Here is a 63,763-nt window from a genome sequence, read left to right as displayed (position 1 = left end):
CAGGACTCAGGCCCCAGCAACAAGTACTTTCCAGTGGGTTACTTGTTATTCTGTTTCTTTCCTCTTCTCTAGAATTCACACACTCACGCAGGAAGGTAAGCTCCTTTCAGATAGTTGGGCTTGTTCTCATCTGCGTCTCCATCTCCTAGAAGAGTTAATGTTGATAAATGCTTGTTGAATGAATGAATGTTGGGAGCATGATATGGACATAATAGAGTTGAAACTACTACTCATCCTGCTAGTTTTCTGTATGAGGTTAGCCAGCCTGAACACCCTCTCTGGGTCTCAGTAAAGTGGGATTTTACATCTTTCCTTCTTGTCGTTATGAGGGGAAAGAAGGTGTTTTCTTTCTTCAGGGGCAGAAAATGCACCCAAGTTAGGGTTTTGCCTGCTGACAGTACTTAAAGAAGAGGCCAGAGTAAGGGAGATGTTTAGATGGGGGAGTTCTTTCTGATCAAGTAGAAGTGCCCACCTTTTAAAATTCTTTTTTCTCACTAAAAAGCAAATACATGCTATTTTAACACATCGAAACAAAATGCGTGTTCTAAAAGTTAAGGATTTCCCCCAAATCCTACCCTACAACGACCACTATTAACAAGTTGGTTTTATTCTCTCGACCTGGATGGAAGTTCTAATTTCGTGGGTACATAGGTTCAGTTTAGGAAGATGAAGAGTTCTGAGATGAAGGTTGATATAGTTACACAACAATGTGAATTAATTTAATTACACCAAATTGACTCTCAAAAATCATTTCAAGTATATGTCCAAGAGAGGGGTTACTGGGTCCTATTGTATTCTAATAGTTTCATAAGAAATGTCTATACTGTTCTCCATAAGGCCTCTGTCATTAGCCCATTATTTGAAAAGATGCAATCTCCCCAGTGTTCATAACAGCACATTTACAATAGCTAAGACGTGGAGCCACCATTTGAGTAATGCATAAAGAAGTTGCCATAATACAAGCAATGGAATATTACTCAGTCATAAAAAGGAACATATGAACGTCATTCTCAGTAACATGTATGGACCTAGAGATTGTCAAACGGAGTGAAGATAGCCAAAAAAAGACAAATATCACATGATATCACTTATATGCAGAATCAAAAAGAGGTACAGAGTAGTTATTTACAAAACAGAAGTAGAAAGAAACCTGTGGTTACCAGGGGATGGGGGGAGGATAAATTGGGAGATTTGGATTCACAACACTACTGTATATATAATAGATAACAATAGAATCTGCTACAAGCATAGGGATCTCTCCTCAGTGCTCTGTAATGATCTGTATAGGAAAGGAATAAATTAAACACACACACACACACACACACACACACACAAAGAGTCAATATGTGTATGAGTTAACAGGTTTATTTTTCTATACAACTGAAACTAATACAACATGTAAATGAACTATAATGAAAACTGAAAACCAATAATAAAATACCAAAGAGTCATTTTGATGACTAGTATATGGTAAACATATTTTACCATCATTATAATTGAAAGGACAAAACAGAGCGCTCCAAAGACAACCCTGAAGCCAGCACCAGGAGGGCAAGAATTCCTGTCCGTTGTTCACGGCTTAACCACCAGCACCTGACAGGCTGGAGGTGCTCTGAAGAAAGCGAGCCTCTGTGAGCCCCAAACTACTTTGATTTATGCATTTTGTTACTACTCAGACTGGGCTTCCCCAGTGCCTCAGCAGTAAAGAAACTGCCTGCAATGCAGGAGCCACAGGAGATGTTGGTTTGATCTCAGGGTCTGGAAGATCCTCTAGAGGAGAGTATAGCAACTAACTCCAGTACTCTTACCTGGAGAATCCCATGGATGGTGGAGCCTGGAGGGCTACAGTCCATAGTGTTGCAGAGTCAGACATAACTGGAGCAACTTAGCGCCCACACAAGCACTATTCAGACTGGGTCAGAAGTCCACTGCTGCATGAAGCTGGACATGAATGATAGTCCTGGTTTACCCTACTTTCAAATGGACTACAGTTGGGGGATGAACTTCTTTATGAGTATGAGCAAAGGGTGTTCAGTGGAGGGAGTGGAATGGAGAGGACACAATGTTCTCTAACATCGAGGCTCAATTAGCATCAGATTAAAGACAGTCGCAAAGACCACCTGACCCTGAGTCAAAACCAGGATTATCCTGTGAAGGGACTCAGAATCATAAGTCTGGGAGGAATTGTTCACTGGGGCTGTCTCTAGCCCTGCTGCAGTCCTGATGAACAGACCAGGCCTGAGTTGCCCTCTTCCTCCCTCCTTCCTTCAGCAGGACAGGGCCTGGCAGCAAAGGAAAGAGCTCAGCAAAAGCTAGAGCTCAGGGATTTTTATCAACTGAGCAACTTAGCGTAGCTGGAACATGAGGTGCATGTAATGAGTGAGAGTGGAACAAGAGAGGGTTTGGACCACCAGTGAGGAGCTTGAGTTCTGGCTGAGTTGCTTGAGCTGAGTGTCAAAGTTATAAGAAGTCATGAGGGGTCTTTAACTAAAGGGGGAATGTGGTGGGATTTATCTATGGAAAGATGGGCTGGGGGTAGACAGGAAGTGGGCTGGGGGAGATAGAATACCTTTTCTCTGGGGTTCTAAAGAATGGATACCAGAAAGAGTTCATCCAGTCACATCTCCATTAGGCCTCTTTTGAGCATCTGGTGTACAGACAGAGAGGGAGGTGGAGGGGGAAGACTCAAGTGAGTAAGCGATCTGGTGCAGTGGGACAATGCGAGTTTGAAATTAGGCCAACTGGTTTAAAATCCAGGCTCTCAATGTTTACAGCATTCTGTCCTCCTCAAAACCTTGGGAAGCTGGTCTCTTCCTCCTAGGAGGAGGGCTGGAATGGACAGTGCTGCTAGGGCTGGGTATATGGGGAGAGCTCGTTCCTTCATACCTCTGACCACTGATGGTTCCTGCTTCCCTTCCCAGACTTGATCTTCTGCGTAGTCTTCATTGGCCTCCTGTTCACAAGATTCTGGATGATCAGTATCCTGTATGCGATCTGGTGGTACCTGGATCGAGACACGCCACGGAAGGCGGGCAGGCAGATTGCTTTCATAAAGCACTGGACCATATGGAAGTACATGAAGGACTATTTCCCCATCTCGGTGAGTGAGGGGCTGACTAGGGAGTGGTCAGGACCATAGTCCCCATGTGTCCATGGGGAAGTGTGATCCTATGTGCAGGGAGCAGAATACTGGGACGGGAGCAGGCGACAGGCTTCTACCACTATGTGGCTAGGGGAAGAATCAGCTTTTGTCTGACTAACTTCCGTGAGGTGAGGCCACTATGACAACTGATGAATGAACAGGATTTGAGGAACCCAGTAGGCCATGTAGTGCCACACACTTATGTATCTGACAGGTGTGAATCCCTCCACAGTCTAAGTTTGGTGTGAAGGAATCTGTAATGGAAACAAGCTTTCAGAGCATCTGGCTGACATTTTATCAGATGATGATACTGATACCCTGATAGGGAAGAAGGTGTGAGCGAGGATACAGAGCAGGTTCTTTGACTGCTTTTAAAGTGTGTGCATTGGCTCAGAGAATAGGAACAGAGCAGAGAGCCCTCAGGGTGTATCCTGCCCCTGTGTGTTTGAATTGTTACGTGTCCTTGGACAGAGTTGTGTTCATTCTGAATCTCAGTTTCCCCAGGGAGCCACTAAACAGCCACTTCCTCCTCTTCTGCCTATCTCTTAATCCCTGATCTCTGGCTCATGGTACCTCAGGTCCATTTTGTACCCTGGAGCCTGGGCCCAAGGATCAGTTTGTAGGGATGCAGGCCCTTGAACTTCAGTGAGCTGACGTTTGCTCCATTCCTGAATCCCAGACAGGCTAAACCCTTGGATGTAGGCAGTTGTGATGGTTAATTATCTAGTGGGGACAGGAGGAGGAAGGCAATGTGGACACAGAGAGGTGCCAGGCAGGGACAGGTGGCCTTCTCTGGACACAGGAGAGAAGAATGGATACTGTGTCACCTCTGTGAGTAGACATCATAGGTTGTAATCCGGGTCTGCAACATGCCAGGTGTATGACCTTAGGTGAGTTACACACGCTCTCTGAGCTTCAGTTTCTTCATGTGTAAAGTGGAAATGCTGCCACATACATCATTGGGTTGTGTGGATTCCATGAGACATCAGATGATCTGGGGCTTCTGAGGACAGCATCTGGCTCTCCTATCACCTGGAACTGCTGTCTTTTGCACATCTGGCAGAAAACTCTGCTGAGCGTCTCTGTGCCAGTCTTATCTGTGTCTGCTCTGTCCCTCCTGTAACCAGGTATCTCCTCCAGAGTATTTCTCGCATAAGACACTACTGACGTTGTAGGAAACATCTTTGCAGAAATTTCATGAGCACAGGGTTCAGGATTGTAGGCCCCTGCAGTCCTGTGGAAGAACAGCTGCAGACGGCGGGCAGTACCACCGAGCGGCCAGCAGAGGGAGAGATGACATGCACTTTCACCTCCCTGTCCTGGACTGTCCCTCAGTCCTGGACTGAGGCCTGCAGGAGGCGCTGTGGCTCACACAGTCTGACTCTTGTCACCTCCCAGGACAACTTCCAAGTCATCCACACACCTCAACAGCGCAGGCCCTGCAGGGATCTTTGGTGGCCATGGATAGGGGGGTTCAGGGAGGCTCTACTGGAAACAAGTGTACAACCTTAGAGTTGTCAGGTGTTTTGTTCCAATGCCTTACTGAGGATTGTATTCAGAGATAGCCTCTCAGAAATCTCTGAGGAGCTGTTCTAAAAGGGACAGAAGTCAGTACTTACGGGGCTTTGTTGGAAAAAACAAAGCCAAACCAGCCATGTAGCTAAACATCAAAAGATTACTGCCAGTCAAAACGCAGACATCTCCAGTTAATGATTTTCATGTTTTTCTACATATGGGGAGAAACAAAATCTGGGCTCACTGCAATATTTCCTGCATGTGCATCCTCACTCTCTGACAAGTATCCTATTTTCTTCCATCCTGGATTCCTTTCAAGGCCCATTGTCAGTTGCAGCTACAGTCGTTGCTGACTTGAAGGCAGGCAAGCAACATTCTTTGTGCTAACAATTCTGCTGGGGTACTCCACTCACAGTCCTTTGTGCTGTGACTCTATGAGCTAGAGCCTAATGGTAGAGTTTCTAGAGAATTTAGGAGACTACTTCTGAGCACTGGAGCTTTCTAAATGCATCTTACGGGCTTCCTAAAGAGGTACTGGTGGTGAATCAGGCAGTGTTCCTGGAGGACAATTGATTCCCTCTCATCCTTAAGATAATTTCAGGAGCAGGGTTTCTGTGTAATATATCATTATCCAGGAACAGCAGTGTCTACACAGGCCAAGGTCTGAGCAGGGGTGCAGTGCTGTGGTCAGGCTGTGACCTGGTGTCAGGAAGTGCTGCAGACTTGACAGGACACCTCCCTGACCCCTCTCCACCCACACCTGCGGGCATCACTAGAGACTTCATGGCCCTCCTCCCAACTTCTACCTTCAGCATCCTGGGATCTGTTACATTGAATCACAGGGTCTCAGGGGTCCAGCTCTTTATCCGAGACATGACTCCAGATTCCACAAAACTTGGTGACAGGGTCACTCCCTCTTGTGCTGGCTCCTTCATTCTGGTAGGGCTCTGCCTGGAACAAGGTCTCCCTTCACATGGGACAATGGCCTGTCTCCAGTCCTCTTTCCAGGATTCCTACCACTGCCTTGGACAGGGGTCTTTCTCCCAGGCAGAGGGTATTGGCCTCATCCATTTGTGAGTCTGTTCTCTCCCTTTCATTCCGTAGTCTCCCTGAGCATCTCCTCTGCTTCATGCTTGCACCAGGGACAAGGATCCTCAGACAGGCCATCTCTCACCACAGGACACTCACATGGGGTGTGATAGCACTTGGGCACAGCGGACACATAGAAGAGGTCAGCACAGAAACTTCGCAGGGAGACTGGAGTGGGGTTTGGGGGGGAGTGGGTGCAGCCCCGATTCACCAGATTGCTGTCCCTGCAGCTGGTCAAGACTGCCGAGCTGGACCCCTCCCGGAACTACCTTGCTGGCTTCCACCCTCATGGTGTCCTCGCCACCGGAGCTTTTATCAACCTGTGCACAGAGGGCACGGGCTTCTCCTCTGTTTTCCCAGGCATCCGCTCATATCTGATGATGATGCACTGGTGTTTCTGGGTCCCGATCTACAGGGATTACATCATGTTTTCAGGTGAATTTTTCCTCTCTTTCTATCCCAGGACTATGGGGGCTGAAGACAGAGGAGGGATTTTTAACGAGGATGCCCAATTGTTCTATACTTCTTCCAAGTGAATGTGTAGTAGACAAGGAGATGAGACCCAAAAGCATTTCCCACAGCTGTGTGCTCAGTGATGACCTTGGTGGGAGTATTGGGTAAAGGGGTACTGCTCAGTGCCTGTCATCAGGGGACTCCCAGCTGGGGAGTAGGGGAGAGCCCAAGTCACATACTCCTGAACCGTGCTTGCCCCCATCACACTGTACGTGACCGTTTTCGTCTCTCCCCAGGGCTGGTCTCATCAGACAAGGAGAGTGCTGATCACATTCTGAGCAGGAAAGGAGGCGGTAACCTGCTATCCATCGTTGTTGGGGGTGTCCAGGAGTCACTGACTGCCAGGCCTGGAGCCTACAAGCTGGTGCTGCGGAACCGCAAGGGCTTCATCAGGCTCGCCCTGATGCACGGGTATTGGGGAGAGGGCTCGGGGTTCAACTGGAGATTGGCAAGGATCGTAGTTTAGAAGGAAGACTGCAGAGGCAAATGCAGATCCTATTTGGCAGGCAGCATCTCCATTCATTAACAATGAAGATTTTATGTTGGTGATAGATGCACTGTCTCAGGCCCACATACCCAGAGAAGACTTTAGAAGGAAGAGTTTGTAACTAAAGGGATTACGTCTCTAATGTCACATTGCTGAAAGCTTGCATTATATCTAAGACCTAGAGAATCTGGGTGAATGGAGTTTGGGGCATAGTAAAGAGCTATTCTCCTATCTTTAAATATCAGTGAAGAATACAAACCTAGCTGGAAGAGATTTTCCCAGAAAGTCTGCAGACTTTTTTTTATCTTGGAGGATTCTCAGCAGTATTCTGGTTTGTCTCTCATGATCCTGTAACTGGAAAGGTTTAATTTTGAATTGGTGCTGGACCTGCTTCTGTGAGTTTAACCCTCATCTTGCAGCTTTTCTTACTGTAGGAACACACAATGGGCTGCCAAAGGAAAATAACCTGAGTTGCCCACCTGTAGAGAACAGTACAAAAAAGATCTTCACCACCCAGATAATCACGATGGTGTGATCATTCACCTAGAGCCAGACATCCTGGAATGTGAAGTGAAGTGGGCCTTAGAAAGCATCACTTACGAACAAAGGTAGTAGAGGTGATGGAATTCCAGTTGAGCTGTTTCAAATCCTAAAGATGATGCTGTGAAAGTGCTACACTCAATATGCCAGCAAATGTGGAAAACTCAGCAGTGGCCATAGGACTGGAAAAGGTCAGTTTTCATCCCAATCCCAAAGAAAGGCAATGCCAAAGAATGCTCAGGCTATCGCACAATAGCACTAATCTCTCACGCTAGTAAAGTAATGCTCAGAATTCTCCAAGCCAGACTTCAACAGTACATGAACTGTGAACTTCCAGATGTTCAAGCTGGCTTTAGAAAAGGCAGAGAAAACACAGATCAAATTGCCAGCATCTGCTGGGTCATTGAAAACGCAAGAGAGTTCTAGAAAAACATCTATTTCTGCTTTATTGACTATGCCAAAGCCTTTGACTGTGTGGATCACAATAAACTGTGGAAAATATTTAAAGAGATGAGAATACCAGGCCACCTGACTTGCTTCTTGAGAAATCTGTATGGTCAGAAGCAACAATTAGAACTGGACATGGAAGAACAGACTGCTTCCAAATAGGAAAAGGAGGACGTCAAGGCTGTATATTGTCACCCTGCTTATCTAACTTATATGCAGAGTACATCATGGGAAATGCTGGGCTGGAAGAAGCACAAGCTGGAATCAAGATTGCCAGGAGAAATATCAATAATCTCAGATATGCACATGACACCACCCTTATGGCAGAAAGTAAAGAGGAACTAGAAAGCCTCTTAATGCAAGTGAAAGAGGAGAGTGAAAAAGTTGGCTTAAAGCTCAACATTTAGAAAATTAAGATCATGGCATCCTGTCCCATCACTTCATGGGAAATAGATGGGGAAACAGTGTCAGACTTTATTTTTGGGGGCTCTAAAATCACTGCAGTTGGTGATTGCAGCCATGAAATTAAAAGACACTTACTCCTTGGAAGGAAAGTTATAACCAACCTAGATAGCATATTCAAAAGCAGAGAGATTACTTTGCCAACAAAGGTATGTCTAGTCAAGGCTATTGTTTTCCCAGTAGTCATGTATTGATATGAGAGTTGAACTACAAAGAAAGCTGAGTGCTGAAGAATTGATGCTTTTGAACTGTGGTGTTGGAGAAGACTCTTGAGAGTCCCTTGGACTGCATGGAGATCCAACCAGTCCATCCTAAAGGAGACCAGTCCTGGGTGTGCATTGGAAGTACTGATGTTGAAGCTGAAACTCCAATACTTTGGCCACCTGATGCGAAGAGCTGACTCATTTGAAAAGACCCTGATGCTGGGAAAGATCGAGGGCAGGAGAAGGGGACGACCGAGGATGAGATGGTTGGATGGCATGACTGACTAAATGGACATGAATTTGTGTAAACTCCTGGAGCTGGTGATGGACAGGGAGGCCTGGTGTGTTGCAGTCAATGGGTCGCAAAGAGTTGAGTGCAACTGAGCAACTGAACTGAAAGGACTGTAAGGATATACTAACACATTCCCATGCCTGAGGCTTGCCATTCTGGGACATTTGCAAGTATCAAATAGTCTGTTTAGTTTGTGTTCTCACCTATATCCCAATCTATGATCCATAAAGAACTTGGCAACCTGGCCCTTTAGCATGGTTATTTGGAAGCACTAGCCTGCCATCTTCTTGGTCAGCCACTCCGAATAAAGTCCCTTCCTGTCCCAACACTTTGTCTCAGATTCACTGGCCTATCTTGTGACAAGCAAAGAGAGCATGGACTCAGTAACAATCCAAGTGCCAGTCATTGACCCTGAAAAGAGCCATGACCTGCTTGAAGTTATAAAAGAAGCCCTGGCAGGTCTGGGAGACACCCTAGGCCTCCTACTTTTGTCCCAGGGCTCTGTCCTCTGTTCTAGTTCCTGCTCACTAGGTCCCTTCAGGAAGCTAGGTGGCCAGCTTATGCCTTCTTGTCCATGCACACGCCCTCTCTCCTCTCTCCCTCTAGGGCAGATCTGGTGCCGATCTTCTCCTTTGGGGAGAATGACATCTATGAGCAGGTTGAGAACTCTCCTGGTTCCTGGTTGCGGTGGTTTCAAGACCAACTTCACAAGAGCATTAGAGGTTCCATCCCTGTCTTCTATGGCCGTGGAATCTTCCAGTACAGCTTTGGTCTTATGCCCTACCGCCGACCCATCACCACTGTGGGTGAGCCTAGACCCGGGCTGGGAGGGGAAGGGCTATAGAGTAAGAGGCTTGGGCTTGTGCATCAAGGAGATCTGGACATAGAGCTGTACACCCTTGACTTTGAGGAGCACGCTTTCTGGTGTGTGAAACAGACACACCGTCAAGTAAGCCTATGAAAGGCAGTCTAGAATGAGAAGAGTAACAGGAGCACAACGGCCAGGAGCCTCTACTGATCACTGTGCCCCTGCTTGTGTCAGGCACTGCACTGGCTCCTTACATGCAGCGGCTTAGTTTTCCCAACAAATTGTGAGGAGGGCCTCTCCTCCCCATTTTATTGATTGCAAACATAGGCTCACAGAAGGTAAATCACTTCCAAGAGATCACCCTGCCCTTGGTAACAAAGTTGAGGTTTGATAAGGGTATTTGACTTTTTATTATGCAAGAGAAGGAGGGTATAATTCTGACCACAGAGTCTAACGACAATAATTGAAAAAGGTGGGTACAAGGCCTTTGCATGTCTGTTAGAATTGTGTGTAAAATAGCAATCAGCAGGCTCCAAAGGAGAGCCAGAGGGATTTCCTTGTAAATAATGGGCATGGGCTTTATTCCATAGACTTAGCACCATTTTTCAACTATTTGCTTTCTTCTTGAATTCCAAGTAGTTTCCAATGGCAGTACTAATAGAGCTGTTCATCTCTACTCACCCAGTCATTCCTTTGTTGAGTACAGGCAAGCCCCTCTATCAGACTTTCTTTGCATTGTGTGGTGCATATTCATGAATGTTTATAGTGCTGCTACCACCAGACCATTCCCAAAAGAAGACATGGCAGCTGCTTTCTGATCCACCTTCTCCCATAGATACAAGCTTTTCCAATCATGGCATCTGAGAATCCCAGATTCAACTTTCCCTGAGGCTAAGCGCACATCTCCAGGGCTTACACCCTGGTACTGATTTTTCCTGGCTATGTGACCTTGAACGAGTTATTTAACCTCCCTGAGCCTCATTTTCTCAGAAGTCAAACAGGAATAATACCAGGTTATATCTCCATAGGATTGTTAGGATAACGTAAGAGATAATGCATGCAAATGCCAGCTGGCTGTATTGTTGATATATCAGAATCTTGAAGTTGACCCAACATCTTAGAATCTATGAGGCAAAATAGAATTGAAAGGGAGGGAGTTAGAGTGCTTACCTGCTCAGATGACCATTTTAGTGGGAACATCAAGATCCCTGCGCCTTCAGTGGTTCCTATTCTGTATCACCACTCACCTCTGTGTCTTGCAGTGGGGAAACCCATCGAGGTGCAGAAGACACTGCATCCCTCCCAGGAGGAGGTGGACAGGCTTCACCAGCGCTACATGAAGGAGCTGGAAAATCTCTTCGAAGCCCACAAGCTCAAGTACAATGTTCCCAGAGATCAACACTTGGAGATCTGCTGAGCACCTCCCCAGATGAAGGGTGCCTCCAAAAGGCAGGGCTGGCATTAGGGAGGATGGAGGGAGGTGCTGGAGTTTATGTGAACAAAAATATGGTTTAATGTGTTAAGCACTGATACTGGAGTGTTTGTTAAGCAGTCAGCATCTCCATGAATACAGAGAGCCAGGAGCTGCACAGCAAGGGTCCAACACTACACAGCACTGCTACCTGACATCCCTCTGCATCCCCAGCCTGCCCAAAGGGACTTGCCCTTGTGAGAAGATCTCCCACCAACACCCAGGCTGACTCAGACAGCCTGAGGAGCACAGGTATTTTCAGGTATAGTAGAGAGACTCAGAGGCCCTCAGGATTGGGCAGAGCTGGAGTCTCCTCCTAAAAGCAGGCTGCTGTTGACCTGGAACAAGTTCTCAGACATCATTACCCACAGGGGACAAAGGACCTGCTGGGGCCTAACCTGGTGACACTCCTAGATGATAATGAAGTGATAGTTGACAAGGGGTCAGTCAGCACAGATCTGTCAGCAACCACCTGGGCTGGCCAAGCCTCACCCTCTCATGTGGAATTGACTTTGCTAGGGTCAGAAGATGGGAGAGGTGGGAGTGTGGGAGTTGTGAGAGAGCAAAGGCAGAGAGGAGGGAGCGGTCAGAGCACACATGGGTGAGATTTCGTGGTGAGAGTCAGGGTCAAAGCGAGGTTTAAGAAATAGGAGGCTAAGGTTTAGGCCTTTGCACAGCAAACTTCTATGGAGATGGGAATGGGCAGTGCAGACAGGGTCCCTGAGAATTACTGCCTGCTATCTGGGGGACTACTGTCCTGTCCAAGGGTTAGGAATTCATCCCCAGGAGGCCTTGGAGGTGCTTGAGCTGGAGCGATCATGGACAAGCTAGAAGGGCAGTGGATGCCTCAGGCTGGACTGAGCCTCTGTCTTAGTGACCCCACAGCAGGGCAGAGTCAGCTGCCTGAGCAGCTTGCTAGTGAGCACCTACTGTGTGCTGGGCTCTGGGTGGATGCTACACTGAGTATCTCAGTGTAACTAACAGTGACCTTCTCTTACAGATGAGGTTCATATCAGAGGTTAAAGACCTACCTACAATCCTGGTCTCGATATGAAACCTGTCTGCCCAGGTGTTCTGCTCTCACCTTGCCTCCTGTCTTCCCAATCTTGGCAAACCGTACATTGAAAACACCAGTGGCATCAGCTGGGTACACACTTCCACCTACATGACACTATCTGCTGGCTGTATGTCCCCTCACAATACTTATTCCCTCCCATCTTCACCTATAAATGATTCATCCATAACTGAGGGTCCAATCAATGCCAGCTCTTCCTCATCCTTTCTATTTGTAATTGCTTGGAAATGGTTTTAAAAGATCTGAGACGGTTTGTGTCAAGCACCAACTATGTATGGAGTTTTGTTAGATTCCATGTCTTTCTCTCACACTCTACCAGAGAGGTGACCTGAGTGTTTCCTTCTTCTACAAGTTGAACTGATGCCGTGTCTGTCAAGTTACATCCTTAGTGAGAGAATGAATAGAAACAGATGGGCAAGAAGTTTCCTTCTCTCAGCTATTTTATGAGGGGCCCTGAATCGAACAAGAACAGCATCAAACCCTGGTCTTATCATTAAATATCAATGTTCAATTCAGTTCAGTTCAGTAGCTCAGTCCTGTCTGACTCTTTGTGACCCCATGAATCGCAGCATGGCAGGCCTCCCTCTCCATCACCAACTCCTGGAGTTCACCCAAACCCATGTCCATCAAGTCAGTGATGCCATCCAACCATTTCATACTCTGTCGTCCCCTTCTCCTCCTTCTCTCAATCTATCCCAGCATCAGGGTCTTTTCAAATGAGTCAGCTCTTCACACAATGTGGCCAAAGTATTGGAGTTTCAGCTTCAACATCAGTCCTTCCAATGAACACTCAGGACTGACCTCCTTTAGGATGGACTGGTTGGGTCTCCTTGCAGTCCAAGGGACTCTCAAGAGTCTTCTCCAACACCACAGTTCAAAAGCATCAATTCTTCTGCACTCAGCTTTCTTTATGTCCAACTCTCACATCCATACATGACTATTGGAAAATCCATAGCCTTGACTAGACGGACCTTTGTTGACAAAGTAATGTCTCTGTTTTTCAATATGCTGTCTAGGTTGGTCATAACTTTCCTTCCAAGGAGTAAATGTCTTTTAATTTCATGGCTGCAATCACCATCTGCAGTGATTTTGGAACCCAGAAAAATAAAGTCAGCCACTGTTTCGCTATCTATTTGCCATGCAGTGATGGAACCAGATGCCATGATCTTCGTTTTCTGAATGTTGAGATTTAAGCCAACTTTTTCACTCTCTTTTACTGTCATTAAGAGGCTCTTTAGTTCTTCTTCACTTTCTACCATAAGGGTGGTGTCATCTGCATATCTGAGGTTATTGATATTTCTCCAAGAAATCTTGATTCTAGCTTGTGCTTCCTCTAGCCCAGTATTTCTCATGATGTACTCTATGATGAAGAATTAAAAGGGCCATCTTCCTCAAAAAGTGTTAGAGGGGGTGGTCCTAAGATGGCAGAGGAATAGGACAGGGAGACCAATTTCTCCCCCACAAATTCATCAAAAGAACATTTAAACGCTGAGTAAATTCCACAAAACAACTTCTGAATGCCAGCAGAGGACATCAGGCACCCAGAAAGGCAGCTTATTGTCTTCAAAAAGAGGTAGAAAAAAATATAAAAGACAAAAAAAGAAACAAAAGAGGTAGGGAGGGAGCTCCGTCCTGGGAAGGGAGTTTTAAAAAGAGAGGTTTCCAAACACCAGGAAACACTCTCGTGGCCGAGTCTGTGGCAAGCCTTGGAAGCACAGAGGGCAGCATAACAGGGAAGAAAAATAAATAAATAATTAAAACCCACAGATTACAAGCCCAACGGTAACTCCCCCAGCGGAAAAGCAGCGCAGATGCCTCCATCAGCCACTAGCAAGCGGGGGCTGGGCAGGGAGGCGCAAGCTACATTGCTTTTTAAGGATCAGGCCTGAATGCCCCGAGGGTAACCAGAGCGAACTAACTTGGGCTAGCAAACCAAACTGTGGGATAGCTACCACGTGTAAAGCTCTAACATAAGACACCACTAGGACCGCGCACAGAACAAAGGATGGAACAGAATTAGCCAGCTGCAGACCATCCCCCTCTGGTGACAGGCAGCCAGAGCCAGAAGGGCTGGAAGGGGGCAATCGCAGCCCCAGAGAGACATTATTTACCAAACTGCAAGCAGGCTTCTTTGCTAACTAAGACTTCTTGGGGTTCTGGACAGTCACCATCCACCTGAGAAGGTGTGCCAGTTGTACACCCAGAAAACTGAGCAGCAGGAACGGGAGAGGCAATAAGCCACAGCGACCGCGCTCGCCAGACACCTGAGCTACTCGGACCTGGGAAGGGCACAAAACGCAGGCCCAATCGAGTCTGCGCCTCTGAGGACTACCTGAGTGCCTGAACCTGAGTGGCTTAGACCTGGGAGGTGCATGCAGCCCAGGGCCAGCCTCAGACTGTTCCTGGCAGAGCAACTTAGAGCCTGAGCAGTGTGTGCCAGGAGCGGGGGCAGGCCCAGTGGGGCTGAAACACTGCGAGCACACACCAGTGTTATTTATTTGCAGTGTCCCTCCCTCCCCACAGCGCGACTGAACAAGTGAGCCTAAAAAAGTGTCCACCACCGCCCCCCTTGGGTCAGGGCAGAAATCAGTCACTGAAGAGACCAGCAAACAGAAGAAGCTAAAACAGAGGGAACCGCTTGGGAAGGGAAGTTACAGGTGCAATAGATTAAAACCCTGTCGTTAGTACTGACTACATAGGAAGGGGCCTATAGATCTTGAGAAATATAAGCCGGACCAATGAACTATCTGAAAATGAACTGACCCACACTGCCCACAACAACACCTGAGTAAGTCCTAGATATATCTTTACTATTTTTACGGTCATTCTTCTTTTCTTTTTCTTTTTTTTTTAACTTAAAAAAATTTTTAAGTCCTCTATTACTCCTTTAATTTTCATTTTTATAACCTACTATTACTTTTCAAAAAAGACCCTATTTTTAAAGCAAACTCCATATATATATTTTTAATAATTCTTGTGACTTTGGTTTTTTTTCTTCTTCTTCTTCTTTTCTTTAATATTGTATTTTTGAAAATCCAACCTCTACTCGAGTTTTAATCTTTGCTTTTTGGTATTTGTTATCAATTTTGTACCTTCAAAAACCCAGTCTTCAGTACCCATTTTTACTTGAGAGCGAGATTACTGGCTTGATTGCTCTCTCCTCCTTTGGACTCTCCTTTTTCTCCACCAGGTTGCCTCTGTCTCCTCCTTCCCCCTTCTCTTCTCTACCCAACTCTATGAATCTCTGTGTGTTCCAGACAGTGGAGAACACTTAGGGAACTGATTACTGGCTGGACTCTCTCTCCTTTTCATTCCCCCCTTTTATCCTCTTAGCCACCTTTGTCTCCTTCCTCCCTCTTCTCTTATCTGTATAACTCTGTGAACATCTCTGAGTGGTCCAGACTGTGGAGCGCACATAAGGAAGTGATTACTGGCTAGCTTGCTCTCTCCTCTTTTGATTCCACCTCATCTCATTCGGGTCACCTCTAACTCCCTCCTCCCTCTTCTCTTCTCCATGTAACTCTGTGAACCTCTCTGGGTGTCCATCAATGTGGAGAAACTTTTCATCTTTAACCTAGATGTTTTATCAATGGTGCTGTATAGAAGGAGAAATCTTGAGACTACTGTAAAAATAAAACTGAAAACCAGAAGCAGGAGGCTTAAGTCCAAATCCTGAGAATATCAGAGAACCCCTGACTCCAGGGAACATTAATCGATAGGAGCTCATCAAACGCCTCCATACCTACACTGAAACCAAGCACCATCCTAGGGCCAACAAGCTCCAGAGGAAGACATACCACGCAAATTCTCCAGCAAACACAGGAGTTCTCCAGCTCAGGAACACACCCCTGAGCCTCAATATACAGGCTGCCCAAAGTCACTCCAAAACCTTTGACATCTCATAACTCACTACTGGACACTTCATTTCACTCCAGAGAGAAGAAATCCAGCTCCACCCACCAGAACACCGACACAAGCCTCCCTAACCAAGAAACCTTGACAAGCCACTGATACAACCCCATCCACAGTGAGGAAACTCCACAATAAAGAAAACTCCACAAACTGCCAGAATACAGAAAGGCCACCCCAAACTCAGCTATATAAACAAGATGAAGAGACAAGGGAATACCCAGCAGGTAAAGGAACAGGATAAATGCCCACCAAACCAAACAAAAGAGGAAGAGATAGGGAATCTACCTGATAAAGAATTCCAAATAATGATAGTAAAAATGATCCAAAATCTTGAAGTAAAAATGGAATGACAGATAAATAGCCTGGAGACAAGGATTGAGAAGATGCAAGAAAGGTTTAACAAGGACCTAGAAGAAATAAAAAAGAGTCAATACATAATGAATAATGCAATAAATGAGATCAAAAACACTCTGGAGGCAACAAATAGTAGAAAAAGTAGAGGCAGAAGATAGGATTAGTAAAGTAGAAGATAGAATGGTAGAACTAAATGAACCAGACAGGAAAAAAGAAAAACGAATTAAAAGAAATGAGGACCATCTCAGAGACTTCCAGGACAATATGAAATGCTCCAATATTTGAATTGTAGGAGTCCCAAAAGAAGAAGACTAAAAGAAAGACCATTTCTGTCCTTTATCAAGCCCATCTTGGCATGAAACGTTCCCTTGGTATCTCTAATTTCCTTAAAGAGATCTCTAGTCTTTCCCATTCTGTTCTTTTCCTCCATGTCTTTGCATGGATTGTTGAAGAAGGCTTTCTTATCTCTTCTTACTATTCTTTGGAACACTGCATTCAGATGCTTATATCTTTCCTTTTCTCCTTTGCTTTTCCCTCTCTTCTTTTCACAGCTATTTGTAAGGCCTCCCTAGACAGCCATTAGGCTTTATTGCATTTCTTTTCCATGGGGATGGTCTTCATCCCTGTCTCCTGTACAATGTCATGAACCTCATTCCATAGTTCATCAGGCACTCTATCTATCAGATCTCGTCCCTTAAATCTATTTCTCACTTCCACTGCATAATCATAAGGGATTTGATTTAGGTCATACCTGAATGGTCTAGTGGTTTTCCCTACTTTCTTCAATTTGAGTCTGAATTTGGCAATAAGGAACTCATGATCTGAGCCACAGTCAGTTCCTGGTCTTGTTTTTGTTGACTGTATGGAGCTTCTCCATCTTTGGCTGCATAGAATATAATCAGTCTTATTTGGGTGTTGACCATCTGGTGATGTCCATGTGTAGAGTCTTCTCTTGTGTTGTTGGAAGAGGTTGTTTGCTATGACCAGTGCATTTTCTTGGCAAAACTCTATTAGCCTTTGCCCTGCTTCATTCCACATTCCAAGGCCAAATTTGCCTGTTACTCCAGGTGTTTCTTGACTTCCTACTTTTGCATTCCAGTCCCCTATAATGAAAAGGACATCTTTTGGGGGTGTTAGTTCTAAAAGGTCTTGTAGGCCTTCATAAAACCATTCAACTTCAGTTTCTTCAGCGTTACTGGTTGGGGCATAGACTTGGATTACTGTGATATTGAATGGTTTGCCGTGGAGACAAACAGAGATCATTTTGCCATTTTTGAGACTGCATCCAGGTACTGCATTTTGGACTCTTTTGTTGACCATGATGATTACTCCATTTCTTCTGAGGGATTCCTGCCTGCAGTAGTAGATATAATGGTCATCTGAGTGAAATTCACCCATTCCAGTCCATTTTAGTTTGCTGATTCCTAGAATGTTGATGTTCACCCTTGCCATCTCTTGCTTGACCACTTCCAATTTGCCTTGATTCATGGACCTAACATTCCAGGTTCCTATGCAATATTGGTCTTTAGAGCATCAGATCTTCCTTCTATCATCAGTCACATCCACAACTTGGTATTGTTTTTGCTTTGGCCCCATCCCTTCTTTCTTTTTGGAGTTATTTCTCCACTGATTCAAGGCTATGGTTTTTCCTGTGGTCATGTATGGATGTGAGAGTTGGACTGTAAAGAAGGCTGAGTGCCGAAGAATTGATGCTTTTGAACTGTGGTGTTGGAGAAGACTCTTGAGAGTCCCTTGAACTGCAAGGAGATCCAACCAGTCCATTCTGAAGGAGATCAGCCCTGGGATTTCTTTGGAAGGAATGATGCTAAAGCTGAAGCTCCAGTACTTTGGCCACCTCATGTGAAGGGTTGACTCATTGGAAAAAACTCTGATGCTGGGAGGGATTGGGGGCAGGAGGAGAAGGGGACGATCAAGGATGAGATGGCTGGATGGCATAACGGACTCGATGGACGTGAGTCTGAGTGAACCTCAGGAGTTGGTGATGGACAGGGAGGCCTGGCATGCTGCGATACATGGGGTCGCAAAGAGTCGTACATGACCTAGTGACTGAACTGAACTGAAAAGAAAGACCATGAGAAAATACTTGAGGAGATAATAGTTGAAAACTTCCCCAAAATTATTATTGGGAAATAATCACCCAAGTCCAAGAAACCCAGAGAGTTCCAAACAGGATAAACCCAAGGTGAAACACCCCAAGACACATATTAATCAAATTAACAAAAATCAAACACAAAGAACAAATATTAAAAGCAGCAAGGGAAAAACAATAAATAACACACAAGGGGTTTCCCATAAGGATAACAGCTGATCTTTCAATAGAAACTCTTCAGGCCAGGAGGGAATGGCAAGACATACTTAAAGGGATGAAAGATAATGACCTACAGCCCAGATTACTGTACCCAGCAAGGATCTCATTCAAATATGAAGGAGAAATCAAAAGCTGAGAAAATTCAGCACCACCAAACCAGTCCTCCAACAAATGCTAAAGGATATTCTCTAGACAGGAAACACAAAAAGGGTGTATAAACCAGAACCCAAAACAATAAAGTAAATGGCAACAGGATCATACTTATCGATAATTACCTTAAACATAAATGGGTTGAATGCCCAACCAAAAGACAAAGACTGGCTGAATGGATACAAAAACAAGACCCCTATATATGTTGTCTACAAGAGACCCACCTCAAAACAAGGGACACATACAGACTGAAAGTGAAGGGCTGGAAAAAGATATTCCACACAAATAGAGACCAAAAGAAAGCAGGAGTAGCTATACTCATATCAGATAAAATAGACTTTAAAACAAAGGCTGTGAAAAGAGACAAAGAAGGCCACTACACATAATGATCAAAGGATCAATCCAAGAAGAAGATATAACAACTAAAATATATATGCACTCAACATAGGAGCACCACAATATGTAAGACAAATGCTAACAAGTATGAAAGGGGAAATTAACAATAACACAATAATAGTGGGAGACTTCAGTACCCCACTCACACCTATGGATAGATCAACTAAACAGAAAATTAACAAAGAAACACAAACTTTAATGATACAATAGACCAGTTAGACCTAATTGATATCTATAGGACATTTCACCCAAAATAATGAATTTCACCTTTTTCTCAAGTGCTCACGGAACCTTCTCCAGGATAGATCACATCCTGGGCTATAAATCTAGCCTTGGTAACTTCAAAAAAACTGAAATCATTCCAAGCATCTTTTCTGACCATAATGCAGTAAGATTAGATCTCAATTACAGGAGAAAAACTCTTAAAAATTCCAGCATATGGAGGCTTAAAAACATGCTTCTGAATAAGCAAAAAATCACAGAAAAAATCAGAAAAGAAATCAAAATATGCATAGAAACAAATGAAAATGAAAACACAACAACCCAAAACCTGTGGGACACTGTAAAAGCAATGCTAAGGGGAAAGTTCATAGCAATACAGGCATACCTCAAGAAACAAGAAAAAAATCAAATAAATAACCTAACTCTCCACCTAAAGCAACTAGCAAAGAAAGAAATGGAGAACTCCAGGGTTAGTAGAAGGAAAGAAATCTTAAAAATTAGAGCAGAAATAAATGTAAAAAGAAAAAACCCACAAAAGAGACCATAACAAAAATCTACAAAGCCAAAAGCTGGTTCTTTGACAGGATAAATAAAATTGACAAACCATTAGCCAGACTCATCAAGAAACAAAGGGAGAAAAATCAAATCAATAAAATTAGAAATGAAAATGGAGAGATCACAACAGACAACACAGAAATACAAAGGATCATAAGAGACTACTATAAGTGATTATATGCCAATAAAATGGACAACGTGGAAGAAATGGACAAATTCTTAGAAAAGTACAACTTTCCAAAACTTAACCAGGAAGAAATAGAAAATCTTAACAGACCCATCACAAGCACGGAAATTGAAACTGTAATCAGAAATCTTCCAGCAAACAAAAGCCCAGGTCCAGATGGCTTCACAGCTGAATTCTACCAAAAATTTCGACAAGAGCTAACACCTATCCTACTCAAACTCTTCCAGAAAATTGCAGAGGAAGGTAAACTTCCAAACTCATTCTATGAGGCCGCCATCACCCTAATACCAAAACCTGACAAAGATGCCACAAGGAAAGAAAACTACAGGCCGATATCACTGATGAACATAGATGCAAAAATCCTTAACAAAATTCTAGCAATCAGAATCCACCAACACATTAAAAAGATCATGCACCATGACCAAGTGGGCTTTATCCCAGGGATACAAGGATTCTTCAATATCTGCAAATCAATCAATGTAATTCACCACATTAACAAATTGAAAAATAAAAGCCATATGATTATCTCAATAGATGCAGAGAAAGCCTTTCACAAAATTCAACATCCATTTATGATAAAAACTCTCCAGAAAGCAGGAATAGAAGGAACATTCCTCAACATAATAAAAGCTATATATGACAAACCCACAGCAAACATTATCCTCAATGGTGAAAAATTGAAAGCATTTCCCCTAAAGTCAGGAACAAGACAAGGGTGCCCACTTTCACTGCTACTATTCAACATAGTTCTGGAATTTTTGGCCACAGCAATCAGAGCAGAAAAAGAAATAAAAGGAATCCAAATTGGAAAAGAAGAAGTAAAACTCTCACTGTTTGCAGATGACATGATCCTCTACATGGAAAACCCTAAAGACTCAACCAGAAAATTACTAGAGCTCATCAATGAATATAGTAAAGTTGCAGAATATAAAACACAGAAATCCCTTGCATTCCTATACACTAATAATGAGAAAGCAGAAAAAGAAGTTAAGGAAACAATTCCATTCACCATTGCAACGAAAAGAATAAAATACTTAGGAATACATCTACCTAAAGAAACTAAAGACCTATATATAGAAAACTATAAAACACTGATGAAAGAAATCAAAGAGGACACTCATAGATGGAGAAATAGACCATGTTCATGGATTGGAAGAATCAATATAGTGAAAATGAGTATACTACCCAAAGCAATCTACAGATTCAATGCAATCCCTATCAAGCTACCAGCAGTATTTTTCATAGAGATAGAACAAATAATTTCACAATTTGTATGGAAATACAAAAAACCTTGAATAGCCAAAGCAATCTTGAGAAAGAAGAATGGAACTGGAGGAATCAACCTTCCTGACTTCAGCCTCTACTACAAAGCCACAGTCATCAAGACAGTATGGTACTGGCACAAAGACAGAAATATAGATCAATGGAACAAAATAGAAAGCCCAGAGATAAATCCACACACCTATGGACACCTTATCTTCGATGAAGGAGGCAAGACTATACAATGGAGTAAAGACAATCTCTTTAATAAGTGGTGCTGGGAAAACTGGTCAACCACTTGTAAAAGAATGAAAGTAGAACACTTTCTAACACCATACACAAAAATAAACTCAAAATGGATTAAAGATCTAAATGTAAGACAAGAAATTATAAAACTCCTAGAGGAGAATATAGGCAAAACACTCTCCGACATAAATCACAGCAGGATCCTCTATGACCCACTTCTCAGAATACTGGAAATATAAGCAAAAATAAACAAATGGGATCTAACTAAAATTAAAAGCTTCTGCACAACAAAGGAAACTATAAGGAAGGTGAAAAGGCCTTCAGAATGGGAGAAAATAATAGCAAAGGAAGCAACTGACAAACAACTAATCTCAAAAATATACAAGCAACTTATGCAGCTCAATTCCAGAAAAATAAACGACTCAATCAAAACATGGGTCAGAGAACTCAATACACATTTCTCCAAAGAAGACATACAGATGGCTAACAAACACATGAAAAGATGCTCAGCATCACTCATTATCAGTTCAGTTCAGTTCAGTTCAGTCGCTCAGTCGTGTCCAACTCTTTGCGACCCCATGAATCGCAGCACGCCAGGCCTCCCTGTCCATCACCAACCCCCGGAGTTCACTCAGACTCATGTCCATCAAGTCAGTGATGCCATCTAGCCATCTCATCCTTGGTAGTCCCCTTCTCCTCCTGCCCCCAATCCCTCCCAGCATCAGAGTCTTTTCCAATGAGTCAACTCTTCGCATGAGGTGGCCAAAGTACTGGAGTTTCAGCTTTAGCATCATTCCTTCCAAAGAAATCCCAGGGCTGATCTCCTTTAGAATGGACTGGTTGGATCTCCTTGCAGTCCAAGGGACTCTCAAGAGTCTTCTCCAACACCACAGTTCAGAAGCATCAATTCTTCTGTGCTCAGCTTTCTTCACAGTCCAACTCTCACATCCATACATGACCACAGGAAAAAACATAGCCTTGACTAGATGGACCTTAGTCAGCAAAGTAATGTCTCTGCTTTTGAATATGCTATCTAGGTTGGTCATAACTTTTCTTCTAAGGAGTAAGCGTCTTTTAATTTCACAGCTGCAATCACCATCTGCAGTGATTTTGGAGCCCCCCAAAAATAAAGTCTGACACTGTTTCCCCATCTATTTCCCAAAGTGATGGGACCGGATGCCATGATCTTCGTTTTCTGAATGTTGAGCTTTAAGCCAACTTTTTCACTCTCCTCTTTCACTTTCACCAAGAGGCTTTTGAGTTCCTCTTCACTTTCTGCCATAAGGGTGGTGTCATCTGCATATCTGAGGTTATTGATATTTCTCCTGGCAATCTTGATGCCAGCTTGTGTTTCTTCCAGCCCAGCATTTCTCATGATGTACTCTGCATGTAAGTTAAATAAGCAGGGTGACAATATACAGCCTTGACATATTCCTTTTCTTATTTGGAACCAGTCTGTTGTTCCATGTCCAGTTCTAACTGTTGCTTCCTGACCTGCTTACTGATTTCTCAAGAGGCAGGTCAGGTGGTCTGCTATTCCCATCTCTTTCAGAATTTTCCACAGTTTATTGTGATCCACACAGTCTAAGGCTTTGGCATAGTCAATAAAGCAGAAATAGATGTGTTTCTGGAACTCTCTTGGTTTTTTGATGATCCAGCAGATGTTGGCAATTTGACCTCTGGTTCCTCTGCCTTTTCTATGCAAATAAAAGCCACAATGAGGTACCATTTCACACCAGTCAGAATGGCTGTGATCGAAAAGTCTACAAGCAATAAATGCTGAAGAGGGTGTGGAGAAAAGTGAACCCTCTTACACTGTTGCTGGGTTGCAAACTAGTACAGCCACTATGGAGAACAGTGTGGAGATTCTTTAAAAAACTACAAATAGAACTGGCCTTATGACCCAGCAATCCCACTGCTGGGCATACACACCGAGGAAACCAGAATTGAAAGAGACACGTGTACCCCAATGTTCATCGCAGCACTGTTTATAATAGCCAGCACATGGAAGCAACCTAGATGTCCATCAGCAGATGAATGGATAAGAAGCTGTGGTACATATACACAATGGAGTATTCAGTTCAGTTCAGTCCCTCAGTCGTGTCCGACTCTTTGCGACCCCAAGAATCGCAGCACGCCAGGCTTCCCTGTCCATCACCATCTCCTGGAGTTCACTCAGACTCACATCCATCGAGTCCGTGATGCCATCCAGCCATCTCATCCTCGGTTGTCCCCTTCTCCTCCTGCCCCCAATCACTCCCAGCATCAGAGTCTTTTCCAGTGAGTCAACTCTTCACATGAGGTGGCCAAAGTACTGGAGTTTCAGCTTTTGCATCATTCCTTCCAAAGAAATCCCAGGGTTGATCTCCTTCAGAACGGATCTCCTTCAGTTGGATTTCCTTGCAGCCCAAGGGACTCTCAAGAGTCTTCTCCAACACCACAGTTCAAAAGCATCAATTCTTCGGTGCTCAGCCTTCTTCACAGTCCAACTCTCACATCTATACATGACCACTGGAAAAACCATAGCCTTGACTAGGTGGACCTTAGTCAGCAAAGTAATGTCTCCGTTTTTGAATATGCTATCTAAGTTGGTCATAACTTTTCTTCTAAGGAGTAAGCGTCTTTTAATTTCATGGTAGCAGTCACCATCTGCAGTGATTTTTGGAGCCCCAAAAATAAAGTCTGACACTGTTTCCACTGTTTCCCCGTACTCAGCCATTAAAAAGAATATATTTGAATCAGTTCTAATGAGGTGGATGAAACGTGCCAACTATACAGAGTGAAGTAAGCTAGAAAGTAAAACACCAAATCAGTATACTAACACATATATATGGATTTAAAAAGATGGTAACAATAACCCTTTATGCGAGACAACAAAAGAGACACAGAAGTATAGAGTCTTTTGGACTCTGTGGGAGAGGGAGAGGGTGGGATGATTTTGGAGAATGGCATTGAAATATATATAATATCATATAAGAAACGAATTGCCAGTCTAGATTTGATGCAGGATACAAGATGCCTGGGGCTAGTTCACTGGGATGACCCAGAGAGATGGTATGGGGTGGGAGGTGGGAGGGGTGTTCAGGATTGGGAACACGTGTACACCCGTGGCAAATTCATGTTGATGTATGGCAAAACCAAGACAGTATTGTAAAGTAAAATAAAGTTTAAAAAAAAAAAGGTCTTGGAAATTCTTGTTAGAATTACCCTAGATTAGTGGGAAATATTACCTCAATATGTTATGTTAAATGTCCAGATTTTTGTACTATTTCTTTTTTCTAATCTACCATGGACTAAACTATTTTTAATTTTTGTTTTTGATGTTGTTTTAGTGCTAACTTGTGTCTAACTCTTTGTGACCCCATGAATTGTAGCCCATCATCCTTATCTGTCTATGGGATTTCCCAGGCAAAAATACTGAACTCGGTTGCCATATCCTTATCCAGCGGATCTTCCTGACCTAGCGTCAATCCCATGTGTCCTGTATTGGCAGGCGGATTCTTTACCACGGAGCCACCAGGGAAGCCCATCCAGTTGAAAATACAATATAATTTACCCAAGAAATGAAGAAAACAAAGGCAAGCTGTTTAAATCCAGTTTTAAATTATTAGTTCCAATACACATAGAACTACTGTGCCACATTTCTCTATGGTTTCTAAGCAGTTACTCTTCACCTCTATACTTACCTTGTCAGGAACCAGTAACAGGCAGCTCGTGGGCAAGGCAAGTCCTCAGACCACACACAAGCCGCACTGCCCCAGGAAGTATGGTGCTGCCTGGTTGTTGGCCTGTAAAGGGGTTTGTGAGGTGAGGGTCACAGAATCCCTGGTGGACTGCTAAGCGCTGTACACTGGTCACTCGGGGCCATTTCTTAGTCCCTGATACCTGGTAGGATGAAGAGCTCTGGGAAGGGAAGTGTCTGAAGTCACAGACACTATGTGTCTGACATCACATAGCTGGAAAGCAACCAATGCAGGACTGGCCTTATCTCTCATCAGGGCTCTTCCAATCTGCCTTGAGGGAGGACCCTGGAAAATGCCTCTCAGATGCACCTTCAAGAAAGAGGGGTGGTTCCAGTTGCAGAGCTTCATGCACAGGGTCAACTGATCCTAAGACAGATCCAGGTGGGATGTCAGCTTCGGTCACTTTACCCCAAATCAGGACCACTCTGATGGGCCATTTTGGTTTAATTTTGCCCTCTGCACAGTTCCACTCTCTTCCTTACTCATAAATTTTCCAGTAGGAGAAATGCAATGAATGTTCACCATTTGTATGATCATTGCATGGTCACCATTTGTGATGAGGAAATAGAAATCAGTACCTCAACCTGATATCATCCTCAGCTCAGTTCAGTTCAGTTCACTCAGTTGTGTCCGATTCTTTGCGACCCTATGAATTGGAGAACACCAGTCCTCCCTGTCCATCACCAACTCCCGGAGTTCACTCAGACTCAAGTCCATCAAGTCAGTGATGCCATACAGCCATTTCATCTTCAGTCGTCCCCTTCTCCTCCTGCCCCCAATCACTCCCAGCATGAGAGTCTTTTCCAATGAGTCAACTCTTCGCATGAGGTGGCCAAAGTACTGGAGTTTCAGCTTCAGCATCATTTCCTCCAAAGCAATACCAGGGCTGAACTCCTTCAGAATGGACTGGTTGGATCTCCTTGCAGTCCAAGGGACTCTCAAGAGTCTTCTCCAACACCACAGTTCAAAGGCATTGATGCTTTGGTGCTCAGCCTTCTTCACAGTCCAACTCTCACATCCATACATGACCACAGGAGAAACCATAGCCTTGACTAGACGGACCTTAGTCGGAAAAGTAATGTCTCTGCTTTTGAATATGCTATCTAGGTTGGTCAGAACTTTTCTTCCAAGGAGTAAGTGTCTTTTAATTTCATGGCTGCAGTCACCATCTGCAGTGATTTTGGAGCCCAAAAAACTAAAGTCTGACACTGTTTCCACTGTTTCCCCGTCTATTTCCCATGAAGTGATGGGACCAGATGCCATGATCTTCGTTTCCTGAATGTTGAGCTTTAAGCCAACTTTTTCACTCTCCTCTTTCACTTTCATCAAGAGGCTTTTGAGTTCCTCTTTACTTTCTGCCATAAGGGTGGTGTCATCTGCATATCTGAGGTTATTGATATTTCTCCTGGCAATCTTGATTCCAGCTTGTGTTTCTTCCAGTCCAGCGTTTCTCATGATGTACTCTGCATACAAGTTAAATAAGCAGGGTGACAATATACAGCCTTGATGTACTCCTTTCCCTATTGGGAACCAGTCTGTTGTTCTAGTCCAGTTCTAACTACTGCTTCCTGATCTGCATATAGGTTTCTCAAGAGGCAGGTCAGGTGGTCTGCTTTTCCCATCTTTTCTGAATTTTCCACAGTTTATTGTGATCAACACAGTCAAAGGCTTTGGCATAGTCAATAAAGCAGAAATAGATGTTTTTCTGGAACTCTCATGCTTTTTTGATGATCCAGTGGATGTTGGCAATTTGATCTCTGGTTCCCCTGCATTTTCTAAAACCAGCATGAACATCTGGAAGTTCACAGTTCACGTATTGCTGAAGCTTGGCTTGGAGAATTTTGAGCATTACTTTACTAGCATGTGAGATGAGTGCAATTGTGCGGTAGTTTGAGCACTCTTTGGCATTGCCTTTCTTTGGGATTGGAATGAAACTGACCTTTTCCAGTCCTGTGGCCACTGCTGAGTTTTCCAAATTTGCTGGCATATTGAGTGCAGCACTTTCACAGCATCATCTTACAGGATATGAAACAGCTCAACTGTAATTCCATCACCTCCACTAGCTTTGTTCATAGTGATGCTTTCTAAGGCCCACTTGACTTCACATTCCAGGATGTGTGGCTCTAGGTGAGTGGTCACACCATCGTGATTATCTTGGTCATGAAGCTCTTTTTTGTATAGTTCTTCTGTGTAATCTTGCCACCTCTTCTTAATTTCTTCTGCTTCTGTAGGTCCATATTCTGTCCTTTATTGAGCCCATCTTTGCATGAAATGTTCCCTTGGTATCTCTAATTTTCTTGAAGAGATCTCCAGTCTTTCCCATTCTGTTCTTTTCCTCTATCTCTTTGCTTTGATCCCTGAGGAAGGCTTTCTTATCTCTTCTTGCTATTCTTTGGAACTCTGCATTCAGATGGGTACCTCTTTCTTTTTCTTCTTTGCTTTTCGCTTCTCTTCTTTTCACAGCTATTTGTAAGGCCTCCCCAGACAGCCATTTGGCTTTCTTGCATTTCTTTTTCATGGGGATGGCCTTGATCCCTGTCTCCTGTACAATGTCACGAACCTCCAGCCATAGTTCATTAGGCACTCTATCAGATCTAGTCCCTTAAATCTATTTCTCACTTCCACTGTATAATCATAAGGGATTTGATTTAGGTCATATCTGAATGGTCTAGTGGTTTTCCCTACTTTCTTCAATTTAAGTCTGAATTTGGCAATAAGGAACTCATGATCTGAGCCACAGTCAGTTCCCGGTCTTGTTTTTGCTGACTGTATAGAGCTTCTCCATCTTTGGCTGCAAAGAATATAATCAATCTGATTTCGGTGTTGACCATCTGGTGATGTCCATGTGTAGAGTCTTCTCTTGTGTTGTTGGAAGAGGGTGTTTGCTATGACCAGTGCGTTCTCTTGGCAAAACTCTATTAGCCTTTGCCCTGCTCATTCCACATACCAAGACCAGATTTGCCTGTTACCCCAGGTGTTTCTTGACTTCCTATATTTGCATTCCAGTCCCCTATAATGAAAAGGACATCTTTTTTTGGATGTTAGTTCTAAAAGGTCTTGTAGGTCTTCATAGAACCATTCAACTTCAGCTTCTTCAGCATTACTGGTTGGGGCATAGACTTGGATTACTGTGATATTGAATGGTTTGCCTTGAAAACTAACAGAGATCATTCTGTCATTTTTGAGATTGCATCCAAGTATTGCATTTCAGACTCTTTTGTTGACCACGATGGCTACTCCATTTCTTCTGAGGGATTCCTGCCCACAGTAGTAGATATAATGATCATCTGAGTTATATTCACCCATTCCAGTCCATTTTAGTTTGCTGATTCCTGGAATGTCGACGTTCACTCTTGCCATTTCCTGTTTGACCACTTCCAATTTGCCTTGATTCATGGACCTAACATTCCAGGTTCCTATGCAATATTGCTCTTTACAGCATTGGACTTTGCTTCTATCACCAGTCACATCCACAGCTGGGTATTGTTTTTGCTTTGGCTCCATCCCTTCATTCTTTCTGGAGTTATTTCTCCATTGATCTCCAGTAGCATATTGGGCACCTACTGACCTGGGGAGTACCTCTTTCAGTATCCTACCATTTTGCCTTTTCATACTGTTCATGGGGTTCTCAAGGCAAGAATACTGAAGTGGTTTGCCATTCCCTTCTCCAGTGGACCACATTCTGTCAGATCTCTCCACCATGACCTGCCTGTCTTGGGTGGCCTCATAAGGCATGGCTTAGTTTTATTGAGTTAGTCCAGGCTGTAGTCCGTGTCATTAGATTGGCTAGTTTTCTGTGATTACAGTTTCAGTGTGTCTGCCCCCTGATGCCCTCTGGCAACACTTACCCTCTTACTTGGGTTTCTCTTACCTTGGACGTGGGGTATCTCTTCACAGCTGCTCCAGCAAAGTGCAGCTGCTGCTCCTTACCTGGAATGATGGGCATCTCCTCACCGCCACCCCTCCTGACCTTAAATGTGGAGTAGCCTTTCTCAGCCCTCCTGCATCCTTGCAGCCACCACTCCTTGGATGTGGGGTTGCTCCTGTCAGCCGCCAACCCTGACATCAGGTGTTTGGTAGCTCCTCCCAGCCACTGCCCCTGGCCTCGGGTGTGGGGTAGCTCCTCTCTGCTATGCTTCTGCGAGGTCCATCACAGCCTGTGCGCTTCTACGACGCTGTCCATTGTGGATAAGGGATAAGTCTAAGGAGAGTTCTTCTTTAAGTCCAATTTTCACTTCAGTGGCTGCAGCTCCATTGCCTGGTACAGGTTCTCAGTGGAGAATGCAGCACAGGTGAGATCGGTCAAACCTTGCTCTGACATGCTGAACGCCACAGGAAGCAATTTTCTTAAACACCTGCTACATCGATTGGGCTTCCCAATTGGGCTTCCCTGGTGGCTCAACTGGTAAAGAATCTGCCTGCAATGAGGGAGACCTGGGTTCGATCCCTGGGTTGGGAAGATTCTCCGGAGAAGGGAAAGGCTACCCACTCCAGTGTTCTGGCCTGGAGAATTCCATGAACTATACAGCCCATGGGGTTACAAAAAGTCACACAGGACTGAGTGACTTTCACTTTCTAGATATCATTCTACACACCAGCAAATAAGATGTCTGACTACACAGAGGGCCAGAGAAGATATGTATCTGTGGACACTGCACATATTCCATGCAGAGTCTACATGGATACTAAACTTTTGCACAAAAGCCTAGCACTACTGCTCTTTAGCTTGTGCAATCACATACCTACCCGTTGACTCAGCAGTCCCTCTGGCTTATGAGTCTGTGGGAGGAATAAGGGCACAGGGACAGGGACCAGAGAGAATGTTGTCATCAGAGTCCATCAAAGTGGCTGGCTGTGGTGGTGGAAAGCAACTTTCCATTGCAAGAGATATTTAAATCACAAAAGAGTAGAGCATGAACTTGTGATAAAATGATATTCAATTGACTTGTAAACATTTTCAAGAATACTCACCTGTTGGTTCAACAATGAAACCCTTAATCAGTTTTATTCTAATGATTTTTCCTAGAATTTCTTAAGCTTTCAGTGCCTCTCGAGATTGGGAGGCTGTAAACAATTCACATGCACAGTTGTAAAAATCCGGACAGACCGGTCAGGTAAGTTAAAAAGCTATCAGAGGGGTTTAAGCTGAGACATTCTTTTTACACCCAGGAGACTTATTAACTGGAGTTATAAGTTAATTCCTTTTAGAAGAAGGTGGTGGGGGACAGCCCCTGTTAATGTCAGAAGCATAAACAAAAAACATAATACAGTAAGGCAGGCAGACTCTGGTTTTGGGGGTAGATGCTCGAGAAAATCCAGCTAAGCTCCCTTAAGGCCCGATTCGCCTTTGCCTGTAGGGCCCCTTAACCTCATGACCTTTGCCACGGGTGGGACTCCTCGTGCTGGCTCCCGACACTCACCTCCATTAGGAAAGCACTGTAACCACAATGAAATTCCAAGGCACCTAGGTGCTCAACCATGAAACGCAGAGTACTAGGCACTGGAAGACCAGGATATTCCCTGTGTGACCACTTTGGAAAGCTCTGTGGCTATGTGGAGACTGTAGCATGAACGGGTGAGGGGAAGTCAAGTTCAGTTTTAGACGGGCTGTGATGGAAGTGCCAAGCAGGCTGTGAAGGAGGTTGTCAAGTACCCACCTACATGCCAAGCAGGCTGTGAAGGAGGTTGTCAAGTACCCACCTACATAGTTAAGTCTGGAGCAGAGAGGGAAGTCAGAGCTGGAGACGCAGTTTGGAATTGTTCTTCCTGTAGACAGACTCCAAGGCCATGAGCCTGGATGAGGTCTCTACAGGAGAGAGGGTAAAAAGAAGAGTTTCAAGGACTGAGGGGACAGAGGGGCCCTGAAACACTTAGTCTGGTGAAGGATAAGAGCCACCATGGAGACCCAGGGGCAGCCAGAGGAGCAGGATGGAAACCAGAAGAGTGTGGTGTCCACAGACCAAGTGACTTCAAGAAGAGGGAGGGAACAGCTATGACTGAGGCTGCTGAAAGTTCAAGACCAGAGCTGAGAACTGACCATTAGATTTAGCAGTTTGGAAACCACTGGTAAAGTTATCAAGGGCAGTTCCATGGAACAGTGGCATCTGAAGTCAAGAGGAGGAAGGACAGAATGGCAGGGGAGGGTGTGGAAATCAGACAGCTCTTCCATGTGCTGCGCTGTCCAGGCAAACTGAGAAAAAAGGCAGGAGATGGAGGAGATGGTGGGGACTAGAGATATTTATATGGGAGCTTGTACTGATTATTTGTAAAGGGGAACCATGAACGTGGCAGGTGAAAGGAGACAATAACTTAGCCAAGTAATTGAGTAGCTGGGAAGAGGGCAAGCTTGCCCTACACTTGCTGCTTCCCTTGCCAAGTATTGGGCAAGATTTGAGCAAAGGTGATCTGGCAGATAATGTATTGCCTGAAGAGTCCACTGCACTTCTCTATCTCTGTAATAAGTTAATCCGGGCCAGGTGAGTCAAAAGTTTTCATCTAGGCTACTGGTCTCTGCCAGGGTAGGTGCAATGAGATTCTAGGGCTGGTTGGACCCACCACAAAAACACCCCAGCCCACACAAATGCTTAGCAACTTCTGGCAGCAACAAAACCCAGCAGGTGTCTCAGACCACAGCAGAGCTCAGAGAAGCCTCCAGAGGAAGCAGAGGAATCAGCATGGTGGAGTTTGCACCTTTGTTTGTGCCACTGGAACGCAGGCTGCAGACCTTCACGGTCCTGCAGTTGATCTTCTCTTACTTGGCCCTGCGTAAGGAAAGCTGAGATGGATTTGGGAGGTCATGGACACCTGCCATTTCAGGTGCACATGGTGCATTGATGGGGAAAGATACAGGTCCTAAGGTGGATGCTGAGCTCAGTGCCTGGGGATCACCTGGGATGAGGGACATCTTTCTCACAGGGCCTTGGGGGAGCTTTGCCAACAGGAGATGTCTGACTGTCTATTACCACCTCAGCTCAGCCTGGGACCTGGGAGTGTCCAGAGGAGGACAGAGATTCAAGTAACCTTGGGCCTGGCACTCGAAGAAGGGCAGCTGAGAAAAGGCATCCAGACCCTCTGAGCCAGGAACAGTAGCTTGTACCTTGGTCCTTATCTCAAGGGCAAACGGGATCCCCAGGAGGGCTTTAGGCAAAGGAGTGACAAGGTCCAATCTGTGGGAGACAAGCTGTAATTTAAGGATCTTCTTGGTTGGGGTGTTGGAGGAGACAGATGACAGGGAGCAGCTGTTAGCAAATTAGATTTGGGTATGCATGTGGGAACACTGTAAAGCCTCTCTACTGACCCTGGGTTGTGGTGAAACAAACTGCAGGCTTTATTGCAGGGGCCAAGGAAGTTCAGGGAACTAAGGCTCAAAATGCCTCAAACCCCTTTGATTACCAGGGATCGGTGTCTGCAGATTGGGTGAGGTAGAGATGCTGGATGTATGATCAACTCCTAGACAATCGCCTGATTACTTGGTGATGAGGTAACGTGGAGCCACCATCATCAACCTTCTGGTTTCCCCTTGTCTGAGGTCTATGGGCTGGTAAGCAACTTCCTCCACCTGCTGAGGCTCAGTATCTACAAAACCTCTCAAAGATGAGTCTCAATATTATCTTCAGCTCTCAGGAACAAACTAAAAGTCTTTGAATTTGTGGAATTGTTAAACTCTTACTTCTTTTTCTTGCTTGACTGTTTTCCTTTGTTTCTGTGTTTATGATTTCTCTTAATAATTTTATTTTCAAAATTTGGAGAAAGCTTAGAAAACTGAAGATTTTCAACAAATAAGAGGTAGGCAGAGGACATGAGGAATCTTTCCCAGGAGGGCTGTATAGGTCCTGCTCGATTACAAGGTCACAATCTACAAAGGGGGTCAACATGTAGACTCATGTGGCAAAACCAGCCCCCTGATGGTTTCTGTATTTGTACAGCCCGTGAGCAAAGAATGGTTTTTACATTTTAAATGCTTGCATTTTACATAATGTTGTGCCTATATAATATGCTCCAAGTTGCCTCTTGAGCACAAATGTCTGAAATATTTACAATTCAAAAAGGATTACTTACTTCTGGTCAAGTGAGACTGGCAGTAGATGGAGAGAAGGGGCTCTTCTCCAATGATATTACAAGATGAGTCTACAGGGCAGAATGCACAGGCTGGCATGTAAGTAAGGATTTCCAGGGAGTCAGTAAACACTGCAAATGTAGTGAATAGCTGGTTCACACTGGGCACAGAGAAAGTGATTAGGGAGGGATGAAGAAGTGGCCAGGAAGGTCACTAAGACCCATCACTGAAGACTCAGATCACACAAAGAAACACTTTCCAATGGGTTACTCATTTTATCTGTTTCTTTCCTCTTCTCTATAATTCACAAACTCATGCAGAAGGTAAGCTTCTTTCAAATAGTTGGTCTTGTTCTCATCTGCATCTCCATCTCCTAGAAGAGTTGATGTTGATAAATGTTTGTTGAATGAATAAATTTTGGGAGCATGATTTGGACATGATAGTAGAATTGAAACTATTGCTCATCCTACTAGTTTTCTATGTGAATTTATCCAATGTGGATATCTTCTCTGGGTTTCAGTAAAGTGGAATACTACATTTTTTCCTTCTTGGTGCTATGAGGGGCAAGAAGGGGTTTCCTTTCTTCAGGGACTGAAAAATACACCCAAGTTAGGATTTAGCCTACTGACAGGATTTAAAGGGTTAGCCCAGCGTGAGGGAGATATTTAAATGTGGGTACTTCTATCTGATCAAGTGGAAATGCCAGTATTTTTAAATTCTTTATTTCTGACTAAAAAACAAATACATGCTATTTTAACATATCCAAACAAAATGTGTGTTCTGAAAGTGAAAGACTTCCACCAAATCCTACCCTACAAATAACTGCTGTTAACAACTTGGTTTTATTCTCTCAATCTGGATGGGAGTTTCTGTTTCGTGGATACAGAAGTTCAGTTTAGGAAGATGAAAAGAGTTCTGAGATACAGGCTGGTATATTTACACAGTAGTGTGAATTAACTTAATGCTGCCAAATTGTCTCTCAAAAATCATTTTGAGTATATGCCAAGAAGTGGGATTGCTGGGTCCTATGGTTGCTTTAGTTTAATTTTAGAAGGAATTTCCATACTGTTCTCCATAAGACCTCTCTCATGAGCCCATAGTTTGAAAAGATACAAACACCCCAGTGTTCATAACAGCACATTTACAATAGCTAGGACATCAAAGCCACCTATCTATCCATTAGAGTAATGGATATAGAAGATAAGGTATTATGATAATGGAATATTACTCAGTCTTAAAAAAGGAAAAAATTAATGCCATTTTCAGTAACATGTATGGACCTGGAGATTGTCAAACTGAGTGAAGATAGTCAAAGAAAGACAAATATCACATGATATCACTTATATGCACAATCAGAAAAAGGGATACTAATCTACTTATTTACAAAACAGAAGTAGAGAAAAAAACTTATAGATACCAGGGGCTAAGGGAGAAGGATAAATTGAGAGATTTGGATTGGCAAATAACACTCCTGTATATACAATAGATGACAATAAGAACCTGCTGTATAGCACAGGGATCTCTACTCAGTGCTCTGTAATGGTCTATATAGGAAAAGAATTTAAAAAGAAAAAAAAAACAGAGTGGATATATGTAAGTGTATAACAGATTTACCTCTCTATACACCTGAAACTAATACAACATTGTAAATGAATTATAATCTAATAAAACTTTAAAACAATAATAAAATACCAAAGAGTCATTTCAGTAACAAGTATTTTGTTAAAGACATTTTACCACCATAAAAATTGAAATGACAAAACAAAGTGCTCCAAACACAACACTGAATTCAACACCACGAGGGCAGGACTTCCTGTCTGTTGTTCATGGCTGTTCCACCAGCACCTGGCATGTTGTAGGTGCTCTGTAGAAACAGGCTTTGTGAACCCTAATCTATTTTGGCTTATGCACTTTACTATTCAGACAGGGGTTCCCCAGTAGCTCAGCTACTGAGTGCTGAGTACTGTAGGCAGGAGATAGCCTCTCAGGAATCTCTGAGGAAGTGTTCTAGAAGGTAAAATGGGAGGAGTCAGGACTTACGGGTTTTTGAGGGGGAAAGAAACAAAACATGTAGTTAAACATCAAAAGAATCTGCCTGTAATGCAGGAGCCATAGGAGATGTGGGTTTGATCCCTGGGTTGGGAAGATCCCCTGGAGGAGGGCATGGCAACTCACTCCGGTATTCTTGCCTGGAGAATGCCATGGACAGAGGAGCCTGGCTGGCTATAGCCCACATGGTTACAAAGAGTCAGACACAACTGAAACAACTTAACACCCACACATGCACTATTCAGGCTGGGTGAAAAGTCCCCTTCTCCAGGAAGGAGGCTATGAATGACAGGCCCGGTTTACCCTACTTTCAAATAGACTACAGGTGGAGGATGAACTTCTTTAAGAGTATAAGAACAGGGTGTTGAATGAAGGGAATGGAATGGAGAGGACACAGTATTCTCTAACAGTGAGGCTCCATTGGTATGAGATTATAGACAGACCCACAGACCACCTGACCAAGAGTCAAAGCACAGATTAGTCTGTGAAAGGGACTCAGAATTATAAGTCTGGGAGGAATTGCTCACTGGGGCTGTCTCTAGCCCTGCTGCAGTCCTGATGAACAGACCAGGCCTGAGTTGCCCTCTTCCTCCCTCCTTCCTTCAGCAGGACAGGGCCTGGAAGCAAAGGAAAGAGGTCAGCAAAACTAAAGAACCTGGGAGTTGTATCAACTGAGCAGCTTAGTGTAGCTGGAACATGAGGTGCATGTGGTGAGACTGGAACAAGAGAGGGTTTGGGCCACCAGTGGGGAGCTCGAGCTCAGGCTGAGCTGCTTGAGCTGAGCCTCAAAGTTATAAGAAGTCATGGGGGGACTTTAACTAAAGGGGGAATGTGGTGGGATTTATCTATGTTGAGGTGAGTGTAGACAAGAAGTGGGCTGGGTAGAAAGAATGCCTTTTCTCTGGGGTTCTAAAGAATGGACTGGAAAGAGTCCATCCTGTCACATCTCCATCAGGTGTTTCTTGAACACCTGGTGAATACAGACAAGGGAGGTGGGTGGGGAAGACACAAGTGAGTAAGCAATCTGGTGCAGTGGGAAAATGCAAGTTTGAAATTAGGCCAACTGGTTTCAAATCCAGGCTCTCAATGTGACACTGGTGGTGTTGACTGCATTTGCTCCTCCTTGAAGCCTTGGGAAGCTGATCTCTTCCTTCAGGGGTGAGGGCTGGACTGGACAGTGCTGCTAGTGCTGGGTAGATGAGGATGGCTTATTCTGCTTCCCTTCCCAGATATTATCTGCTATGTAGTTTTCATTGGCCTCCTGTTCACAAGATTCTGGATGATCAGTATCCTGTATGTGATCTGGTGGTACCTGGATTGAGACACACCACGGCAAGGGGGCAGGCAGAGTGCTTTCATAAAATGCTGGGCTGTATGGTAGTGCATGAAGGACTGTTTCCCCATCTCAGTGAGTATGGGGCTGGCTAAGGAGTGGTCAGGACCATAGTCCCCATGAGTCCATGGAGAAGTGTGACCCTGTGTGCAGTGAGCAGAATATTGGGCTGGGAAGCAGGAGGCAGGTTTCCACCACTCTGTGGTCAGTGGAAGAGTCAGCTTCTGTCTGGCTGCAGTTCTCCAACTTCAGTGAGGTGAGGCCACTATGAGGACTTGATGAAAAAATAATTTGAGGAACCCAGTAGGCCATGAAGTGCAGCATATGTATCTTCCAGGTGTAAATCTTTAATTCACAGATTTTACAGTGGGGTGAAGGAATCTGCAATGAAAACAAAAATTTCCGAGAGCATCTAGCTGACACTTCATCAGATGATGATACTGATACCCTAAGAGGAAAGAAAGTGTGATCAAGGACATAGAGCAGGGTCTTTTATTGATTTTAAAGTGTGTGCATTCGCTCTGAGGTTAGAATCAGAACAGAGAGCTCTCAGGATATATCCTGCCCCAACTTTGATATGCTGTGTGTCCTTAGACAGAACTTTGCTCATTCTGAATCTCAGTTTCCCCAGGGATCTGCTAAACAGTCCAATTCCTCCTCTTCTACCTATCTCTTAACCTCTGATCACTGACTCATGGTACCTTATGTCCATTTTGTAAACCTGACCCTGGACCCAAGGATAAGTCCTTAGGGATGCAGGCCCCTGAATTTGAATGAACTGACCTTTGTCCATTGCTGAATCCCAGACAGGCTAAACCCTTGGATGTAAGCAGCTGTGATGGTAAATCTTCTAGTGGGGACAGGAAGAGGAAGGTAATGTGGACACAGAGAGGAGACAGGCAGGGACAGGTGGCCCTCTCTGGACACAGGAGAGAAGAATGTATAGTGACACCTCTAGGAGTGGACATCATAGGTTCTAATACAGGGTCTGCAACATAGCAGCTGTGTGACCTTGGGTGAGTTACACATGCTCTCTGAGCTTCAGTTTCTTCATGTGTAAAGTGGAAATGCTGCCACGTACATCATTGCATTGTGTGGATTCCATGAGACATCAGGTCATTCTGGGGACTTCTAAGGACAGCATCTGGCTCTCCTTTCATACCTGGAGGGGCTGTCGATTACACATCTGGCATAAAAATCATTCTGAGCATGTCTGTGCTTCTGAGAGGATTTCTCAAATAAGGCACTGTTAAAATTGTGGGAAACTGGGCCTGATTTGCAGAAATTTCACCTGCACAGAGTTCAGAATTGTGGGTTTCCTTGGGGGCTCGACTGGTAAAGAATCTCCCTGCGATGTGGGAGACCTGGGTTTGATCCCTGGGTTAGGAAGATCCCCTGGAGAAGGGAACCACTACCCGCTACAGTGTTCTGGCCTGGACGGTTCCATGCTCTGTGTGGTCCATGAGGTTGCAAAGAGTCCACAGGACTGAGCGACTTTCATTTTCACTTTCACTGCAGTCCTGTGGCATCAACACCTGCAGAGGGTGAGCAGTACCCCTGTGTGGCCAGCAGAGAGAATGATGATATTCACTTTGACTCCCCTGTCCTGGACTGAGGCCTGCAGGGGGCACTGTGGCACGCAGATTCTGGACTCTTGTCACCTCCCAGGAGAACTTCCAAGACATCCACAAACCTTTACAGAGCCTTTACAGGCCTTGCAGTGTTCTTAGGATGGCAGTGAATAGGGGGCCAGGGAGTCTCTGCTGTCTACTGAAAACAAATGCATAACCTAAAAGCTGTCAGGGGTTTTGTTCTGACACACTGCTAAGTACTGTAGGCTGGAAATAGCCTCTCAGGAATCTCTGAGAAGGTGTTCTAGAAGGTAAAATGGGAGGAGTCAGGACTTACGGGTTTTTGAGGGGGGAAAAAAACAAAAACATGTAGTCAAACATCAAAAGATTATTGCCAGTCAAAAAGCACACGTCTCCAATTAATGATTTTTCTACATATGGGGAGATAAAAAGCTGGGCTCATTGCAATTATTCCTCTGATGTGCATCCTCACTCTCTGTAACCAGTAACCTATTTTTCCTCCATCTTGAGTTCCTTTCAAGGCCCATTGTCAGCAGCAGCTACAGTGGCTGCTGGCTTGAAGGCAGGCAAGCAACATTCCTTGTCCTAACAACTCTGCTGGGCCTACTCCACATCACAAGCATTTGCACTGTGACTCTATGAGCTACTACCTAGTGGTAGAGTTTCTAGCAAAAGTAGGAGACTTCCTTCTGAGCACTGGAGTTTTCTAAATGCACCCTATGGGCTTCCTAAGAGCTAGTGGTGGAAAATCAGGTTATCCCCAAGTACAATTGCTTCCCCCTCATGCTGAAGATCAGTCCAGGAGCTGGGTTTCTGTGTAAGATATCATTATCCTGGAGCAGCAGTGTCTACACAGACCAAGGCCTGAGCAGGTGTGCAGTGCTATGGGCAGGCTATGACCTGGCATCAGGAAGTCCTACAGACTTGGCATGACAGCTCCCTGGCCCTTCTCCACCCACACCTGCGGGCATCACTAGAGACTTCACGCCTCTCCTCCCAGCCCCTACCTACCTTCAGCACCCTGGGGTCTCTTACACTGAGTTACAGTGACTCAGGGGTCCTGCCCTCCACCCAGGACAGAACTCCAGCTGCCGCAGTCCTTGAAGAGATGCTCACTCCCTCCTGCAATGGCTCCTTCATTCTGGATGGGCTCTGCCTGGGACAGGGTTTCTTGTAGGACAGGGGCTTGGGTCCCTGTCACCCTCCCAGGAGTCTCACCTCTGCCTTGGGCAGGGGGCCTTCCTTCCCTGGTGGGCTGTATCAGCTTCATCCACTCATGGGTCTGTTCTCCCCCTCTGTTCTACAGCCTCCCAGAGCATCACCTTTGCTTCAGGCCTGCAACGGGGACTAGGCTCGTCAGATATGCTGTATCTAATCTCAGGACACTCTTATGGAGGGTTTATAGCACTTGGGCTCAGGGGACATAGAAGAGGTCCGTACAGAAAATCAGCAGGTGGACCAGAGGTGGAGCAAGGTGTAGCTCTGATTCACCAGGTTGCTGTTCCTTCAGCTGGTCTAGACTGCCGACCTGGATCCCTCCTGGAACTACCTCGCTGGCTTCCGCTCTCATGGGGTCCTTGCCACTGGAACTTTTACCAACCTGTGCACGGAGGGCATGGGCTTCTGCTCAGCTTTCCCAGGCATCTGCTTGCATCTGATGATGCTGCACTGGGGTTTCTGGGCCCCTGTTTTCAGGAATTACATCATGTCAGGGAGTGAGTCCTGCCACTCTTTCTGTCCCAGGATGATGAGGGCTGAAGGCATGAGAAAGGGTTTTAAGGAAGGCGGTCAATTGTTCTGTACTTCTTTCAAGTGAATGTGTAGTAGACAAGGAGATGAGACCCAAAGAAGCACTTCCCATAGGTCTGTTCTCAGTGATGAGCTTGGTGGGAGAATTGGGAAAAGGAAGTTCCCTGCCAACACGGAACTCCCTGCTGGAAAGTGGGGTAGAGCCCAGGCAACATACTCCTGAACCGTGCTTGCCCCCTTCACACTGCACGTCACCACCTTCCTCTATCCCCAGGGCTGGGCTTATCAGACAAGGAGAGTGCTGTTCACATCCTGAGCAGGAAAGGAGGCAGCAACCTGCTGTCCATTGTTGTTGGAGGAGTCCAGGAGTTACTGAATGCCACACCTGGAGCCTACAAGCTGGTGCTGCAGAACCGCAAAGGCTTCATCAGGCTCACCCTGATGCACGGGTACTGGGGAAACGGCTCGGAGTTCAACTGGAGATTGGCAAGGATTGTAGTTTAGAAGGAAGACTGCAGAGGCAAATGCAGATCCTATTTTGGCAGGCAGTGTCTTCATTCATTAACAATGAACATTGTATGTTGGTGATAGATGCACTGTCTCAGGCCCAAATACCCAGAGAAAATTCTAGAAGGAAGATTTTGTGACTAAAGGGATTAAGTCTCAAAGGTCATATTGCTGAAAGCTTGCATTACATCTGAGACCCAGAGGATCTTGGTGAATGGAATTTGGGGCATCAGTTCCGTTCAGTTCAGTTCAGTTCAGTCGCTCAGTCGTGTCCGACTCTTTGCGACCCCAAGAATCGCAGCACGCCAGGCCTCCCTGTCCATCACCATCTCCTGGAGTTCACTCAGACTCATGTCCATCAAGTCAGTGATGCCATCCAGCCATCTCATCCTCTGTCGTCCTCCTGCCCCCAATCCCTCCCAGCATCAGAGTCTTTTCCAATGAACCAACTCTTTGCATGAGGTGGCCAAAGTACTGGAGTTTCAGCTTCAGTATCATTCCCTCCAAAGCAATCCCAGGGCTGATCTCCTTCAGAATGGACTGGTTGGATCTCCTTGCAGTCCAAGGGACTCTCAAGAGTCTTCTCCAACACCACAGTTCAAAAGCATCAATTCTTCGGCACTCAGCTTTCTTCACAGTCCAACTCTCACATCCATACATGACCACTGGAAAAACCATAGCCTTGACTAGACGGACCTTTGTTGGTATAGTAGAGAGCTATTCTCCTATCTTTAAATATCTGTGAAAAATAGAAGCAAGCCAGGGCAGAAGAGATTTTCCTAGAAACTCTGCAGTTGTTTCATATCTCGGAGGACTTTCGCCAGTATTGTGGTCTCCCTGTCATGATCCTGTAAACTGAAAGGGTTAATTTTGAATTTATGCTGAATCTATTTTTTTAACTCTCTGCTTCTTACTATTACTGTAGTAATATACATAATGATCTGCTTAAGGGAGATAACCAGAGTTGAGGGAGATAACCAGAGTTGAGGGAGATAACCAGAGTTGAGGGAGTCTTTGGGCCTAGAAAAGAAAACAACAGTTACAAAGGCCCTTGCTGAATTATCTAACTTCAGAGAAAACAAAACCGAACTTTAGGTCCCGCCCTGACCTGATGCTCCAGGCCAGTTGTATCTATCTGGGACTTATCACCCTGTGTCCAGAAACCTTCCACACCATACATTTGCCAGATACTTATCACCCCCTGATCAGAAGACTTATCACCCCCTGCCCAACTACAAATGCCATCTCAACTAAAGAATACCCAAAACATCCTGCCTGACTAACGTTTCCCTTATGGCTTCCACAAATCTCCCTTTAAATATGAAGCCTCCCTGATCCCTCTTGGCCTCAGCCTGGTCATTAGGCTGACTGTCACCCCTCCTTGCCTGAATAAAGGTAACCCACTTCCGTTGAGGTCATCTCTCCTTTTCTGCCTCGGGGGAAACTATACCTTATATTCTTGGTGCCGAACCCAGGAGAGGGCGAAGCACTCATCTCACACACACACCCTCTCTCTCTCTCCCTCCCTCTCATTGTTTTCCCTTTTCCAGGAATCTGGGAGCATGAATACCCCAGAAAGTTCACTTTCTGCTGGGGCTTGTAAGTTCCCCTTGGGGACACTAGTGCCTTTGTGAGCGGTACAAGCCTTGTGCTAAGGCTTTATTGGTGCTTCGAGTACCCCCAGGCCTCAGCTCTACCCCCTTCCTCTTTCTCTCTCTGATGGCCTCTGGAATAGGGAACTCTTGCCATTCGACCACTCTACATGAAACACTCCTCTCAAGCAGGCCCCTAGATTGAGGTAGGATCTGGACGGTGTTCTAGAGGCACCCTAGAACTCAGTCCTCTCTGGGTCCCAGGGACCCCCAGCCTAGGGCCACTCTGTAGGCAACGGTGGGGAACGCTCCATCTAACACAGAGCTCTCTTCTCATAACTCCTACTGCGACTGCGAATAGGAGCCTCTGCTTGCCTTCAATAGGCTCCAATAGGAGCTTCTGCTTGCCTTTCAATTATGGGGTCTGGCCAATCTGTCCCAAAAGATTCCCCTCTGGCCTGTGTTCTCACAAATTTCAAATCACTATTACTCACTGAACTCAAAGCTAACCACTTAAAACCACTCTGTATACAGATCTGGCCTCAATACCAATTTGACAATCAAGACCACTGGCCTGAAGTCGGCACATTTGACTTTAACATTCTTCAAAATCTCACTGACTTCCTTAAACGGAATGGCAAGTGGTCTGAGCCCCATATGCCCAAGGCTTTTGGGCCCTTTGGAGCAGGCCTTCCCTATGCAAGGCCTGCTCCACCCACGAGGTCCTTCTATGCACCTTGCCTCCCAAGCAAAAAGGCTCTTCTTCCTCAACTAACAGCTGACCTCGACCTTCCACACCCCGGGAATTTGACCCCGCAGATGAGCCCCCTCCCTACCAACCACCCCGCCAACCCTATCCTTCCCCCTCATCCAACACACCTACTGACCCCAAAACTTCTCCTGACTCCCCCTCGACCCCACTACCCCATCTCCCCAACTCCCCCTTCCCCCTTCCCTCCACCACTGCCACACAGGTCACGTACCCAACACGTGTTTCCTCTGAGAGAGGTGGCAGGACCAGAGGGCCCCACCCGAGTCCATGTGCCATTTTCATTGTCAGACATGAGCCAGATAGAAGAACAGTTGGGATCATTTTCTGAAAATCCTACCAGATACAGAAAAGAATTCCTGAGACTCTCCCAGGCCTATAACTTCACATAGAGTGACGTCTATTATATCCTAAATGCCACTCTCACCCCAAATGAAAAAGACTGTATCTGGCAAGCAGCGAAAGCCCATGCTGATCATTTACATAACCAAGATCAGGATAGCCCAGTTGCTGATGGGGTGGTGCCTCAGTTAGATCCCCGCTGGACTTACCAGCCTGGTGACCCAGGTGTTAGGAGACTCAATCATATGATTACCTGCATTCTAGAACAGAAAAATACTCATATCCATGTCAATTATGATAAAGTCAGGGAAATCACCCAAGGGGCAGACGAAAATCCAGCCTTATTCTTGGTACGCCTCACAGAGGCAGTCCAGAAATATACCAACCTAGATATTACCATCCCTGCTGGGTTACTCTACCTTCATGTTTAATTCATCAGCCAGTCCACCCCTGACATCAGGCACAAGCTTCGACAACTAGATAAGGGCCCTGGGACTCCCCAAAGAGACCTTCTAGAAGTAGCCTTCAAGGTGTTCAATAATATAGAGGAGGAGGCTAACAGAGAAAAAAGACCTTGAGAGAAAAGCTAAATATGCCTTTTTTGGTGGCAGCAATTAAGGGAAGAGATCAGCCCAGCCTACGTCATCCCAGACTGGGACTTAAGACCCGCCCTGGACCCTGCTTCTGATGCAACCAGTCAGGACACTGAGCAAAGGCATGGCCGAACCTGAAGCCCCCACAAAAGCATGCCCAACTTGTGGTCAATGGGGACACTGGAAGATGTACTGTCTCCAGGGATGCCCTGGGACCCCTGGGGAGGTCCCTACCTTCCAGACCTGGAGAGTGGAATGTCCACAGGGACACCCTGGCACCCCTGGAGAGATCCCCACTTATCCCCAGAACCCCAGTCCAACCCTACGAGAGTTGTTCCAATGATGGGCCCGGGTTCCAGCCCCCCGGCCTGTGTCCCAGACATGAGCTCAGAACTTAGGGTAGATGGGATTCAGTTCAGTTCAGTTCAGTTGCTCAGTCGTGTCTGACTCTTGGCGACCCCATGAATCGCAGCACTCCAGGCCTCCCTGTCCATCACCATCTCCTGGAGTTCACTGAGACTTACGTCCCTCGAGTCCGTGATGCCATCCAGCCATCTCATCCTGGGTCGTCCCCTTCTCCTCCTGCCCTCAATCTCTTCCAGCATCAGAGTCTTTTCCCATCACTTCATGGGAAATAGATGGGGAAACAGTAGAAACAGTGTCAGACTTTATATTTTTGGGCTCCAAAATCAGTGCAGATGGTGACTGCAGCCATGAAATTAAAAGACGCTTACTCCTTGGAAGAAAAGTTATGAACAACCTAGATAATATATTCAAGAGCAGAGACATTACTTTGCTGACTAAGGTACACCTAGTCAAGGCTATGGTTTTTCCTGTGGTCATGTATGGATGTGAGAGTTGGACTGTGAAGAAGGCTGAGCGCCGAAGAATTGACGCGTTTGAACTGCGGTGTTGGAGAAGACTCTTGAGGGTCCCTTGGACTGCAAGGAGATCCAACCAGTCCATTCTGAAGATCAACCCTAGGATTTTTTTGGAAGGAATAATGCTAAAGCGGGAGCTCCAGTACTTTGGACACTTCATGCGAAGAGTTGACTCATTGGAAAAGACTCTGATGCTGGGAGAGATTGGGGGCAGGAGGAGAAGGGGACGACCCAGGGTAAGATGGCTGGAAGGCATCACGGACTCGATGGACGTGAGTCTGAGTGAACTCCAGTATATGGGGTAGTGGCCAGAAAAAGACCTCCTTTACAGTAAAAACTGGAGCCACTTTCTCTCTCTTAACTTCTTACTCTGGCCCAACTCAAGACTCAGCACTCACAATCAAGGGGGTCTCTGGAGTTCCCTTAAGGCCAAAAATCAGCCCTCCATTACTCTTGTTAATTTGGAAAATCAACCCTCATACACTCATTCCTCACAATGTCTCAGTGCCCAATGGCACTCCCAGGGAGAGATTTGTTATCCAAATTGGGGGTCTTTATTACCCTACTCCACCTCCATACAGTCTCTATATTCTGCACGCAGATGGCACCTGGACCATCCCTATCCCTCACCCCTGATCTTCCCTTGGATCTGCCCGCCTTAGACCCCCAAATCTGGGACACTGACCACCCATCCATAGCCAAACATCATCCCCCAGTCCACATTGCCCTAAAAGACCCCTCGACTATAATCACCCAACAATGGTACTCTCTCACCCAAGGGGCCCGCAAGGGACTTAAGCCTATCATAGACCATCTTCTTCAATCCTCTATCTTAATTCCTACCCATTCACCACACAACACCCCTATGCTGGCAGTAAGGAAGGGACCAAACTCTTGGACACTGGTCCAAGATCTGTGAAAAATCAATGAGGCCTTCCTGCCTACACTCCCAGTAGTCCCTAACCCTTACACCCTACTGTCTGCAACCCACTTCATGGTATTAGATCTCAAAGACATCTTTTTCATCATCCCGCTCCACCTCCTCTCCCAATCCCTTTTCGCCTTCACCTGCCAAGACCCTGAGACTTATGTTTCCCAGCAACTAACATGGACAGTTCTATCCCAGGCATTCAGAGACAGCACCCACTTTTGGGGATAGGCTTTACAAAAGGACCTACAGACACTTGACCTAGCCCCGAGTCATCTCCTCCAATACGTAGATGACCTCCTCCTTTGTAGCCCAAGCTGAAAACTCTGCCTCCAACATACTGCCAAACTCCTTGGGGCCCTGGGATCCTGGGGTTATCGAGTGTCCCAATCCAAGGCCCAAGTAGTACAGACAAATGTCACCTACCTGGGGCTCTCCATATCCCACCAACAAAGAACTATTCCACCAGATAGAATCCAGACCTTAATTAACTGTCCACTTCCAAAAACAAAAAGGGAACTCCTGTCTATCCTCAGCCTCCTAAACTTTTTCCGTATCTGGATTCCTAACTTCCCCCTCATTGCAAAGCCGCTCTATGAGGCAACTAAGGGATGTCTGGATGAGCCCCTCTTTAAGCCCTCCTTGCTGGCCAATCCTATTTACCAGCTCACACAGAGCCTCCTCTGACTGCCAGCTCTCTACCTGCCAGATCATACCAGACCATTCTTTCTCTTTGCCCATTCCAACCAAGGAAAGGCCCTGGGACTTCTATATCAGCAGGCCGGAGACACCTGGGCTCCCATAGCCTATCTATCAAAACAGCTGGACATGGTGACCAAGGAGTGGCCTCCCTGTATACAGGCCATGGCTATCACAGCCCTTGTACCCGAAGCAAATAAACTCTCTAGGAATGCCCCTTTAACAGTCTGTTCTCCACACACCTTCCAAGACTTACTACCACATCAGGCTTTCCTCTCCCTTCCCCCTTCCAGGGTACAGGTCCTACATGCTTTTCTCCTTGTCCTTCAGCTCTCATTTTCCCCCTGCTCTCCCCTTAACCCCACCAACTTATCACCCACATCCTCTACAACAGACCCTCTCCTACATAGCTGCAGCCTGACAGTAGATCTTACCCCAAACTCCTTCCAACATTTAACAGATCAGCCCATCCTAGACCCAGACACCCCACACTGGTTCGTTGATGGCAGCTCTAAAAAATCCCCACCCTTCGCAGCAGGATATGCCATCATCCAGGGGGACCTTGTCACAATCATGGGACCCAGACAATTGAAGCTTCACCTCTGCCACCTCACACCACCTCCCAACAGGCAGAACTGATAGCTCTCACCAGAGCTTTGACTCTGGCTAAAAATCTAAGGGATAACATCGACACAGACTCCAAATATGCCTGTAACATACTTCACTCAAACATCCTAATATGGAGAGAAAGAGGTTTCCTAACCCAAAAGGGATCTCCCATTCAGACCTGATCCACAAACTTCTAGAGACAGCACTCTTACCAAACAAAGCTGCCATCCTCCACTATAGGGGACATCAAAAGGGAAGTCTCATATGAGCCTACAACAATGCTGCAGACCAGAAGGCAAAGGAGATGGCACTGTGCCATCCTTCCCTCCAGTCCCCTGTCATCTTAGCCCTGACTCCATCCAACCCTCCCACCACCAGAGAAATCCTCACTTATCTACACTCATTCTTTCATCCCTCATCCAGGACACTCCAACAGTTCCTCCATAACCACTTCCCCATATCCACTGCTGACCAACAATATTTAGATAACCTTACCCGCCCCTGTCAAACGTGTCAACGTACTATTCCCAATTCCAATCTTAAACCGACATCCTTTCCAATCCATCAAATGCAAGGCAGCCTACCAACACAGGATTGGAAGATAGACTTTACTCATATGCCCCTGGTTCAGAGTCAGGTTCCTCCTGGTCCTTGTGCACACCTTTTTGGGATGGGTAAAAAGAAGCATTTCTCACTACAAACAAAAGAGCCCAGACTGTGGCCCAAATCCTCCTCACAGAAATTATCCCCAGGTTTGGCCTGCCTTCATCCCTACAGCCTGATAATGGCCCGAAATTTATGTCCAAGGTCACCCAACAATCTGTCCAATTCTTACAGATACCCTAGAAATTTCACATTCCATATCGTCCCCAGTCCTCAGGAAAGGTAGAAAGAATGAATAGAATAATCAAAGAAACTCTTACCAAACTAACCCTTGAGGTATATCTGGATTGGACTAAACTTTTGCTGATTGTTCTCCTCAGAGTATGGGCTTTGCCCAGAAAGCCCCTGGGGCTGAGCCCCTTTGAGGTGATGTATAGAAGGCCCATGCTCCCTCGTGGACTCTCACAGAACCTCCTCCCATAACAAGCTTCCTACACTTCTCTCTCCTGGCGGAACTCTGCAATGCCCCCTGGAAATACGTCGACCACAACTTGTCCGCCCCTGACCCCAAAGCCTCCTTGCCCCCTTTACAAACTGGGGACATGGTCTATCTGTCTGATAACCCCTAGGGTGACCTAACCCCAAAGTGGCAGGGACCATTCAAAATCATCCTCCTTACCCCAACTGCAGCTAAACTCGAGAAGGTCGTCTCCTGGGTACACCTCTCTCGCCTAAAATGGGTCACCTCCGATCCTGCACTGCCCTCCTTAACTGACCCCTATCAAAGGTCCCTCACAGGACCTACCTCCTGAAAAATCACCCAGCAACAACCTCTGTCAACCATCCAAGAAGTCACTGAATGACCTGGACACTCTTCAACCTACAGCTGTTCCTGACTCAACTACTTCAAGACTCTGGACCAGTGCCCCGACAGGAACGTCCTTAGAAGATCTGACCATGCTGGTGTCTCAACCGTGGCTCCAGGTGACCTTCTGCAACCTAAGTCCAGACAAAATTGATTTCTTTACTCTCATTCTCTACATCATTCTACATCCTAATGAACAGTGTTCCTCCTCAGATTCAAGCAACCACCAACTTGGAGCATTCTGCTCCTTGCACTGACTGGCCTCTCCCCATCTCTCTAATTATAACTGCACTCTTAATCTTAATCCTTGCTATAGGCCTAGTAACTGTCTCCCCTCAGGACTGGTCACCTATCCTTCATCTCTTTGTCAGTATGGCCTAAGTTGTTAGCTGTGTTCTACTCCTAGGGTGCTATTTCCTCTGTGCTGCCTAACTAACAGCCCCATGACTCCCTCGTTCCTTATCCTTGCTGCACTCCCCAGCCTTCTGGCTAGTCCCTGCCCCTGCTCAGACATCTATTCCTATATTCATTCCTCATGTTCTAATATGGCTCCAAGACCATGCACTATGAACATCGTTGTGGGGAAATCCAAATCCTTAATCACTGTTAAAGTACAAAAGAGAGGGAGTTTCATGAGCACCTGCCATAGGCCAAATAGAAGAAACATGTTTCTATCCCATTACCCTCCTGGGGTTCTCAGATGGGGTGGGGTACTAGATTAAAATCAGGAAAAGAAACAAGAACAAATCATAAAGAACATAATTTACTGGTTACAGGCGACCCCTGAGCCTTATAAATGCCTAGACCTCCATTCCCAATTATGGCCTATCCTAAAACCTCCCTTTGGCAACCAACACCTTATGTGCCTTCTCAATTCTTCTTTCCAATTCTCCCAGTACACACAACACACATCCCAGTGTTGGACATGCATGTCACTGTCTCCCTCATCACACATAGCAATTGCCTTACCTTCAACCTGGCTGTCACAGGGCAACTATACCTCCCCTTCCCAACAAAAAACTACACAACTCATTGGGCCAGTCTCTGACAATGTCCTACTCTCAGCCTCTTCAAACCTTACCTGTATCAACTACTCTAGTCCCAACTACACTGGTCTTACAAGTTCCACTCCCTCCTTCTGTTCCACTTGGGTCCTCTGGAACAGCACAAATAATTGCACCAACTCGGAAATCTTCATTCTCTGTGGGGCCTATGCATATTCATCTCTCCCCCTTGACCACCTCCCCGCCCCGGACCTTGCATCTTGGTCTTCCTGACCCCGGGTCTAACATTTCTAAAAGAAGAAGAGGTAGAACAAATAATCTATCTATTTGTTAGAACAAATTTGGTAGAACAAATTACCCCCTATGGGGAAATTTTCCCACAGGAAAAGACAAGCTGTCATAGCCTCCCTCCTGATTGGGTCTGGCATAGCAGCAGCCCTAGGCACTGGGATTGGGGAGCTTCTTGACCTCAGCCCATTTCTACTACAAGCTGTCCCAAGAACTTAATGAAGACATGGAGCAGGTAGTGGAGTCCTTTGTTTCAGTCCAAAGACAAATGAACTCATTAGCTTCTGTGTCCCTACAAAATAGGTGAGCCCTGGACCTTTTCACCATGAAAAATGGAGGGACCTGCCTTTTCCTAGGAGAGGACTTCTGCTATTTTGTTAATGAAATGGGCATAGTCCAGGGCAGAGTCAAAGAACTTAGAGACAGAACTGAACGTCACAGATAAGAGTTACAAAACCTTTACACTCCCCAAAACCTGTTCCAACAGGCCCTCCCTTGGTGCTCCCTTTTTGGGGGCCATTGGTACTTACCATTTTATTCCTCTTATTTGGACCCTGTCTCTTCAATCTCTTTCAAAGTTTTTTCCAAGAACGGATTCGGGCCATCTCTCGAGACCAGGTCAAGATCATTCTTATTCTCGAGAGTCTCACCCCAAGCTCACAAAAAGGAGAGTCCTGGGTCCTAGGATGATCCTCTGTTCCAGACCCGAAACCATCGCCCCTATCCAGCAGGAAGTTGCCAGAGAGATACGGCACCCTTTTTCCCATTTTTTATGATTTCAGGGTCTGGAATGAAGGAGTCTTTGGGCCTAGAAAAGAAAACAACAGTCTCAAAGGCCCTTGCTGAATCATCTAACTTCAGAGAAAACAAAACCAAACATTAGGTCCCACCCTGACCTGATGTTCCAGGCCGGTTGTATCTATCTGGGACTTATCACCCCGTGTCCAGAAACCTTCTACCCCATACATCTGCCAGAGACTTATCACCCCCTGCCCAGAAGACTTATCACCCCCTGCCTGACTACAAATGCCATCTCAACTAAATAACCAAAACATCCCACCTGACTAATGTTTCTCTTATGGCTTCCACAAATCTCCCTTTAAATATGAAGCCTCCCTGATCCCTCTTGTGCTCTGCCTGGTCATTAGGCTGACTGTTGCCCCTCCTTGCCTGAGAAAAGGTAACCTACTTCCATTGAGGTTGTCTCTCCTTTTCTGCCTCGGCCGAAACTATACTTTATAAGAGCCATCCACCATTAAAAGACTGTAAGGGAGTAAAATAACAAATTCCCTTGTGTGAGTTCGCCATTCTAGTGGACATCTGCAAGGATCAAATAGTCTTTTTACTTTGTTTCCTCCCCTATCCCCCAATCTCTGATCCATAAAAGAACTTGGCAACCAGGCGATAACAAGATGGTCATTTTGAGGCACGAATCTGCCATTTTCTTGGTCAGTCATTCAGAATAAAGTCCCTTCCTCGTTGCAACACTTAGTTGCCAGAGTCCAGCTCCAGCAGCCATGGAATCAGCCTGAAGGGATGAGCAGTGTCGGCAAGTGACGATGCAGCCTCTCATTTAGTTTTCTTGGACTGCATGTTTTTTTTTGTTTTGTTTTGTTTTTTTATTTTTTTATTTTTTTAATTTTTTTTATTTTTTTTAAATTTTAAAATTTTTAATTCTTACATGCGTTCCCAAACATGAACCCCCCTCCCACCTCCCTCCCCACAACATCTCTCTGGGTCATCCCCATGCACCTGCCCCAAGCAAGCTGCACCCTACGTCAGACATGGACTGGCGATTCAATTCTTACATGACAGTATACATGTTAGAATTCCCATTCTCCCAAATCATCCCACCCTCTCCCTCTCCCTCTGAGTCCAAAAGTCCGTTATACACATCTGTGTCTTTTTTCCTGTCTTGCATACAGGGTCGTCATTGCCATCTTCCTAAATTCCATATATATGTGTTAGTATACTGTATTGGTGTTTTTCTTTCTGGCTTACTTCACTCTGTATAATTGGCTCCAGTTTCATCCATCTCATCAGAACTGATTCAAATGAATTCTTTTTAACGGCTGAGTAATACTCCATTGTGTATATGTACCACAGCTTTCTTATCCATTCATCTGCTGATGGACATCTAGGTTGTTTCCATGTCCTGGCTATTATAAACAGTGCTGCGATGAACATTGGGGTACATGTGTCTCTTTCAATTCTGGTTTCCTCGGTGTGTATGCCCAGAAGTGGGATTGCTGGGTCATAAGGTAGTTCTATTTGCAATTTTTTAAGGAATCTCCACACTGTTCTCCATAGTGGCTGTACTAGTTTGCATTCCCACCAACAGTGTAGGAGGGTTCCCTTTTCTCCACACCCTCTCCAGCATTTATTGCTTGCAGATTTTTGGATCGCAGCCATTCTGACTGGTGTGAAGTGGTACCTCATTGTGGTTTTGATTTGCATTTCTCTAATAATGAGTGATGTTGAGCATCTTTTCATGTGTTTGTTAGCCATCCGTATGTCTTCTTTGGAGAAATGTCTATTTAGCAGATGACATGATCCTCTACATGGAAAACCCTAAAGACTCCACCAGAAAATTACTAGAGCTAATCAATGAATATAGTAAAGTTGCAGGATATAAAATCAACACACAGAAATCCCTTGCATTCCTATACACGAATAATGAGAAAGTAGAAAAAGAAATCAAGGAAACAATTCCATTCACCATTGCAACGAAAAGAATAAAATACTTAGGAATATATCTACCTAAAGAAACTAAAGACCTATATATAGGAAACTATAAAACACTGATGAAAGAAATCAAAGAGGACACTAATAGATGGAGAAATATACCATGTTCATGGATCGGAAGAATCAATATAGTGAAAATGAGTATACTACCCAAAGCAATTTACAAATTTAATGCAATCCCTGTCAAGCTACCAGCCACATTTTTCACAGAACTAGAACAAATAATTTCAAGATTTGTATGGAAATACAAAAAACCTCGAATAGCCAAAGCAATCTTGAGAAAGAAGAATGGAACTGGAGGAATCAACTTGCCTGACTTCAGGCTCTACTACAAAGCCACAGTCATCAAGACAGTATGGTACTGGCACAAAGACAGACATATAGATCAATGGAACAAAATAGAAAGCCCAGAGATAAATCCACACACATATGGACACCTTATCTTTGACAAAAGAGGCAAGAATATACAATGGAGTAAAGACAATCTCTTTAACAAGTGGTGCTGGGAAAACTGGTCAACCACTTGTAAAAGAATGAAACTAGATCACTTTCTAACACCGTACACAAAAATAAACTCAAAATGGATTAAAGATCTAAATGTAAGACCAGAAACTATAAAACTCCTAGAGGAGAACGTAGGCAAAACACTCTCAGACATAAATCACAGCAGGATCCTCTATGATCCACCTCCCAGAATTCTGGAAATAAAAGCAAAAATAAACAAATGGGATCTAATTAAAATTAAAAGCTTCTGCACAACAAAGGAAAATATAAGCAAGGTGAAAAGACAGCCTTCTGAATGGGAGAAAATAATAGCAAATGAAGCAACTGACAAACAACTAATCTCAAAAATATACAAGCAACTTCTGCAGCTCAATTCCAGAAAAATAAATGACCCAATCAAAAAATGGGCCAAAGAACTAAATGGACTGCATGTTTATTTCAAGCTTTAGGTTCTCTTTTATACTTTGACAAAAGCATTAGGTCAGAGGTTTGACATTTTCAGTTTCCCCTCACCCAGATGTATTGTCTCCATAAATCATTGTTGTCCTTCAAGCAGAGTTTCTGCTTCAGCAGTTCTCTCAGAATTGTGCTTGCTTTAACTTGTGATTACAATGTAACTCGTGCTTATATCTGGGCTGCATACCACAAACCTCAGTTTATTTCTTATCTTTGTAAATCCTGTTTGCCCCTAGTATCCTGATCTCACTATCTCCTAAAAAGGCTTCTAATATTAATATCTCTAAAATTCCTAATCTCTATAAACTATAGTAAAATATGCTAACATTATAACATTTGTTAAATCTTAAGCTTCTAACTATATTTAATTATTCCTAAGCCCTAAATTCAGCGAACTCCTTTGCCATAAACATTTCCCTCACAAATATGTTTCAGATAACAATCCTTCCTATGGCCTCAAGCTGTGGCCTATGTGCTCATCCTGGAAAACTCTTTTGTAAAGATCCTTGAACAAATGTCAATGATTAACTTTATGGATTATTCTCTGAGCACAGTTGCAGAAGGCTTTGTGCCTTCTTATGCTCCTTTTAAGAATAATAAGCACCTTAATATTCTTTTCAGTCAACTCAGCCGAGGAAAGGAAAAAACAAGTCAGAATCACAAGGCCTAACTCCTCCATCCCAGGTCCGTGCCTGTGGGACAAAGAGGGGGAGTTGGGGCTGTGCCTCCATTTTGTCAGTAATGCCTAATGTGGCTCCCAACACTTAGTCTCGGATTCATTGGCCTATCTTGTGGAAAGCAGAGTGAGCCTGGAGTCATTAATAATCCCAATGCTTGTTGTTGCCCAGAGAAGAGCCATGACCTGCTTCAAGTTATAAAATAAGACCAGGGAAGGACTGGGAGACACCCAAGGCCTCCTACTTTTGGCCCAGGGCTCTGTCCTCTGCTCCAGTTACTGCTCACTAGGTCCCTTCAGGAGGCTAGCAGACCACTTATGCCTTCTTGCGTCTCTACACACCCTCTCTCCTGTTTCCCTCTAGGGAAGATCTGGTGCCGATCTTCTCCTTTGGGGAGAATGACATATATGACCAGCTTGAGAACTCTCTTAGTTCCTGGTTGCGGTGGTTCCAGGACCGACTTCACAAGAGCACTAGAGGCTCTATTCTGCTCTTCTATGGCCATGGAGTCTTCCAGTACAGCTTTGGTCTTATGCCCTACCACCGGCCCATCACCACTGTGGCTGAGCCTAGACCTGGGCAGGGAGGAGGAAGGGTTACAGAGCAAGAGGCCTGGGCTTTTGCTGTAAGGGGAAATGGACATAGACCAGTAGACATTTGAATTTGTGGAACACACATTCTAGAGTGTGAAACAAACACACAGGCAAGTCTAGAATGAGAAGAGTAATAGGGCCTTATTGCCAAATTCAGGCTTAAATTGAAGAAAGTAGGAAAAACCACTAGACCATTCAGGTATGACCTAAATCAAATCCCTTATGATTATATGTGGAAGTGAGAAATAGATTTAAGGGCCTAGATCTGATAGATAGAGTGCCTGATGAACTATGGAATGAGGTATGTAACATTGTACAAGAGACAGGGATCAAGACCATCCCCATGGAAAAGAAATGCAAAAAAAGCCAAATGGCTGTCTGGGGAGGCCTTACAAATAGCTGTGAAAAGAAGAGAAGCGAAAAGCAAAGGAGAAAAGGAAAGATATAAGCATCTGAATCCAGAGTTCCAAAGAATAGCAAGGAGAAATAAGAAAGCCTTCCTCAGGGATCAATGCAAAGAAATAGAGGAAAACAACAGAATGGGAAAGACTAGAGCTCTCTTCCAGAAAGTTAGACATGCCATGGAAATATTTCATGCAAAGATGGGCTTGATAAAGGATAGAAGTGGCATGGATGTAACAGAACCAGGAGATATTAAGAAGAGGTGGCAAGAATACACAGAAGAACTGTACAAAGAAGATCTTCATGACCAAGATAATCACGATGGTATGATCACTCACCTAGAGCCACACATCCTGGAATGTGAAGGCAAGTGGACCTTAGAAGAGATCACTACGAACAAAGCTAGTGGAGGTGATGGAATTCCACTTGAGCTATTTCAAATCCTGAAAGATGATGCTGTGAAAGTGCTACACTCAATATGCAAGCAAATTTGTAAAACTCAGCAGTGGCCACAGGAATGGCAAAGTTCAGTTTTCATTCCAATCCCAAAGAAAGGCAATGCCAAAGAATGCTCAAACTACCACGCAATTGCACTCATCTCACATGCTAGTGAAGTAATGCTCAAAATTCTCCAAGCCAGGCTTCAGCAGTACGTGAACCGTGAACTTCCAGATGTTCAAGTTGGATTTAGAAAAGGCAAAGGAACCAGAGATCAAATTGCCAACATCCGCTGGATCATCGAAAAACCAAGAGAGTTCCGGAAAACCATCTATTTCTGCTTTATTGACTATGCCAAAGCCTTTGACTGTGTGGATCACAATAAACTGTGGAAAATTCAGAAAGAGATGGGAAAACCAGACCACCTGACCTGCCTCTTGAGAAACCTGTATGCAGGTCAGGAAGCAACAGTTCGAACTGGGCATGGAACAACAGACTGGTTCCAAATAGGGAAAGGAGTACATCAAGGCTGTATATTGTCACCCTGCTTATTTAACTTGTATGCAGAGTACGTCATGAGAAATGCCTGACTGGAAGAAGCGCAAGCTGGAATCAGTATTGCCGGGAGAAATATCAAAAACCTGAGATATGCAGATGACACCACCTTTATGGCAGAAAGTGAAGAGAAACTAAAAAACCTCGTGATGAAAGTGAAAGAGGAGAGTGAAAAAGTTGACTTAAAGCTCAGTACTCAGAAAACGAAGATCATGGCATCTGGTCCCATCACTTCATGGGAAATAGATAGGGAAATAGTGGAAACAGTGTCAGACTTTATTTTGGGGGGCTCCAAAATCACTGCAGATGGTGACTGCAGCCATGAAATTAAAAGATGCTTACTCCTTGGAAGAAAAGTTATGACCAACCTAGATAGCATATTCAAAAGCAGAGACATTACTTTGCCGACTAAAGTCCATCTAGTCAAGGTTATTGTTTTTCCAGTGGTCATGTATGGATGTGAGAGTTGGACTGTGAACAAAGATGAGCGCCAAAGAGTTGATGCTTTTGAACTGTGGTGTTGGAGAAGACTCTTGAGAGTCCCTTGGACTGCAAGGAGGTCCAATCAGTCCATCCTAAAGGAGATCAGTCCTGCATGTTCATTGAAAGGACTAATGTTGACATTGAAACTCCAATACTTTGGCCACCTCATGCAGATAGTTGACTCATTGGAAAAGACTGATGCTGGAAGGGATTGGGGGCAGGTGGAGAGGGGTATGACAGAGGATGAGATGGCTGGAAGGCATCACTCACTCGATGGACATGAGTTTGAGTGAACTCTGGGAGTTGGTGATGGACAGGGAGGCCTGGCGTGCTGCAGTTCATGGGATCGCAAAGATTCGGACATGACTCACCGACTGAACGGAACTGTCTTGCGTAATAAAAAGGCAAATACCCTTATCAAACCTCAACGTTGTTATCAAGGGCAGGTGACCTCTTGGAAGTGATTTACCTTCTGTGGGTCTGGGTTTGCAATTAATAAATTTGGGATGAGAGTCCTACCTCACAAGTTATTGGGAAAACTAAGCTTCCACATGTAAAGGAGCCAGTGTAGTGCCTGACAGACTAGAGGAGCTCAGTAATCAGTAGTGGCTACTGGCCACTGTGCCCCTATTCATTTCTGTTCAGTTCAGTTCAGTCACTCAGTCATGTCCAACTCTTTGTGACCCCATGAATCACAGCATGCCAGGCCTCCATGTCCCTCACCAACTCCCGGAGTTCACTCAAACTGCATCCATCGAGTCAGTGATGCCAACCAGCCATCTCATCCTCTGTCACACCCTTCCCCTCCTGCCCCCAATCCCTCCCAGCATCAGGGTCTTTTCCAATGAGTCAACTCTTCGCATGAGTTGACTCTTTCCACTGTTTCCCCATCAATTTGCCATTAAGTGATGGGACCAGATGCCATGATCTTCGATTTCTGAGTACTGAGCTTTAAGCCAACTTTTTCACTCTCCTCTTTCACTTTCATCAAGAGGCTTTTGAGTTCCTCTTCACTTTCTGCCATAAGGATGGTGTCATCTGCATATCTGAGGATATTGATATTTCTCCCGGCAATCTTGATTCCAGCTTGTGCTTGTTCCACTCCAGCATTTCTCATGATGTACTCTGCATATAATTAAATAAGCAGGGTGACAAATATACAGCCTTGATGTACTCCTTTCCCTATTTGGAACCAGTCTGTTGTTCCATGTCCAGTTCGAACTGTTGCTTCCTGATCTGCATATAGGTTTCTCAAGAGGTAGGTCAGGTGGTCTGGTTTTCCCATCTCTTTCTGAATTTTCCACAGTTTATTGTGATCCACACAGTCAAAGGCTTTGGCATAGTCAATAAAGCAGAAATAGATGGTTTTCCGGAACTCTCTTGGTTTTTCGATGATCCAGCGGATGTTGGCAATTTGATCTCTGGTTCCTTTGCCTTTTCTAAATCCAACTTGAACATCTGGAAGTTCACGGTTCACGTACTGCTGAAGCCTGGCTTGGAGAATTTTGAGCATTACTTCACTAGCATGTGAGATGAGTGCAATTGCGTGGTAGTTTGAGCATTCTTTGGCATTGCCTTTCTTTGGGATTGGAATGAAAACTGAACTTTGCCATTCCTGTGGCCACTGCTGAGTTTTACAAATTTGCTTGCATATTGAGTGTAGCACTTTCACAGCATCATCTTTCAGGATTTGAAATAGCTCAAGTGGAATTCCATCACCTTCACTAACTTTGTTCTTAGTGATGCTTTATAAGGCCACTTGACTTTACATTCCAGATGTGTGGTTCTAGGTGAGTGATCACACCATCATGATTATCTTGGTCATGAAGATCTTCTTTGTACAGTTCTTCTGTGTATTCTTGCCACCTTTTCTTAATATCTCCTGGTTCTGTTACATCCATGCCACTTCTATCCTTTATCAAGCCCATCTTTGCATGAAATATTTCCATGGCATGTCTAACTTTCTGGAAGAGAGCTCTAGTCTTTCCCATTCTGTTGTTTTCCTCTATTTCTTTGCATTGATCCCTGAGGAAGGCTTTCTTATTTCTCCTTGCTATTCTTTGGAACTCTGGATTCAGATGCTTATATCTTTCCTTTTCTCCTTTGCTTTTCACTTCTCTTCTTTTCACAGCTATTTGTAAGGCCTCCCCAGACAGACATTTGGCTTTTTTGCATTTCTTTTCCATGGGGATGGTCTTGATCCCTGTCTCCTGTGCATTGTCACGAACCTCCAGCCATAGTTCATCAGGTACTCTATCTATCATATCTAGGCCCTTAAATCTATTTCTTCCACATATAATCATAAGGGATTTGATTTAGGTCATACCTGAATGGTCTAGTGGTTTTTCCTACTTTCTTCAATTTAAGTCTGAATTTGGCAATAAGGAGGTCATGATCTGAGCGATAGTCATCTCCTGGTCTTGGTTTTGCTGAATGTATAGAGCTTCTCCATCTTTGGCTGCAAAGAATATAATTAATCTAATTTCAGTGTTGACCATCTGGTGATGTCCATGTGTAGAGTCTTCTCTTGTGTTGTTGGAAGAGGGTGTTTGCTATGACCAGTGCGTTCTCTTGGCAAAACTCTATTAGCCTTTGCCCTGCTCATTCCGTATTTCAAGGCCTAATTTGTCTGTTACTCCAGGTGTTTCTTGACTTCCTACTTTTGCATTCCAGTCCCCTATAATGAAAAGGACATCTTTTTTTGGATGTTAGTTCTAAAAGGTCTTGTAGGTCTTCATAGAACCATTCAACTTCAGCTTCTTCAGCGTTACTGGCTGGGCCATAGACTTGGATTACTATGATATTGAATGATTTGCCTTGGAAACGAACAGAGATCATTCTGTCATTTTTGTGATTGCATCCAAGTACTGCATTTCGAACTCTTTTGTTGACCATGATGGCTACTCCATTTCTTCTAGGGGATTCCTGCCCACAGTAGTAGATATAATGGTCATCACAGTTAAATTCACCCTTCCAGTCCATTTTAGTTTGCTGATTCCTGGAATGTCGACGTTCACTCTTGCCATTTCCTGTTTGACCACTTCCAATTTGCCTTGATTCTTGGACCTAACATTCCAGGTTCCTATGCAATATTGCTCTTACAGCATCGGACCTTGCTTCTATCACTAGTCACATCCACAACTGGGTATTGTTTTTGCTTTGGCTCCATCCCTTCATTCTTTCTGGAGTTATTTCTCCACTGATCTCCAGTAGCATATTGGGCACCTACTGACCCGGGGAGTTCCTCTTTCAGTATCCTATCATTTTGCCTTTTCATACTGTTCATGGAATTCTCAAGGCAAGAATACTGAAGTGGTTTGCCATTCCCTTCTCCTGTGGACCACATTCTGTCAGATCTCTCCACCATGACCTGCCCGTCTTGGGTGGCCCCACAAGGCCTGGCTTAGTTTCATTGAGTTAGACCAGGCTGTGGTCCATGTGATTAGATTGACTAGTTTTCTGTGATTATGGTTTCAGTGTGTCTGCCCCCTGGCAACACTTACCATCTTACCTGGGTTTCTCTTACCTTGGACGTAGGGTATCTCTTCATGGCTGCTCCAGCAAAGTGCAGCCGCTGTGCCTTACCTTGGATGAGGGGTATCTCCTCACAGCCGCCCCTCCTGACCTTGAACATGGAGTGGCTCCTGTCAGCCCTCCTGTGCCCGCGCAGCCACAACTCCTTGGATGTGGGGTTGCTCCTCTCGGCCGCTCTTGCTCCGTCACAGCCTGGTACTCTCAGCCACAGCCCCTGACCTCGGACATGGGGTAGCTCCTCTTGGCCACGCTTCTGCGAGTTCCGCCGCAGCCGGTGCGCTTCAAAGATTACAAAGCCACCTATCTGTGAGGAGAATGTGGTGACAGGGTAGCAGCATCAAGGAGTGTTTAATTCTGACTGCAGGGTCTAATGACAGTAATTGACAAGGTGGATACAATGAAAGACCATTCCACGTCTGCTAGAATTGTGTGTAAAGTAGTAATCAGCCGGTTCTGAAGGAGAGCCAGAGGGATTTACCTGTAATCAATGGGCATGGGCTTTATTCTATAGACTTAGCAACATCTTTCAGCTATTTGCTTTCTTCTTGAATTCCAACTAGGTTCCAAAGGCAGAACTAATAGAGGTGTTCATCTCTACTCACCCAGTCATTTCTTATTTGAGTACAGGCAAACCAACTACCAAACTTTCTTTGCATTTTATGGTGATATTCTCATGAATGTTTATAGTGCTGCTGCCTCAGGACCATTTCCAAGAGAAGACATGGCAGCTGCTTTCTGATCCACCTCCTTCCACAGACACAGTCTCTCCCAATCATGGCATCTGAGACTCCCAGATCCACATTTCCCCTGAGGCTAAGAACACGTTCCCAAGGCTTACACCATGACACTGATTGCTCCTAGCTATGAGACCTTACGGAGAAGGCAATGGCACCCCACTCCAGTACACTTGCCTGGAAAATCCCATGGATGGAGGAACCTGGTAGGCTGCAGTCCATGGGGTCACTAAGAGTCAGACATAACTGAGAGAATTCCCTTTCACTTTTCACTTTCATGCATTGGAGAAGGAAATCGCAACCCACTCCAGTGTTCTTGCCTGGAGAATCCCAGGGACGGGAGAGCCTGGTAGGCTGCCATCTATGGGGTCGCACAGAGTTGAACAGGACTGAAGCAACTTAGCAGCAGCAGCATGAGACCTTAAACAAGTTACTTAGCCTTCCTGAGCCTCATTTCCTCAGCAGTCAAACAGGAATAATAGAAGGTTCTCTCCAACTAGGATTGTTAGGATGACAGAAGATATATTGCACGTGCATGCTCTTCTCACATGCTAGCAAAGTAATGCTGAAAATTCTCCAAGCCAGGTTTCAAAAGTACATGAACTGTGAACTTCCAGATGTTCAAGCTGGATTTAGAAAAGGCAGAGGAACCAGAGATCAAATTGCTGACATCTGTTGGATCATCAAAAAAGCAAGAGAGTTCCAGAAAAACACCTACTTCTGCTTTATTGACTGTGCCAAAGCCTTTGACTGCATGGATCACAACAAACTGTGGAAAATTCTGAAAGAGATGGAAAATCGAGACCACCCGACATGCCTTCTGAGAAATCTGTATGCAGGTCAAGAAAAAACAACTAGAACTGGACATGGAACAACAGACTGTTCCAAATTGGCAAAGGAGTACGTCAAGGCTGTTTATTATTTAAAATATGCAGAGTACATCATGGGAAATGCTGGACTGAATGAAGCAAGATTGCTGGAATCAAGACTGGAATCAAGATTGCCAGGAGAAATATCAATAACCTCAGATATGCAGATGATACCACACTTATGGCAGAAAGCAAAGAAGAACTAAGAGCCTCTTGATGAATGTGAAAGAGGAGAGTGAAAAAGTTGGCTGAAAACTCAGCATTCAGAAGACTAGATCATGGCATGAGGTCCCATCACTTCATGGCAAATAGATGGGAAAACAATGGAAACAGTGACAGACTTTATTTTGGGGGGCTCCAAAATCACTGTAGATGGTGACTGCAGCCACGAAATTAAAAGACACTCCTTGGAAGAAAAGTTATGACCAACCTAAACAGCATATTAAAAAGCAAAGACATTACTTTGCCAACAAAGGTCCATCTAGTCAAAGCTATGGTTTTTCCAGTGGTCATGTATGGATGTGAGAGTTGGACCATAAAGAAAGCTGAGCGCCAAAGAAGTTTTTGAACTGTGGTGTTAGAGAAGATTCTTGAGAGTCCCTTGGACAGCAAAGAGATCCAACCAGTCCATCCTAAAGGAAATCAGTCCTGAATATTCATTGGAAGGACTGATGCTGAAGCTGAAATTCCAATACTTTGGCCACCTGATGTGAAGAACCAACACATTGGGAAAGACCCTGATGCTGGGAAAGATTAAAAGTGGGAGGAGAAAGGGACGACAGAGGATGAGATGGTTGGATGGTGTTACCGCTGCAATGGATATGAGTTTGAGTAGGCTCTGGGAGTTGGTGATGGACAGGGAAGCGTGGCATGCTGCAGTCCATGGGTCGCAAAGAGTCTGACAGGACTGAGCAACCGAACTGAAACTGAATGTGTGCAAATCGCTGCTGGCTGTATTGTTGACATATCAGAATCTTGAAGTTGACCTAACCTCTTAGAATCTATAACACAGAATATAATTGAAAGGGAGGGAGAAAGAGTGCTTACCTGCTCAGATGACCATTGTAGTAGGAAAACCAAGGGCCTCTGCACCTTCAGTGGTTACTGCTCTGGGCCACCACTCACCTCTGTGTCTTGCAGTGGGGAAGCCCATTGAGGTGCAGAAGACACCACGTCCCTCCCAGGAGGAGGTGGACAGACTGTACCAGTGCTACATGAAGGAGCTGGAAAATGTCTCTGAAGCCCACAAGCTCAAGCACAATGTCCCCAGAGACCAACAGTTGAAGATCTGCTGAGTGCCTCCCCAGACGTAGGGCTCCTCCAAAAGGCAGGGCTGGCATCAGGGAGGATGGAGGGAGATGCTGTGATCCCAGAAGTTTTCCTGGAGGTGTCTGTTGAACACAACTCCAGAGCCTTCACTGGCCTCTGAAGCTCCATCCCATACCAGGCCTTGGGTCACCGCTGGCTTCGGGGAGAGGAGACCAGACTCTGGCATCAGTGATTTGCTCTCCTGTTGTGATTCCTCTGTAATGGGTCCTCTTCATGTCTGCCCACCTGAGAAATGGGAGAGATGCTGGGAGAGAATGATGTCTGTGTCTCTGTCCTTTGTGATCCTGTCACTCACTGAGCAGGACAAAGAGCAGCTCCAGTGAGCAGGTTTCTCCTCCTCTCCCTTGAGTGATAGCATAGACAGACAGCAAGTGCAGGGCTTTCTCCTAGAAGGTCCTGCATCCTGCATCCTTTCTGTTGCAGCTCCTCCCTCCCAGAGCTGGAGAGGAAGGCCAGGCCACAGCCTCCTTATTCATCCAGGCACCTTTGAGTTTCTGAATCATCTGAGCCCCAGGTTGGCATCCAGAGGGGTCCACAAGGTGGGGAAGGAGACTTCAGCTCTGTTACTGGCTAAATGATCATATGCA

At 45.0% G+C, this 63,763-nt stretch overlaps 1 protein-coding gene and 1 pseudogene across 2 annotated transcripts in view; both read left to right on the top strand.

The window, feature by feature from the left end:
- The window catches only part of LOC102190037 (2-acylglycerol O-acyltransferase 2), a 12,826-nt gene extending 1,805 nt beyond the window's left edge, over nt 1-11,021 (top strand). For both annotated transcript variants that reach the window (XM_018059333.1, XM_018059334.1), the window contains exons 2-6: nt 2,922-3,100; nt 5,977-6,181; nt 6,496-6,670; nt 9,297-9,496; nt 10,761-11,021. In XM_018059333.1, coding sequence (XP_017914822.1) covers nt 2,922-3,100; nt 5,977-6,181; nt 6,496-6,670; nt 9,297-9,496; nt 10,761-10,915 — 914 coding nt within the window. In that variant the 3' untranslated portion in view covers nt 10,916-11,021. The remainder of the gene's footprint in view (nt 1-2,921; nt 3,101-5,976; nt 6,182-6,495; nt 6,671-9,296; nt 9,497-10,760) is intronic.
- LOC102173022 lies at nt 32,019-63,558 on the top strand (annotated as a pseudogene).

Source organism: Capra hircus, chromosome 15 (assembly GCF_001704415.2).
Source record: "Capra hircus breed San Clemente chromosome 15, ASM170441v1, whole genome shotgun sequence".
NCBI classification, from domain to species: domain Eukaryota; kingdom Metazoa; phylum Chordata; class Mammalia; order Artiodactyla; family Bovidae; genus Capra; species Capra hircus.
The sequence above is the reverse complement of the archived record's forward strand: the minus strand, read 5'-3'. Positions and strand labels throughout refer to the sequence as shown.